The 72,089-nt window shown below is 41.4% G+C and overlaps 1 long non-coding RNA gene across 3 annotated transcripts; it reads left to right on the top strand.

The window, feature by feature from the left end:
• The first annotated feature begins 23,881 nt into the window (after nucleotides 1–23,881).
• LOC117359844 lies at nucleotides 23,882–42,792 on the top strand. Of its 3 annotated transcripts, none has more exons than XR_004539314.1 (3): nucleotides 23,882–23,928; nucleotides 27,459–27,509; nucleotides 42,433–42,792. It is a non-coding gene; the product is annotated as an uncharacterized LOC117359844 (long non-coding RNA). The 3 variants fall into 3 exon arrangements; XR_004539315.1 differs by lacking the exon at nucleotides 23,882–23,928 and adding an exon at nucleotides 24,188–24,229; XR_004539313.1 differs by lacking the exon at nucleotides 23,882–23,928 and adding an exon at nucleotides 24,203–24,299.
• Nucleotides 42,793–72,089: the final 29,297 nt, after the last annotated feature.

The following is a 72,089-nucleotide window of genomic DNA, read 5'->3' as shown; positions in this document are numbered from 1 at the left end:
AAAACCGCTATTGTGGTTTTGTAAAAGGGAGGTTAATGAGGTAAGAGAGGCTTTTACCCAATTAATGCATGCCTAGAACATATGAACATAAGAATTGCCACTGCTGAGTCAGACCAGTGGTCCATCATGCCCAGCAGTCAGCTCACACGGCGGCCCTCTGGTCTAAGACCAGCCCTACCAGCACACGTTCTTGTTCAACAGAAACTTGTCTAACTTTGTCTTGAATCTTTGGAGGGTGTTTTCCCCTATAACAGCCTCTGGAAGAGCGTTCAAGCTTTCTACCACTCTCTGGGTAAAGAAGAACTTCCTTACGTTTGTACGGAATCTATCCCCTTTCAACTTTAGAGAGTGCCCTCTTGTTCTCCCTACCTTGGAGAGGGTGAACAACCTGTCCTTATCTACTAAGTCTATCCCCTTCAGTACCTTGAATGTTTCGATCATGTCCCCTCTCAATCTCCTCTGTTCGAGAGAGAAGAGGCCCAGTTTCTCTAATCTTTCGCTATACGGCAGCTCCTCCAGCCCCTTAACCATCTTAGTCACTCTTCTCTGGACCCTTTCGAGTAGTACTGTGTCCTTCTTCAGGTACGGCGACCAGTGCTGGACGCAGTACTCCAGGTGAGGGCGTACCATGGCCTGGTACAGCGGTATGATAACCTTCTCTGATTTGTTCAAGATCCCCTTCTTTATCATTCCTAGCATTCTGTTTGCCCTTTTTGCTGCCGCCGCACATTAAGTGGACGGCTTTATCGACTTGTCGATCAGAACTCCCAAGTTCCTTTCCAGGGAGGTCTCTCCAAGTACCACCCCGGACATCCTGTATTCGTGCATGAGATTTTTGTTACCGACATGCATCACTTTACACTTATCCATGTTGAACCTCATCTGCCATGTCGATGCCCATTCTTCGAGCTTGATTATGTCACGTTGCAGATCTTCGCAATCCCCCTGCGTCTTTACTACTCTGAATAACTTCGTATCATCCGAAAATTTAATCACCTTGCTCGTCGTACCTATGTCCAGATCATTTATAAAGATGTTAAAGAGCACGGGTCCAAGCACCAAGCCCTGCGGCACCCCACTGGTGACCTCTTCCAGTCCGAGTATTGTCCATTTACCCCCCACTCTCTGTTTCCTATGCTCCAGCCAGTTTTTAATCCACGTGAGTATTTCACCCTCAATTCCATGGCTTGCAAATTTCCGAAGTAGTCATTCATGCGGAACCTTGTCGAACGCCTTCTGAAAATCCAGATATATAATGTCGACTGGATCGCCCTTGTCTATCTGTCTGTTTACTCCCTCAAAGAAGTGCAGCAAGCTCGTCAAACACGATCTGCCTTTGCTAAAACCGTGCTGACTGGTCCTCATCAGCCTGTTTTCGTCAAGGTGATCAATGATGCTGTCCTTTATCAGTGACTCTACCATCTTTCCTGGTACAGAGGTCAGACTCACCGGTCTGTAGTTCCCCGGATCTCCCCTCGAACCTTTCTTGAAGATAGGTGTAACATTCGCTACCTTCCAGTCTTCCAGAATCTTTCCCGATTTGATCGACAGATTGGCTATTAGTTGAAGCAGTTCAGCTATGGTCCCTTTCAGTTCCTTGAAGACCCTCGAATGGATGCCATCTGGTCCCGGGGATTTATCGCTCTTAAGCCTATCAATCTGCCTACATACCTCCTCTAGACTAACCGTCAATCCTATCAGCTTTCCGTCTTCGTTTCCAGCATATAGCCTGATGGGTTTCGGTATGCTATGCTGAAGGAATATTCAGCTGCACTTGCCCAGATAGTGCCAGTTAATATCCCCTCTTGCTATTAAAGCTGAAACCAGCTTTAATGGCAATAAATTTTTGGAAGCCTGGAGACACGAAGGAATAGCTGTATGAAAGTAGAGGAATATTGCACAATATTATAAAATGCCATTTATAAATGCAATCTCTGCAAATATATAGGAATCCTTTTAATAAGGTCTGCTAACAAATTTAGCACACACAAATGACTGTGTGGGCAGTCAGGGACAGAGTCAGCATTTCCCCAGATAAGTGTTGATATTCACCCGTTAACCAGATAAGTTAACCAGGCAAATAGAACTGCCATAAATACCAGTCCTATCTTTGTCTAGTATAACTTATCCAGCTAATGAATATCAGCACTAATCTGGGTAAATGCCAACTGACTGCACATACCCAGATATTTAGGGTGGTGGTGGGGGAATTCATCAAGGTGCAGTAAAGGCCTTTAACATCAGGGCCTGCTGATCATGAACTCTGTTGTTTAGACTGTGAGCATTTGTGGTACTTGATTTTTAGCCACCTTTCAGTGGCAAGCTCATTTGTACAAAGTGTTTTTGGGGGTTAATCTTACTTCCTACTGCATTGCTAAGAAGTGACTTGCTAAGACTGGGTGTGAGAGCTATGTGACCCATTTGGGTGGGCAGTGGGCCCTTTTGTAAGAGGTTGTTCAACAGTGAAGTTAGCCAGTGAGTGAGTGAGTTCTTTAGGGATGTGAGAATATAAGAATTACGTGCATTTGTCTAATATGTTGTTTTTGGTAGATAACCTTTCACTAATATACCTGAAAAATCTTTGTCACCCTTTTGACATATCTAGTCATTTGCTCTTCCTCTTATTCTTCCACCACACATATCTCTTTCTTGGCTTCTTTTAGTTTCATCCGGTATTCCTTTCTGTAGTCCTCTTCTTGAGTTATTATTATTTTTTAAATATTTCATGAACACCAACTCTTTTGCCTTTATTTTCTCTGCCACTAGTTTGGGGAACCATATCGGTTTCCTTTTTCTCTTATTTTTATTTTTTTTTCTCACATAAAGATCAGCCATTTTTATTGTTCGTTTCAGCTTGTACCATTGTTTATCCACTTCTCTTTATGTCCTCCCATTATGCCCCATTATGTCCTATCAGCTTTTTCTTCAGGTACTCCCCCATTTTCCACGCATCTACCACCCTTTCTATAAAAAAGTATTTCCTTAGATTACTCCTGAGCCTATCACCTCTTGATTTCATCCTATGCCCTCTCATTCCAGAGCTTCCTTTCAAATGAATTAAACTCAACTCATGTGCATTTATGCTACTTAGGTATCTAAATATCTCTATCATATCTCCCTTCCCAGCATTGGTCTCCATACCTAAAGAAGGATATAAAACTGCTAGAGAGGGTGTAGAGACGAGCAACGAAGCTAGTGAAAGATATGGAGAACCTGGACTATGAGGAATGACTTAGGAGACTGGGGTTGTTCTCCCTTGAGAAGAGGAGACTGCGAGGGGATCTGATCGAGACTTTCAAAATACTGAAAGGATTCGACAAAATGGAGCAGGGAAAACAGTTATTTACAATGTCTAGTGTGACACGGACAAGAGGACATAGACTGAAGCTGAGGGGGGACAGGTCCAGGACGAATATCAGGAAGTTCTGTTTCACGCAGCTAGTGGTGGACACCTGGAATGCTCTCCCAGAGGAAGTAATTGCAGAATCCACCGTTCTAGGATTTAAGGGTAAACTAGATGCACATCTCCTTAAGAGTGGCATAGAGTGATACGGGTAAGGGTAAATTAGATGCACATCTCCCTTGAGAAGCATACAGTGATATGGGGACTAAAACTATGCCAGGGTACACCTGGCGGGGCCTCCGCGTATGCAGATCACCGGACTTGATGGACCCAGGGTCTGATCCAGAGATGGCAATTCTTATGTTCTTCTCCAGCCTGTCCTCCAATGTACACATATTGAGATCTTTATGTCTGTCCCCCACATACCTTATAATGAAGACCACACACCATTTTAGTAGCCTTCCTATGGACAGACTCCTTTCTGTTTACTGTATATCTTTCTAAAGGTGTGGTCTCCAGAATTGTGCACAATATTCTAAATGAGATCTTACCACTTCTACAGTGGCATCAATACCTTCTTTTTCCTACTAGTCATACCTTTCCTATGCACCCTGGCATCCTTCTAGTTTTCACCATCACTTTTCAACCTGTTTGACCATCTGTCATACTCACATCTTGCTCCTCTTTCATGCACAAAAGTTCTTTACCCCTAAACTATCATTTACTTGGGTTTTTGCAGTCCAAATGCATGACCTTGCATTTCTTAACATTAATCCCCTCTTTTACAAAGGTGCGCTAAGCTTTTTAGCACACGCTAAATGCACTAAATGCTAACACATGCATGCTATCCTATGGATGTGTTAGAGGTTAGCGAATGCATTGATTTAGCGCGCTCTAAATCCACGCTAAAATACTTAGCGCACCTTTGTAAAAGAGGGCCTAAATCTTAGTGTCAAATTTCAGACCATTCTTCAATTTTCGCTAGGTCCTTCTTCATTTTATTCACACCATCAGAGGTGTCTATTCTATTTCAGATTTTGGTATCATTCACAACTAGGCAAATCTTACCTGACAACCCTTCAGCAATATCACTTACAAAAATGTTAAAAATAACAGGCCTAAAAACCGAACATTATAGCACACCACTAGCAACATCCCTTTCCTCAGAAAGATATCATTTTTCCAGTACCCTCTGTTGCCTCCCACTTAACCAGTTCCTGTCCCAGTCTGTCACTTTGGGCCCATCTGGGGGCTCTCAGTTTATTTATTAGATGCCTGTGTGGAAGACTTGTCAAAGGCTTTGCTCAAATCTAAATACGCCACATCTAATGAACTCCCTCTATCCAATTCTATGGTCACCCAGGCAAAGAAATCGATCAGATTTGTCTGACAAGAACCACCTCTAGTGAATCCATATTGCCTCAGGTCCTGTAATCCACAAGATTCCAGAAATGTCACTATACAGCACTCTGTTTTAAAAGCATTTCCATTAATTTACTTACCATAGAAGTTAGACTTAGTGGTCTGTAGATCCCTACTTCTTCCTTACTTCCACTTTTGTGGAGTGGGACCACATCCACCCTTCTCCAGTTCTTCAGTACTACTTCCGATTCTACAGAAGCATTGAAAAGGTCAGCCAGTGGAACCACCAAAACTTCCCTAGCTTCCTTCAGTACCCTTGTATGTATGCCATACAGCCCCATTACTTTGCCCACATTTAGTTTAGGCAGTTCCTCACGAATACAATCCTCTGAATATCAATTAGGCTCTACCACATCTCCATCCCTACTTACGTTTGTCTTTTGTGATCCCGCTCCTGGTGCTTCAGCTGTGAACCCAGAACAGAAATATTTGTTAAGCAATTCAGCCTTATCTTTATCAGCTTCTACATATTTCTACCTTTGAGTCTCACAATGCCACTTTTGCACTTCTTCCTATCACTAATATACCTATAAAATGTCCCCCCCCCGCCCCCATTTTATTCTGTTGGCTATTTTTTCTTCCATTTGCAGCTTTGCTTCCCTAACTACTCAACCAGCCTAACATTTCCAGATATTTTTGGCTGTCTTCCTCTTTCTGTGATCTTTTGTAGTTTATGAAAGGTAACCTCTTTTTCCTTATCTTTTCAGCTTCTACTTTTGAGAATCAAAACGGCCTTCTTTTTTACTTACTTTCCTTACAAAATGGGTTGTTGCCCTTACAACAGCTCCTTTCAGTTTTGCTCACTGCTTTCCTACTTCTTCCAGATGTTCCCATCCAGACATTTCTTTCCATAATCCTTCAACTGAACAAAGTTAGTTTGTTTTGTGTTATTTTTTTTAAGTCTAGAACCTTTACTTTTGAATGAGCCCTCTCTACACCTTTCTTAATATTAAGCCACACCACTGGATGCCAAATGATCACCCACTGTAACATCAGAATCACTTTCCCCATTTGTAAGTACAAAGTCCAGTATGGCATCATCCCATTTGGGTTTCATTATCAACAGATGTATCAGTTCTCCTTGTAGAGAATCCAGGATCTCATAGAAGACCCTGCAATAGGGTACTCCAATCAACATCTAAAAGATAGTATATAAGTCCCATTCCCTTCCCTTTCTAGTGTATTTCAAGTTTATTAGGATTTTATATACCGCCTATCAAGGTTATCTAAGCATTTTTTTTTACAATCAGGTACTCAAGCATATTTCATTAATCCCTACCTCCACCCCCTTTTTACAAAAACATAGCACGTTTTTTTAGTGCTGGCCGCAGCCGTAACAACTCCAATGCTCATAGAATTCCTATGAGCATTGGAGCTGTTACCGCCATGGCTGGCACTAAAAGTCATGTTATGGTTTTGTAAAAAGGGTGGGGTTGGCGTAAAATTTAATCAAAACAAAATCAATTTACCACTCATACCAAGGAAGTCCAGCAAGTTGAAGCGAGTTTAAAAAGAGATGCATGCAAACTAAAAAAGAAAGAATAAAACAATGCCTTTTTGTGTGGTGCAAAACCTTGTCCAGGCCCTTGGCTCTCCTGTACCTGAATGCTGTTTGTGAAATTTATGACACTATAATTAAGCATTTTGGTTTTAGTCATTGGCTGTTAAGTGTAAGGCAATTTCATTTTTAGTTTAATTGAAATGTCTGTCCATGGAATTTAATTAAAAATGCCCATGGATCAAACTCTGCTCCAGATTTAAGAATAGAAAAAAAACAAAAATTTGGTATTGCATCAAATATAAGAATTGAAGAAGCAAAACTAAACATATACAGTATACTATGAGGCTAATTAAAAAAAAATGCAGATGCCCAAAAGATCAAAACTGGCAACAGTGTGTTATAACTCTACGATGAATCAGATAACATATGCCTCCATGCTTCCAGTTATCTCAGCTAGAAAGCACTGCTCCATAGGTCTAAACCGTTAGAACCAGATCCTCAAAAACACCAGAAGCTCAGAACTTCATTGCCTTGGGCTTTACGTGCTGCCTCGTCACTGGATCAATTTTCTTTCAAATATTTGTATTAAATATTTTAAATAAGTGCTTTTGTCACACTACAAAGTGAAATAAAGACTTTTACTTAGCTTTTATGTCAATGTGGTTCTGCCACTAGGGTGTCTCACCAACATGTTTTGCTAAATAGCTTTATCAAGGTGTAGCCCTAGTCCATTTTTACTCGCCACTATCCTGACCACTTTTCATTCAAGATCTTGAATGAAACGTAGTCAGGAGAGTGGCGAGTAAAAATGGACTAGGGCTATACCTTGATAAAGCTATTTAGCGAAACATATCAGTGAGACACCCTAGTGGCAGGACCACATTGACATAAAAGCTAAGTAAAAGTCTTTATTTCACTTTGTAGTGTGACAAAAGCACTTATTTAAAATATTTAAAATATTATATACAAATATTTGAAAGAAAACTGATCCAATGACGAAGCAGCATGTAAAGCCCGAGGCAATGAAGTTTTGAGCCTCTGGTGGTGTTTCTGAGGATCTGGTTCTAACGGTTTAGACCTACGGAGCAGTGCTTTCTAGCTAAGATGCCCAAAAGATGGCATAAACCAGCACAAATGTCCTAATTGCCAGGACGTCCATCTATCGATTTTCAGAATACTCTTTCTGTATGTCTTGTGAGGCATTCTAGTTGCTGTACATCCAAAACTCAAAGGGGCATATTGGAGGTCTTGCGGTGATAAACAAACTTTTTTCAAGATATCCTGAATGGAACTTAGATGTCTGGAGTTAGGCCAGCTTTAAAAGCTTCTAAGTGCTAAAAAGATACCCAAACTGACCATAGGACCACTGGAGAGCTTAAGTAATGACCCCCCTCCCGCACACACACCCCCAACCCCCAAAACTCTGAATGAAACAGTACATACCTACCTCTGGAACAGCAGCACCTGGTATGGGAAATCCTAGAAGAGCATCACACAGGTATCAAGTAGACTGGTGGGTGGGCTAGTGATCCATAGAGAGGAGATCCCAGGCCCATTAGCCACTCTAGCCACTACATTTATGGTAGAAAATGTGAGCCCACTAGAACTCTACCATACTGCCATATAGGTGCTACCAGCAGCTATAAGGTCTATTGGGATGTTAGGTAAGTATAGTAGGTTTTGGGAAAGTTTTGGAAGGGGTTATGTGAGATGTACTTCTAGCACCCTTTATATGAAATTCACAGCCCCACTGCTCTATTGCTATCTATGTAGTCAGTCCATTACAATGCTGGCCCCTCCCACATCCAAATAATCTGGATTTGGACATTTTGAACATGGATGTTCTTCTGGTCAAAAATGGTCACAAAACTTGGGCATCCTAAGGTTGGATATCCTGACAGCCAAGACATTTAAGTAGATGATTTTTGAAAAAAAAAAATTTAGATGTCTAGTGGTTTCAGAAATTGACAATTCCCCATCTGTTCTGTTTTAGTTTCTTTAGGGTATCTGTTTGCCGGTTAAAATATGACACCAAACGTGATGCAAAGAACAAGCTTTCATTCCCTGTACTTCAGTCTAACAAACTGCTCATGCACATATGCATAAGTTAAACATAAATTAAATATACATGACCGCTGGAGATGCATGTTTCATCTATACCAGTGACTGGAGAGATCTTGGTTGCAGTCAAACACAGAGACCTTCAGTGGGAAAACACCCTTGGACGTCCATAGAAAAGATCTCTGAGTTTGAATATCACCTGCTCCCTCGCCTTTTATACTTTATCCAAGACGGATAATTAACTCATAATTAATAAGGCTGGCATTTTATGGACATGATATCCACTGTGTTTGGATACTCAGGTACTGGCCAGATTCCAGAGTGAACCAAAAACAATGTCACTTCTGTCCTCAGATCCTAATCCTAATGTATCAAGTAATTACCTAAGTTAATTGCACACATGGAATAAATATTGTATGTGTGTTTTCAATTAGACTTAAAACTTTGCTTTTCTGAATAATTTGCATATGAGGTAATCAAGTTCAAAACTTATAATCTGTACTTGTAATCACTAAAACAGCATCAAACCAGCTCTAATCAGTACTTTTAATCACTAAAACAGAAGTTGTTACTGTCCACCTGACTAATTGTAATTGTATCTCCTGTTATGCTGCAGAGTTATAAAACAATGATATCATCAAACAGGCTCTTACTGCTTTTTTTTTTTTTTTTTTAAACGACCCCTCTAATTGAGTTAAATTATCCATTTAACTAACGTGTATTAATATCGCATTTCAGCACAAAAGAACAAAACACTTTTGTTTTCAAAACTCCAGATTACCCACAAAAATGACTCCTTGCTTTCTGGAAGACACCCTCTTTTGGATGTCTTGTGAGAAAGGTCTAAAAAACAGACTTAGATGTCCTATTGAAAATGGCCCTCCACATGTATGTTTATAAAATTTTCTTAACCATTTTTTCACAACAAAGTGGTTTACAAGCACAAATACAACTTTGTATCAAAACATTGAATTCTAATCTAATCTGGGATTTGTGAGTCACACTAGAAAAAGAATACCAAATAAATAGTTAAATAGGAATTAGTATAATATCAACTGTGTCCATCTCTCAACCCAATATATCATTGAAGGCTTCCTTAAAGAAGTTAGTTTTCAACTCTTTCTTTAAATTTTGCCTAAGGGTCACTGGCAAAGTGCCAAACCCAATGCAGAAAAAGGCAGGAGCAACTGTGGATCACTCTTGCTGGACTCCCACTGGACTTCAGGGATAATGCATGACAAGCCCAATGAGGGGCCTATGGGTTGGTGGGATGGCGGTACAACAAGAGAGAGAGAATTTTGGGGAGAAATCCTCCATCTGGTGCTTTTTTCTTTGAGAGCACTTGACTGGGGGAGAGCCTTGTTTTTAGGACAGATATGGATGGGGTCTTTGGGGGTTGGTATGAGATTGGGAGGTAATCAGGAAGCAGCTAAATCTGAAATATGGCCTTCCTTTTATTTATTTTTTTTATCATGTTTATTAAGACAGTAGGCAAACTGAACAAGGAGAACATCAGCAAATACATTATGCTCCCAATGCAACAAAACAAGCATGAAAACATACATGAGCAAAATGTGACATCCAGCAGATAATACAAGGAAACCAGAAAATAGAGTCCGAGGAAGAACCCTCATCCAGCAGCCTCCGTCCAATTTTGGTAAAAGACCTAATACAATCCCCAAATGATTCCACACTTACAGCCATCCCTCATGCCCTGAGGCACGAGGCAGGCATACACAGACACACACAGACACCCACTCTCATACACACACACACACGCTCTCTCTCTGCCTAGGGGCCTTGCTTGCTCCAAATGGATCGGTACAAACCTATAAGACTGATCCGGTATAGACAGTGCAACAGGAGATATAGCAGAGTACAGGCATAGACAATCAAGCATTAGTGTCCAAAAACTGCTGCCATAAGGCACAATAAAGTTTCCAGGTCTCCTGTGGGCGGTTCGAGTAAGTGTCCAACTCATATCGGGCTTGCTGTGTCATCATGGCACTCCACAGAGCATAAGGGGGGGGGTGCTTCTCAGAGGTCCAGTATTTCAAGATAAGCTTTTTCCCTAAAAGAACAGCATGCAGGACGAATTTCTGGGAAGACGTAGTTAAGCCCTGTTGTTGCATCTCCTGGACGTCCCCCAGCAGTAAAGTGGGCACATTCTATGGCATGCCCATCTGCAGCAAGCCGTCTAAGCATCGTTGCACAGAGACCCAGAAAGTCAATTGCGGACACTCAAAAAAGGAATGCATAAACATAGAAACATAGAATATGACGGCAGAAAAGGGCTGTAGCCCATCAAGTCTGCCCACGCTAATGACCCACCCCCAGACTTCACCCGGCTAGAGATCCCACATACATATCTCACGTTAATCACCTGCAATGGCAGTTCATTCCAATGATCGACTACCCTTTCGGTGAAGAAATACTTCCTGGCGTCGCCATGAAATTGCCCGCCTTTGATTTTCAGTGGATGACCTCTTGTGGTTGAAGGTCCTTTAAGAAAGAAGATATCGTCTTCCACCTCAATGCGGTTTTACATTTGATACATTTGTCGTCGGACCACAATACCATGACCTTTCTCCGAGCGCGGGTAAGGTAGAACCTATGCAATAATTTAAACTGAGTCTCTTGCAGAGTAACTGCCTTCACATGAAGGAAGAGTGTCTGAAAGAGAAGATGAATATCAGAAATGGAAACTTCATACCCCAGCTCAGTGGACCAGTCCCTCACCAGGAATGCTAAACACCTCTCCCCTGCACAGGCTCTATCCTCCCCATACCAAGTGGAAATTTTGTTAGCCGGAGTGGAGATGGAAAGAAAAATCATATCCAATTTACCATACTCCCATTGTTCCCCATGTGTGCGTACCAAGGTGTGATAATAGTGGTGTATTTGGAGGTAGGTAAAAGTATGAGCAGGTGAGAGTCCCCAGTAGCCCCGCACTTGTGCTAGAGAAGGGAACTTAGAAACATAGAATATGACGGCAGAAAAGGGCTGTAGCCCATCAAGTCTGCCCACGCTAATGACCCACCCCCAGACTTCACCCGGCTAGAGATCCCACATACATATCCCATTTCTTTTTTAAATCGAGCACGCTGCTGGCGTTAATTACCTGCAATGGAAGTTCATTCCAATGATCGACTACCCTTTCGGTGAAGAAATACTTCCTGGTGTCGCCATGAAATTGCCCACCTTTGATTTTCAGCGGATGACCTCTTGTGGTTGAAGGTCCTTTAAGAAAGAAGATATCATCTTCCACCTCAATGCGGCCCGTGATATATTTAAAAGTCTCAATCATGTCCCCCCTCTCTCTACGTTCCTCGAGCGAGTATAGTTGCAGTTTATTCAGTCTTTCCTCATATGGGAGGTTCTTGAGTCCCGAGACCATCCTGGTGGTAATTCGCTGAACCGACTCGATTCTCCGCACATCTTTTTGATAATGTGGTCTCCAGAATTGAACACAATATTCAAGATGAGGTCTCACCATGGATCTGTACAGGGGCATTATGACTTTGGGCCTCCGGCTGACGAAACCTCTACGGATGCATCCCACCATTTGTCTAGCCTTGGATGCAGCTTTCTCCACCTGCTTGGCAGTTTTCATGTCTGCACTAATGATTACTCCCAAATCACGTTCTGCCCTAGTCCAAGCTAAGGTCTCACCATTCAGAGTGTAAGTTCTGCATGGGTTTTTTGCTGCCAAGGTGCATGACCTTACATTTTTTGGCATTAAAGCCCAGCTGCCAAGTCGAGGACCAATGTTCCAATAAGAGCAGGTCCTGCTCCATACTGTCGGGTAAGGTGCTGTTATCTACTATGTTGCATAGTTTGGCGTCGTCGGCGAATAGTGTTATTTTACCTTGAAGCCCTTGAGTCAGGTCTCTTATGTATATTTTGAAAAGGATCGGTCCCAAGTGGAACTGACCCCCACTCAAAGATAAATCCGTGCCCAGGGTTATGTCACACCCCGAATGCCCCCTGCAGACCAGCCTGCAGACCAGCCCACCCATACCCGGGACAAAATCTGGGCTGTGAAGAAGGGAGAGAAAAGGAGAAACAAATGGAAGCCATACTTGCAGCCGCCTCCACCACCGCCATGCCTTGTGTAGTGGAACCAAGAACGGATACATAGGAGGTTGAGGCTCTCTGCTCCCTCCCCTAGACCCATGGATGACAGACATGAAAGACCAGGGATAGCAGCAGTCATCAAGCAAGGCCGAGGGAGAATATTGATGGGAAGATACCAACGTATCCAACCTAAAAGTGCGGCAACATTATAAATGCGAAGGTCTGGCAGACCAAGGCCCCCCCGTTCCCTGCTATGGGTCAATTTAAGAGTACTAATATGGGCCACCCTACCTCCCCAGATAAAAGAGCGGATAATTGATTGGTACAAGCGCTCATCTGTACGTAATAGCCAAACTGGAATAGTCTGCAGGAGGTAGAGCAATTTTGGAAATAACACCATTTTTACCAAGGCTACCCTGCCCATTAAAGAAAGGGGGAGCGAACGCCATTTGAGGCATAAGGACTTGATTTTCCCGATGGTGGTGGTAATATTAGCAGTGTACATTTTACACGGATCCCGGTAAAGCATGATACCAAGATATTTCAACTTCCCGGGCGCTATACCAACTCCAAGCGTAGCACCTGTCGTTTCAAAGTTAATTTTTAAGCCCGAAAACCTGCCGTAAAACCTGATAAGTGCCATTAAATCGGGCATAGTCCGGTCAGCATGATTGACATACTGATGCAAAATTCCCGACCACTGATGCGAAGTCCCTCCAAGGCTGGGTCTCGACAAATTCGGATGGCCAGAGGCTCCAGGGAGAGAAGAAAAAGAAGCGGTGAGAGGGGGCAGCCCTGCCACGTGCCTCTCCCCAGAGGGAAAGGCTCAGACACCCCACCATTCACCAATAATTGAGAATGATATAAAGCGGAGATCCAATCGACAAAAGTGCCCCGAATGCGGAAGCGCTTCAAAGTGCCGAAAAGATGGGGCCACGATACCATATCGAAGGCCTTCTCTACATCCAGGCTGGTAATAAGTGCTCTGTCAGCTGCGGCATTGTGCGGTAATTACAACACCGCGAGGACCTTTAAAAGATTTATGGAGGCGTGGCGGCCCAGTACAAATCCCACTTGGTCTTCATGGACGAGAGTAGGGAGGAAGACATTAAGGCGCGATGCAAGAATGCTGGCTAAGATTTTAATATCTTGATTTAAGAGAGATATGGGCCGATATGAGCCAAGAGCGTCGAGCGGGTGGCCAGGCTTAGGGGGTAACAGTGCGCAGGCCTTGAAAATATGCTTGTAGAGGTAATACGGCCACGGGGTCCAAAAGTTTATAGAACTCAGGGCCGAACCCATCGGGACCCGGCGCCTTAGCCAATTTCAATGATTTAATGGCTTTCTGGAGCTCCTCACCTGTTATGGGACCACTGAGAAAGTCCTGTTGCCGGTCGAACAGCTGAGAAAGTGTGATATCACGAAAGAACTCTTCGCTCGCGGCAGTATCAAATGGCTGAGTGGAGTATAAGGCCTCATAGAATTTCACAAACTGTTGAGAGATGGCCTGATGGGTGGTGTGCACGTTACCCGCTGGGTCCCGAATGGAAGTAATGATATGTCTTGCTTTATGGGGGCTCACCAAGTTGGCAAGGAGGCGGCTTGTTTTGTCACCCCAATGATGAAGTTTATATTTGTAACAGTAGATATTACGACTAGCTCTTTGGTCTAATAAAGCATTGATTTTGGATTTGAGTTGACCCATGACCTGCTTGATGAGGTGCACGCCAGCCACTTACCCGCAACTGATGTTGAGTCTCAGTCAGGCAGGTAGAGACTTAAGGAACCCCTCCAGCTCAGCCAGCGTGTTGTAGAACGTGGTACTGTTGTTGTAGATCACTGTGGCCCGAGCGATATACAAGAGGGAGAAATGGATGTTGTGCTTATACAGTTCACTGCAGTGGGGCGCCATAGCTCGATGCCGCGAGGAGACCTGGGCGGGAGAAATCTTGGAAAATGAACACCTTGCAGCCCTCCACTTGTAGGTTAAGATCTTTACCCCGACAATAGTGGGCCAGTATGCGCTCCTTTAGAGCATAGTTATGGAATCTGGCGATGACCGGCCTGGGCTGCGGATCCTCATCACATTGGGACCCCAAACGATGTGCTCGTTCTATGGAAAAGGGCGCCAAAGGGTCAGATAGGGCGACAGCCTGTGGCAGCCATTCCTCAAGCCACTGATGGAGGTCGACGTCCCTGATGTAGTTGGGGATCCCCACAAAACAAAGTTTATTGCGCCGACCCCTGTTCTCATGATCTTCAAGGTGTTCCGCCATAGATTTATTTGCCGATTCCAGGGTATGGAGGCACTCTTCAAAGTTGGCCGCGGTATGCTCTTGCTGGGCTATCCGGTCCTCAGCTCTCTGAAGCCTGCCAGCCTGGGAATCCAAGCTTTTTTTTATGCCCTCCATAAAGGTATGGATGGTGGCTAGTTTGTCTTCCATTACCAGTGTGAGCGAATGGGTAAGTTCTTGGACCACAGCCGCTTCCAGGGTAAAAAAAGGTGCCTCGTGCGCCTCCACCATCTTGCCTTCCTGCACCCGCGGTCTGTCCTTCGCGGATTGAGCTGCCTTCACTGCCATCTATACGCTCCGTGCGAATGGAAAATAGGGGATGAGACGCAGAAAAGTGAGGGCTAGCGTATCCTCAAAGTGTAGCACACCGGCGATGGGTTTTAGCAGATTTTAGAAGTAAGAAATTTTGGCGAGGCCCGGAGCTATCCAGAGGCACGTCCATTCACTGTCCCGGCATCACGTGCCCCCCCCCCCCCCGGCCTTCCTTTTTACGATGTGATCCAAGAACATTGGTGGATTTTGTATTCCTGTTTTATATTAATCGTTAACTAAAAAACAATACTTGTACAAGTGGCATTCAAACATGTTAGTGTCAAAAACACATTATATAGTTGCATAGAAGCCCTCGTGAAGGTTATTGAGTAAAAACATGGACTATGTTGATTTATGTACTTATGTTATTATGGCCCCCCTTTTATCAAACTATTAGGGTTTTTTTATTGCAAGCCTCTGTGGTAAAAACTCCGATGCTCATAGGAATTTTATGAGCGTCAGAGCTTTTACCACAGCGGTCAATGATAATAAACCTTTACGCAGCTTGATAAAAGGGGGCACATGTTTTTTGTAACCCACTCTGAAACTGAGTTAAGGGATATACCGCCCTCCTTTAATCAAGCTGCAATAGAATGTTTTAACATGAGCCAGCAAGGTAAGTGCTCCAATGCTCATAGGAATTCTATGAGCATCAGAGCATTGACCTTGCTAGCCTACGCTAAAAACCTCTAGCACAGCTTGATAAAAGGGGCTGATGATGGATAAAACTCCAGCACAGCATAACATTAAAAAACAGAGAAAATATTTCTTCCCTCAACATGTAATTAAACTCTGGCATTTGTTGCCAGAGAATGTGGTAAAAGCAGTTAGCCAGGTAGGGTTTAAAAAAGGTTTGGATAATTTCCTTAAAAAAAAGTCCAGAAAACAATATTAAAACTGCTTATTCCTAGCACAAGCAGCATAAAAATCTGTTTTATTCTTTGGGATCTTGCCAGGGACTTGTTTTATTCTATGTATAAGACACCTTAGTTTTGCCGAAACATGACCCGTGTTGGGTCACTTGTAATTTTATATTTTATTTGGGGTTTTTTTTCAGTGGGTCACTTGTGACTGCATATATCCTTTGTGGATTATTTTAAAGATTTTTTTGGACTCTTATTAAACTATAACTAGTACATACGATCCTGTTCCACAATTTTTGTTGTTTTTCCGTTTTATTTCTCTTGTGGAACCCTTTGGTGCTATTTGCACTTGGTTATTTTGACTTCTAGGTTTGCAAAGAGCAATACCCACATGTAGTTTACATTTTACAATCTGCATATTTAAATATGCACATATTATTGGTTACCTCCTTGTGTGATTCCTATGCCAGATATTCAAGTGCAGGTTTGCAAGATACTGTTCCTATATGTTGGTTGCCATTTTACAATCTACATATGTAGTTGTTTGCACATTCCTCCTTCCCCCCTTCCTAAATGGGTTTTTACACTTTTCGTAATGGCTTCTCCTTTATTACTGGTGTTATTACATCACATACACATTTATCCTTGGCAGTCCCTTCCCTTGATTTCTAAGAAACACTGAGGGCTCCTTTTACTAAGGTGCGCTAGCGTTTTTAGCGCACACAGGAAATTACCGTGCGCTATTCCACGCGCCACGCTTCTAGAACTAACGCCAGCTCAATGCTGGCATTAAGGTCTAGTGCGCACAGTAATGCAGCACGCGCTATTCTGCGCGTTAAAGCCCTAGCGCACCTTAGTAAAAGGAGCCCTGAGTGTACTATGAAACACAGTGTTTCTTAGTGCAGCGCTTTTGGCAGGAGTTTTTCACGACTGTTCCATTTGAGATTTTGTTTATTTTCATCCAATTTGGTTTTTTGAAACTCTATGTACCATACCTATGGGATCCCTGGGGAAGAAGTGTTTTTCGAAACACGGGCCATGTCGGGTCTGGTACACACGAGATCAAGGACCAGTTTTGGGATAAATTTGGTTTATGTATGTTATATATGCTTTTATGACTTTTATTGAATAAATTCCTGCAACTTGTACATTTTTCTGCAGTTTTGTTTTTGTTTTTTTAGAACAGGTCCTTCATGAGTCAGATCCTGTTTTAAAATACAGTTGGAATTGTATACATACTAATTTAGACATGTCAACTCCAGTTTCTACATTCAGTCTAAAATATGCCTCTACTTGCACTTTCATGCTAATTTTCCTATCCTTCATTCCATGTAAGACCTATTTTTTTGAAGGAGTGACTGGTTAAACTCTTGCTACATCATATGTGAATCTGTAGTTATCCTATAACTTTTCACTTCCATTGAAAATACACTGGGACTTATAAAACTAATCATAATTTTCTCCAGCTTTTCTGGCTATAAAAGAAACTGGGATAAGACAGAATTAATGTTTCTAAACAGTTACTGTAAACATTTCTAATTACCTGATCTTAAACTAAAATGGATATCAGACTCAATTAAATACCTAGGAATTTATTTATTTATTTATTAATTAGAGTAACTTGATCATTTTTCAGGGAAGAGGAATGCAGACACAATCGGCGTAATTATCTCAGCAATCTCCACCCCACTGCTTTGCTGCTCTTTGTCTATCAACTTCTCTTGAATCTTCTCTGAGAGCTCAGGATCTGTGAAATGGTCTGCAGCAAACTCGCAAATGTTCTGCAGTCTCTTCAGCAAGACTTCTCTGATGAAGCCGGTCAGCAGAAGCTCCACCTCGGGATGAGACAGGAGATATTTTTCATTCTCTACACGACCCTTAATCTGCTGCTCCCTCAGTTTCTACCCCTGATCCTGGTTCAGCGCTTCCCGATCCAGTTCCTTCATGCTGGAGCTGCCGACCGTTGCCAGGACCACCGAGACCTCGCCCCTTGCTCAGAGAATTTATTTTGACAGAAAAATATTAATAGCTATAAAGATAAATCTAAACAAAATTATACAGAAATCTTTATCAACATAGTTGCCTCTCCACTTATTCTGGTGGGGAACATTGGACTCTAAAAATGCTGATTGTCTCTAAGATGACATATTTATTGAGTTTGATACCCATATTATTCCCTGTTTCCTTTTATAAATTTGTAGAGAAATTACTTACCAGCTTCTTATGGATTTGTACAGTGGCATAGCAAAGGTGAGAGGTGCCCTCCCCCCCTCCTTCCCCGCCCCCTCCTCTGCTGCACATCACCCTTCCTTTCCCCTGTACCTCTTTAAGTTCCTTGCATGAGAAGCATCTCCAACTTGCTGCCAGTGCCAGCACAGCCTCTGATGTCACTTCCAGAAATGATGTCAGAAGGAGCACCGACACAGCGCGGGCAGCAAGTTGGAGATGCTGCTCTTGCCAGCGAAGAGCTAGAGGTACAGTGGGGAGGTGGAGGAGTGAGCGGCACAGTGGTTGGAGCTACAGCCTTAGCACCCTGGGGTTGTGGGTTCAAACCCCGTGCTGCTCCTTGTGACTCTGGGCAAGTCATTCAGTCCTCCATAGCCCCAGGTATGTTAAATAGATTGTGAGCCCACCGGGACAGATAGGGAAAATACTTGAGTACCTGATTGTACAAACCACTTAGATAAACCTTGATAGGCAGTATATGAAAACCTAATAAACTTGAAACTTGAAGGCGCACGTTCCGCCCAGACAGAGCCCAGGCTGGCCTACCTACTGCCCCCCCTCACTACACCATTGGATTTGTAAGATGCTTAGAATCTCACTAGCAAAACTGAAAGCTCCTAAAACACAGGGAAAAGTCAATTTTCCTGATCTGTTACTTTACCATAAATCTTTTATATTAAGACAAAGCATGGAATGGATTTCTCCATTAGATTCTCTATCTTTCCCATGATGACTTCACTTAAAATGTACATATATCCAATTTGTTCCTTTATCTAAGTTAATTTTACCTAAAAACAGGATGCAGTAACCCTATTATCAAATCTTCACATATGCTTAATTATCTAGACTCCTTATTAAAAATCCCAATATCAAACTCTTTTTCCTTACCTATATGGAATAATCAACCATTCATAATAGATAAGAGAATAATATATTGGTCAACATGGCAAGATCACAATATTTAGGATATTACCGTAGTGCCTTTCTTGATCCAGCAACGATGAACTGAAGAACTGCAACCAATTAAAAGATTCACATTTTTATGCTTGGTTCCAATTAAGATCAACCCTTCGTAACTCCCAACTTTAATATAAAATTTTACATAAAATATCCAATATATTCACTTTTTATACTAAAATATATTGGGGTCCTTTTACTAAGGACTAGAACACTTCCAGGGAATTTCCAGTGCTCTTTCACCTCCTCTCCTCCTGATCCCTTCCTCCACCCCCCAGAGACAAGCAAAGTCCTCGATCAGACCCTCTACCCCTCCACTCCCTGTAGACCCCCCCCCCAGGTCTACCTTTGATAGTCCTAGTGGTCTTGGGGTTCCTAAGGGCAGGAGTGACTCTGGTTTCAAAATGGCCACCATGGCCTCTAGCGGCGCTGGAGAATCTTCTGTACTTCATTGAACTATTTTGAAGATTTTCCTTTTTCCCATTATTTCAAACTCTTCATATCTAAAATGCTGACAGGTTTTATTCTCTTACCAAATAAAACAATTAATAAGCAATTTAGGATACTCTAAATATCAAGATTGTTGAACTAGAATTTCATTAAAGTGCAATTACTGTGGAGATTACATCATGATTTATGGTAGAAATAGAAAATCTTTTATTGCATAAATGACTGTAAAGGAGCTTTTAAACATTTATTAGCTCAATAGTTTATGTATTTTATGGCACATGCTGATCTTATATGAACTGTTCAATAATTATACATTTCAAACACACATCCTTGAGGCTTCATGGTTTAAATAGTACACACATTATTCATGTGGTCTTTTACAGTAATACTACCAACCATTAAAACCTAAATGGCAAAATGCCACAATTCTGAATATGATCCTGTATATGGTTCATACATACTGACAATATCTTTTGTGCCAAATATACCCCTGTTTTACAATCCCCGCAAGAGGTTTTTAGCGCCGGCTGGCATGCTAAATGCTCTGCACTGCTCCGATGGTCATAGGAACTCTATGACCATCAGAGCAGTGCAGAGCATTCAGCGCACCAGTCTACGTTTAAAACCTCTTCCACGATTTTGTAAAAGGGAGGATAATGATATATGCTCTGAATGCTCTACGCTGTATGTATATGTATGTGCTCAGAGACCCAGAGACCACATGAGGAAAAATCCCCAAAGATAAGTCTCACCACCCAATCATTGCATATATGTCTCTACTGAAAAAAAAATCACTGGAAATCAAAATTCAAAAAGATTTTCATGCTTTCAAAACATATGAAAAACAAAACTTATCTTAAAGCAGTTTTGGGGTCCCGACATAGACCATGTTTCATTTCTGCTTCAGGGAACCCGAATGAAGAAACCAATTAGTATAGACAATGTGGATCTCTATTAGTCTTTCAGTATCCTCTCTCCTTGTGTTATTTAAGTCAATGAATAACCACATTTTATGGCATTTTGCAATTTATTTTTTCCTGTTGTATGCGAAAGGAGTTTTTTTTCCCCCACAATCTTTTTTTACTTTTCTTTATTGTTTGCAACTGTTTGTTGTATGTGTGTGGTCAAGACTATGATTTTGCATGTATCTGCTATGACCCACTTTGGGAAAGGCGGGATACAAATAAATAAACTATAAACTATTAAAACCTGCCAGAAGATAATCAATATGCTAAGAAATGCAAGGTCATGCATTTGGGCTGCAAAAACCCAAGGGAACAGTACAGTTTAAGGGGTGAAGAACTTATGTGCATCACAGAAGAGCGGGAATTGCATGTGATTGAATGTGATGATCTTAAGGTGGCCAAACAGGTTGAAAAGGTGACGGTGAAAGCTAGAAGGATGCTAGGATGCATAGGGAGAGGTATGGCCAGTAGGAAAAAGGAGGTTTTGATGCTCCTGTTTAAGACTTTGGTGAGACCTTGAGGCATACCATTGGTAATATCCATTTCCTCATAGCAATCTCCATTGATCACTACCCTCTGTCGCCTTCTGCATTTTCAGTAGTGAGAGACAGACAAGCTCTGCAAGAGTCCATGGAATCTGCCAGTCCCTAATGATTGAAAACATAGTATTGAAGCACCACCAGTGGTGTAGTAAGGGGGGGTAGGGTGGTACATTCTGGACGCCATGTTGGTTGGGGTGCCAGCAACTCTCCTCTCCTCCGCCCCACGCCTCTTCCCATTCCTCCCTGTCATGCGCACACTCCCCTTCCCTTCCCCCATACCTCTAGTTGAAGTTGTTCTCGGTAGTCAACAACATGCTCTTCACAACCCCGTCAGCTCTCCCACTGGTGTCACTTCTGGGTGCCGCACATAGGAACTGACATCAGAGGGAGAACTGACGGAGCTGCGAAGAGCCCATTCTTGATCACCGGGATCAACAACTTCAACTAGAGGTACTGGGGGAGGGAAGTGGGGAGGGGAAGGGGAGGGGGGGGCCCGCCCCAGAAGCCTCTCATCCTTGATATGCCACTGAGCGCCACCCCCTCTGGTAGCACTGCCGTTGGAGGACTCCTGCTCATTATAGAGATAACAGTGCTCAAAGATCAGGCTTTTTATAATTTAGTAAATCAATGGCTGTCAACCCTGTCCTTTGGCTTCAAGTCTATTCAGGTCTTCATGACATCTGCAATGAGTATGCATGAGAAACGTTTGCATACAATGGCAGCAATGCCTGCAGATTCATACCATGTATACTTACTATGGGTCTCGGGAAATGTTTGGAAACCACCATTTTAAGTCATAAAGCATCATTTTGAATCATAACAGATGTACTATTGATTCATGAGAGTGACAGTGGTAGCAGGGCACAGCAATCAATTATAATTTGGCAGCATAAGGTTTATTGAATTTAAGCAAATGTAAAATTAATGAACATTCCGGACAAGACATTACTGACAATTTAACAAGCTAGAGGTTAGAAAATGCTAATAATGTTTTAACTCTCAAAGGTTAAATTTTTGTCTTGGATTTGAAAAACTTTTCATCCTTTTTCAGTGAAATTGAGGGTTAAAAGATAATAAAATCTTATGGTATTAGAATACATTTCAAGAACATTTGTGTATGTTTGTTCCATGCCTTTTGTTTGAGCAGTAGGCTGTGATAAGGCTTAACAATGTGTTTTTGGCTGTAGGCTGATGCAATTGCTCTGAGAAATCAAAACAGCGCTTAGCTCCTGGCATATTCATTTTTTTGTTCTAGATGCAAAATTGCTTATACAATGAGAAAAGTTTGAAATCAACTCCATTTTGCTTGCCAGGAGAAGATGCATTTTCATTTGTGATAACAGAAAACTGGCAATGAATTAATCAAGGCGCTGCAAAAGGAATTTCAATCATAGTCCTAATAAATACAACAGAGGTATATGTGGTATGAGGTGCTGGTGGTGGTGGCAGGGGGGGGGGGGTAGAACTGCCTTTGTAAACAACAGGATACTATTCATTCCTATTTGCACTCACATTATTTAGTTAGACTATCTTAGTTGGCAAAATGTAAAGCTGTAGAGATTTCAGAATATTTGTTGGCACCAGACAAGTACCAGATGTAGTGTAAATTAGAGGGTTGTTTTAATGACCCTGATGACACTTAACATCTTCTTTCACTTTTCCCATTCTTCCTCATCAGTTTCATGTGAGTTGTCATCATGTCTCTCAGTCTTTCTTCCTGAATACATTCTTATTTACAAATGTAAATAAGTAAAATAGAAGCCCTGTATATTCTTCCATCAGCAAATGCCCCTCATCCTCCTTTTGGTTCATTCTTATTTTGGCTTAACTGGTGGTGGGAGTGGGAATCTCTCCTGCTGCTGGTGGGATGTCATGGGGGTGTTTCTTGATGGTGGGAGGGAGTGGGCATCTCTCCCACTGCTGGGGGGTGGTGTCGGGTATTGCTTGATGGCAGGAGGGAGTGGGCATCTCTCCCGCTACCATGGGGGGGGAGGGGGATTGCTTGACTTTGGCGGCAGGAAGAAATGGGCATCCCTCCTGCCGACCTTCAATTTATTTTTTTTTGTGCATTTGTTCTGCGCATGTGCTGATTGCTATCACCAGCAATAGGCACATGTACATTTAGCAAACCTTCGCTACTCTCCACTAACCTCATTTGCATGCGTGTTTTTGGGAGAATGACACACTTTTTAAAAATCATTATGATAACAGCTGCGACAGAATCTAGCCCTGAAAAGGAGGGTAAGATTTACTGTGATCCAACATGCAACAGTCTTGGATGGATTTAAAATGAGTTGATTTTCCTTACACCAGGATGCAATCTTGGAGAGAGACAGATTGAGTTCAGACAAGTTAACAGCAGAGAGGGCACTAAACAAAGACATAACAGTGGTGCACAGGTTGGGGGAGGGGCAAAGGAAAAAGGAAGAGTTTGGCAAGAAGATCATTTCACTTAGGGGAATATGAAGTCTGGCTATGCAACCTGATATTTGGAGATGGCTAGAATGGGTATTTGCTGATGGTGCCTTTTCATGGCTATAGCCAATCTGTATTTTATTATGATATTTAAGACAATAGGCTACTTTGACCCTGGTATTAATTTAAAACCATAGGGGCCAACTCTGTGGGTGCTAGAGTACTACCAATATTTTTTTGTAGCGCTGCTCAGACACCAGAGCTGAAATCTTCCCGATACAGAGCTGCAGGGGAAATCAGGAAGTAAGTCTGTGTCTCCTCAGCTACTGCTCCCGCCTCCCCCTGCAGCCTATTAGTCACACTCCTTAGCCAGCCAATAGGCTGCAGGGGAAAGCAGGACAGACAGTTGATCTCCTTTAAACTACTGGTCCTGCATTTCCCTGCAGCTTATTGGTTAGCTAAGGAATGTCTCAGCAAAGGGCTAATACCATGGAGTAGAGGTAGGATTACCAGAAGTCCGGATTTCCCCAGACATGTCCAGGGGTTAGGACGTCTTTTCAAAACTGGCACTTTGGGTTTTGAAAGGCTTGGAACAAATCACTGTCGGGCAGGAGCGCATCTGCGCATGCGCGGATGCACTCCTGCCTGACGAGAGCAGGCAGTGGTGGGAGGGCGGGGCAGGAATGGGGCATAACAGGGTGGGAATGGGTGGAACTGGGCGGGCCTGAGGGCAGGTCTAGGGATCTGGATTTTCCAAACAGAAAATCTGGTAACCCTAAGTAGAGGAGAACAGCAGTGTAGGTCAGAAAGGCTTCCTGTCTTTGGTCTACCAAAGAGAGAGGGAAAAGTGCTGAGAGAGACGCTAGAAAAAGTATGAGGAAGTGATAGAGAAGCAGGAAAAGGAAAGAGTAGACACAGGCACTGATAGGTTGTGGGAGAAAAAAATGGTAAAGGAAGAAATATGGACTGATAAAGGGAGACTAGAGCAGAATGGAATGTAAGCTGAGGGAGAGGGCATGGGCTGCGGTAGTGGGTAAAGGATGGGCTGAAGAAAGAGAACCAGAGATGAGGATTGGGAGAGGAAGTGTGTGGGATTCAAAAAAGAGGAGGGATGATAGGGGAAATAAGCTGAGAAAAGAGTTCTGAGAAGACCAGGTTAGAGGGAAACAGAAGGCTGAGGAAAGGGAAAATGTGAAACAGAACAGATTAAAATAGATTTAGGGAGTAGAGCAGGCCAAGAACAATTCAATTCCCTGCCCCCAATTATAAAGCATCAAATTATGCCTATGCAGGAGGAGAAAAATTAAAAAGTACAGAGGGAGGAAAATGAAATTAGGCAAAAAATGAAAAAAAAAGGGAAATAGAATATGGTTCAGATGGGCTGAGGGGAAAGAGAGACTGGAGAAAACTGCTATACAGTAAATGACTTGAATGCAGTGAGAGAGAGAGAGTGTGAAGCTGACATGCTGGGAGGGAAACAGAAGAGAGACTGGATCCTAGCTTTGATTTGTCCACATTCCCTGTCCCTGATCTTGACATTTAGATACAGGCTGGTCATCGCTACCATTTGCTACCAGATACATTTTGGGCTCCTTTTACAAAGGTGCGCTAGGGCCTTAACGCGCGGAATAGCGCGGAATAGCTAAACTGCCACATGCGCTAGCCGCTACCGCCTCCTTTTAAGCCGGCGGTTATAATTTTGCTAGCGTGCGCTATAGCGCGCCCGGTAATTTTGTGCGTGCGCTGAAACCGCTAGCGCACCGTAGTAAAAGGAGCCCTTTGGTTTTCCTTTTGTTTTTCCGGGCGAGGGGGAAATTTGTTGTGAGTTCTGAGTTGAGCACCCCCAATCGTTTTCAAAAGTTGCCTCCTATGGTTAGGAATTCCTGCTTTTCTGTCTGTTTTCCATAATTTGTTATGCAGTTAGATAGATGGCTAAACTCTGCTTCTACTTTGTATACACAGATATATTTTCTTCTTAACTTCCAAACATTTATTTAAAAAATAGATAAACATAGAACTTAATGTAATGTGAAATGGAAATAAGAATAACTGCATGATGTCTTTGCTTCAGTTATTCTCATCCAGCTGTCATGTTCTTCTTGATTTAGATTTTTCAGCAGGTCACACTCTGGCAAATTTTATTTTGTATTAGTATTTGTTAGGGATGTGATCTCTTTTTCTGATAGCAGTTATACTTGGAACTGAGTTGCTTTATAGCTTTATTATTTTTTATTTCTCTTGCACCTTTTCATTAATTAATCAAGGTGACACATTTGGGTAGCATTGGTACTTTGAATTTCCCTAGCTCCAGGATGCTAACAATATAAGAAACAGAGTAAAACAGCATATTTAAGTGCTATTTTACCACATAAAATTTATCAAGGCCTTCATTAACCCATAGTTTCTCATTACCATGATTTATCACAAATTTGCTCTGCATTTCTGTGATTGTGAACATTGTGTGTTTCTTGCTTCAGTAAAACAGAAATATCAGGCCTCAACTCATAATTATTATCTTTTAAACTAAAAGAACTGATGCATATAAAAATATATATCATCCTCCAATCCCTTTCAAAAAGATTGCACCCTCCTTCTTGAACCAACTCCCATACCTGCTGATCCCTTTCAAAAAGGTTTCTCCATGATTTGGTATATCTGCCCCCTGGTGGTAGTGTGAGACTACTGCTATGGGGCATTTTGGACAGGGGAGCTACTAGGGCATGAACAGACAGGGATTGGCTTTTTACTTTATGGACCCTGAAGATAAACAGTAAAAGGACAATTCCCTAGATGTCAAGAAGATGCAAACCAGGTATTGAGAACTTCAGCTCAAAAAGCAGTGAAATTATTTTTTTCACTACTATGAAAACCTGAGGGATAATTGTACAACCCTAACCACCTTTGCTAGACAGATTAAATGGAATTGTGTTATATTTATTTGCTGTCACTTATACCAGTGGTTCTTAAACCTGTCCTGGGAGACCCCCAGTCAGTTGGATTTTCAAGATATCCCTAATGAATATGCATTAACATATACCATCAAAGAAGAAGCCAAATTACTACAAATAATGACTTTATTAATTCCTTTCACTCCTTTACAATAAATATATTCCTTACATTCTCATATATCTTTAATTCTCAAATATCACTAATTCTCATATAACATTCCATTATAAAACATCATATTGCAACCAGGGTATATACCCCTGTTGCATAGAAAACCTGGAACATCAGTCCAGTCTCTGAAATCCAAATCACTGACAGTTTCAACTGTTTTTCTTTTATTCCATAGACTTAACTCCTGTAGTGTTTATAAAATCATAACACTCTTGATTTGCCTTTGATGACTTCAGACAAAATAGTAATCAGCCAGCTCAACACAATCTTGCCTTTCGCCACAAAGGCGTCCTCAGGAGCTGAAACCGCGTGAAGTTTTCAATCCATGTACATCTACAATATAAATACCATTTCACCACCTTAATGTTCATAACTTTTCCATTTTATCTAAACTAACAGTTCCGTTACCTGACAATCCTTTTTGTTTTATCATGAAGCAACAGCAGCGAAGGCTCAAATCCTCCACTCCTGCTCAAAAGGCAAGTTTAAACTCCACCCATTATCTCCAAAACTACCCAATCAGAAAACACCAAATAGGCAGTCTCATAGGTTATGCCAATCTACCTCTTTAGTCAATCTGATTGGCTCAGTCGTTCCCCATTGATAGATAATTTGTTGTTCTTTCCATAATGATACCTCTGATACATTACCCCCCCCCCCACACACACACACACACACACACAGGAGAAAAGTTAAGAGAGTCTGGTCGAATAGACAGGAAAGCAAAGATGCAAATGAAAGAAAAAATAGTTGACAGCAAAATGTGGGGGAGAAGACATTTTGAGTTATATTAGTGATAGGAAAAAGAGCAAAAGTGGCATTGTGAGATTCAAAGGTGAAAGGGAGAAATATGTAGAAGCTGAAAAAGATAAGGCTGAATTGCTTAACAAATAGTTCTGTTCTGTGTTCACAGCTGAAGCACTAGGAACGGAGCTGCAGAAGACAAACCCAAATAGGGATGGAGGTGAGGTAAACCTGGATTGATTTTCAGAGAATTGTGTTGGAGAGGAGCTAGCTAAACTAAAGGTGGACAAATTGATGGGGCCGGATAGTTTACATCCAAGGGTACTGAAGGAACTTAGGGAAGTTCTGGTGGCTCTGCTGGTTGAACTTTTCAATGCTTCTTTAGAATCAAAAGTGGTACAGAAGGACTGGAGAAGGGTGGATGTGGTCCCTCTCCACAGGAAAGGAAGAAGTAGGGAATTATAGGCCAGTAAGTCTTACTTCTGTGGTAAGTAAATTAATGGAAACACTTTTAAAATAGAGAATAGCGCAGTTTTTGGAATCCAGTTGACTAGAGCAGTGTTCTTTAACCACTGGTCCATGGACCAGTGCCGGTCCACAGAAATTTCCTGCCGGTCCACAGGGCCAGCACGTGCATCAGGCCCAAAACAGTGTTCTTCAACCGCCGGTCCAGGTGCAATCGATGCGACGTTATCTTCGAGCCAGCTTCCTCTTCCTAACTGATTCAGTGCACAAAGCCACGGGCAGTGGCTCCTATGGGCATCCTGCGCCTGAACTGGAAGCCTTCTCTCTGACGTTGCAACGTCAGAGGGAAGGCTTTCAGATGAGGCACGGGACGTGCAAGGTGCAATTAGTACTATTATGGAGGCGGGGTCTGGGGTGGAGATTGGGTAGAGATGGGCAGGGTCTGGCCCATGACTTAGCCCAGTGTTCTTCAACTGCTGGTCCACGGACCGATGCCAGTCCACAGAATAATTTTTTTATTTCTGCCAGTCAATAGGTGTAAAAAGATTGAAAAAAACTGGACTAGAGGACCCAAGTCAACATTGATTCACTAGAGGCAAGTCTTGTAAGACAAATCTGATCAATTTCTTTGACTGGGGGCCAGAGGATTGGAAAAAGGAGTGCGCTAAATGTGGTGTATTAAAATTTTAGCAAAGCCTTTAACAATGTTTAACACAGAAACATAGAAACATAGAAGATGACGGCAGATAAGGGCCATAGCCCATTAGGTCTGCCCACTCTACTGACCCACCCCCAAGTCTACTATCCTAGGGATCCCACTCCTGGTGACAGGTTCCCTTGGCTTAACCCTCTAAGGGATCCCACATGGGCATCCCATTTGCTCTTAAATTCTTGCACGCTGTTTGCCTCGATCATCTGCACCGGGAGCTCGTTCCAAGGATCAACCACTCTCTCGGTGAAGAAATATTTCCTGGTGTCGCCATGAAATTTCCCGCCCCTGAGTTTGAGCGGTTGCCCTCTTGTGGCTCAGGGTCCTTTGAGAAAGAGAATCTCTTCTTCCATCTCGATAAGGCAGGTAATATACTTAAACGTCTCGATCATGTCTCCTCTCTCCCTACGTTCCTCGAGTGAGTACAGCCGCAAATTTTTCAGCCTTTCCTCGTACGATAGATCCTTGAGCCTCGAGACCATCCTGGTGGCCATCCGTTGCACCGACTCTACTCTCAGCACATCTTTTCGGTAGTGTGGCCTCCAGAATTGCACACAGTATTCCAAATGAGGCCTTACCATGGTTCTGTATAATGGCATTATGACTTCAGGCTTCCGGCTGACGAGACTCCTGCGGATGCAACCTAACAACTGTCTTGCCTTAGATGAAGCCTTCTCCACATGATCAGCAGTTTTCATGTCTGCGCTGATGATCACTCCCAAGTCTCGTTCTGTTGAAGTTCTAGCTAAGGTCTCACCATTCAAGGTGTAAGTTCTGCACGGATTTCTGCTGCCGAGGTGCATGATCTTGCATTTCTTAGCGTTGAAGCCCAGCTACCAGGTCGAAGACCAAAGCTCCAACAAATGTAGGTCCTGTGTCATACTATTGGGTGAATTGCCATCTCTCACTATATTGCATAATTTGGCGTCGTCAGCGAATAACGTCACCTTACCTTGAAGCCCCTGAGTTAGGTCACCTATGAATATGTTGAAAAGGAGCGGGCCCAAGACTGAGCCCTGCGGTACTCCACTGGTCACCTCCGATGTTTTAGAGAGGGTACCGTTAACTACCACCCTCTGAAGTCTGCCACTCAGCCAGTCATTGACCCATGTAGTTAGTGTTTCTCCCAGCCTCATTGATTTCATCTTGTTCAACAGCCTGCGATGCGGGACACTATCGAAAGCTTTGCTGAAGTCTAGTATACAACGTCCACGGATTCTCTCAAGTCTAACTGTTTTGTTACCCAGTCAAAGAAGCTAATGAGATTGGATTGGCAGGACCTACCCTTGGTGAATCCGTGTTGACTGAGATCCCGTAGATTCTCCTCATCCAAGATTGCGTCTAATTTACGTTTGATTAGTGTTTGCAGGAGTTTGCATACTATTGATGTGAGACTCACCGGTCTGTAGTTTGCAGCCTCTGCCCTGCAACCCTTTTTGTGCAGTGGAATGACGTTAGCTGTTTTCCAGTCTATGGGGACTCTCCCCGAACTTAGGGAGAGATTGAAGAGTCCTGATAGCGGTTCTGCCAGGACTTCACAGGCGTCTAATAAATAAACTGAGTGCCCTCAGGATGTGCCCCAAAGTGATGAACTGGGTCAGAAAATGGTTGAGTAGAAGGTGACAGAGGAAGGAAGCTCTGGAATGAGATAACATAATATGAAGTTAAGAGGTGATAGGCTCAGGAGTAATCTAAGGAAATATGTTTTTACAGAAAGGGTTGCAGATGTGTGGAATAGTCTCCCGATATAGGTGGTGGAGACAAAGACTGAGTCTGAGTTCAAGAAAGCGTGGGAAAGGCACGTGGGATCTCATAGGGAAAGGAGGAGATAGCGGATGCTGTGGATGGGCAAGCTGGATGGGCCATTTGGCCTTTCTTTGCCTTCATGTTTTTATGTTTAAGAACCAGAAATGCCATTACAATTATGAGCCTATGAACTTTTCTACTTACAAAGTTGCTAAAATTTACTCTTACAAATAAGTGGCAATTGTGCTTGGTGTTTCAGCTTTTAGCAGTTCATTCATATCTAGTAATTAAATCAGAAGTAATTATTGTGATGAAGAGTGTGTGGAAGTTAATATTCTAACAGAAAAAGGCTAGATCTAAAAATAATTTAGTTGAGTGCACATTTTGGCATCTCACTCAATCAAAATTCAACACATTGATTGCATGCTTATTAAGCTAATGCAGAGTCTTGCAATATAGATATTTTATGCAATGTTTTCTCACTCTGTTTAAATGTATTCTACCAACCGACTGATTTTGTGGTGATTGGTTTATTAATACTTGTTACTATTTCACTTTAATGTGCCAGAGCATCATTCAGTTCAATAGTCAAAAGTTCTATGTAATTAACTTCAAGAGTTAGACACTTATGTCTAGTTTATTACAAATGATTTGATGCTGAGTACCTAAATTTAGGATCCTAAGCAGAGAATAGGGATAGGGGAGGGCCCAGGGCAGAAGAGTGGTTAGTTCTATTCTGAATTCTAAAAGTGGGTGATTGATTTAGGTGGGTAGACTTAGATAACTTTAGCCTTATTTTATTGCTGAAACGTAATGCTGGTTGCTGTCAGAGGGAATTAAATGGTTCAGAATGGGCATAGTTTATCCAGGAAATGTAGAATCTAACAGTAAAGGGCTCTTTTGCTGAAATACGGTAAGGTTTTATACTTATGGCCAAGTACTTATGGCTCACTCTTATCCTAACTTACTGGCTATGGATGGATTCTATTGATTTATTCATGTTGACGAGTCTCCTTTAACCTGTTTTCAGTTTGGTGCAGTGCTAAAGAAAGCCTTGGGTTGTGTGGGTTTAGACCCTGCCTTATTTCTGAATTGGTGCATTTATTCACCACTTGGGGTGTTGGGTATTCAGTAGACATTTGAACTATGTTAGGGATTTACCTTACTAATGCTTTTTTTTTTTCTTAATTTCTGTGTCATAGTTTACCTATAGACAACTGCATTTGGCTTTGTGGGCACACATTCATATTTTGGGCTGGGAAGCATCCAGCGGAATCCTGTTGGGGTTCAATCTTTGCTTATCATGATTGGGCATCAACATTCAGTGGCTGGCACTTTCTGGACTGCACTGGGATTAATTACTGACAACTTTATATGACGCTCAACATTTTTCTTTTCATGGCTTAATTTTAGTGCATTTGGGAGCAATAATTTATATGGGGTTAAGGGGATTGATTTAAATAAGCAAATTAAGCATGATTTTATTTTATTGTCATGTTCTTTTCTTTGTTTTAGAGTGGCTTGGTTCCAAATTATTTCTCATTTGGTATGGAAGGAGGCTAGGAATGTTAAAAACGTGGAGCACCTTAGGAGGTGCATCAATGTAGAGGTGTCTAAATTTGTGGGTTCTTTGGAGGGTATGGTATTGACACATGACTTTATAACAGTGGATTGTCTAGGACTTTATCATCCCGATTGTATTCATCTACCAGATATTGGTCTAGATATCTTTTTGTCTATAGTTCAGAATTTATTGGAATCAATTTACGGTGATTCCTTTTGCCGCAACTGAGTTATGGTTGTTGGGGGTGGGGTGGGGGTGTAAATGGTGACAAGCTTCAGTTGTCACTACTTTGGTGGAAATTGGGGTTCTTCCAACAGACCATTTAATTAGAATGAAGGTGTTTAACACAGTTATTTCTATGTTACTAATTAAGCCCTGAATTGGTTGCATAATTCATTTGGATTTTGAGGAAAACAATTTAGGTTTAAATGTATACCTATTTAGGATAAGGGATAGATTTTCCAATGCAAATGATCAGCCATGGAAGCAGAACTGAGTTATCAAAGGTTTCCAGAGTCTTGATCTATTGGCTCTGTTATGTAAGACTATTTGTTTTAATGAGGAAGGAATAATCTGCATGCATGGTCAGATGCTTTATAGCATATTGAACCGATACATCTTTCTTAACGGAAAATAAGACAAAAGAATCTTCCAAAGCTGTTTGACAGTCCCCCTGATCAATGTACCAGATTTGTGTAATGGAGCATACCCTGACCACAGTCCATTCATAAACAACCATCTCTTCCTAGTGTTTTATTGTGTGGGTTGGTCAGGATAATAATAATGTGCTTCACAAATGAGAAGGACGACAAAAAGAAAATTTAGCTACAGTGGGAACCTAATTAGTAATCTACTCTCAGTAATTCTGGAACTCAGAGGTTGCCATTACTTATTGGTATTGATATCAGTCATGATTACCGATAACTGTATTATTCATCCTTTTGAAATACCTAACATTATTGGAAATAATGGTATGGTCAAAGGGTAATAAATTCTTTTAGTTATTTGAATTTAGCTGTGGAAAAAAAAAAGTGAGCAAGTCTATCTGAAGTTAAAATGGTGCATGATGGTATGCGCACAGGTGTCCTCCAGTAACTACCAAATGTGCTCATGCTAACTTTTTTTTTTAGGAGTAATATCCGGAAATGACATTGAGCGTTCCTGTGCATTACATTGCTACTTTACTCTGCACAAACTAGGTAATGCATGGCTAGCATGTGACTCCTTACCACCTGCAAAATGAGTGATGGCATGTGCACATGTGGCAATTTGACAAAATGACCACAATAAAAATCCCACAAGAGCAATCCATGACCTCTTTTCAGGGGGGGAGGGGGAAGCTGGTAATCTTTGTGCGCCGAGTGGAGGAACAGACCGTGACTGCTAAACTGATCGAGGCAGGGAGATCCCTTACCGCAATCCGTTCAGCGGCAACATTATTCTCTAACCAACACCTGTAATATGGGCGGTGGTTGGAGTTTTGGTTAGGCGGCTTAGGGCTATTCAATATAGGGCACCCATGTGCGATTCTCAAAAGCCACTTAGGCGGCTTCTGAGAACGGGCACCCTATACTGAAACCGGGCCTAAGTGTTTTTAGCTGTTTTAAACAGTTGTGATGCACTTTATTTGTTGAAGATTCTTCTGAAAGTGAAATTCTCCTGAGCATTCCTGAAATTGTGTTGGTGTGACTTCCGGTTTGGACTCGGACAACATGGCTGCGTGAGCTGCTTGCTCCTACTTTCCTTTCAGACAATCGTTCCGAAACTACTTGCTTCATTTACTTTTTCCTTCGCCTGAAGCCCTGCCATAAGCTATTATCAACATAGACTGCGTTATGGCCAACAAGAAAACCAAATCAGATGTATTACCAGCTAATAAACGTCTTAAATCGGCACCTCCTTCTCCTGACAAGTCTGGCGCCATCACGGTCCTCGAGGAGGAGAATGACCCGATTCTAGCTGAGCTACAGAGTATAAAATCTCTAATGAAATCCCACTGGATATATCAAAAGGACATGCGAGGAGAATTGGAATTGATTCATACGCAAATGGCTGCCTCTCAACAACATTTTGATCTGCTCTCTAACCGTGTTGCGACTGTGGAAAAAGATATTCCAGCAGTACGTGCTAACTCAGCAGCCATTTTAAAATTATCTGCGGACCTCGAAGATATGGCCAACTGCAGCCGTAGATCGAATTTGAGAATTCTTGGCATGCCGGAGGGGGCCGAAGGTAGCGACTCCTTCCTCACATCATGGCTTCCTAAATTCCTCGATATTGAATTCTCCCCGGCTCTGGAGTTAGAGCACGCTCACCGTTCTCCTTCCACTCTGCAATCTGGAAACAAACACCCGCGCCCGCTGGTTGTTAAGGTGCTCTGCTTCCAGCACACTCTGCAGATCCTGACCGCCGCGAAGGGAAAAGCGTCTATGCTGCACCAGGGCCGCAAGATCATCATTGTGCCCGACCTAGCTCCCACTACTGCGGCGAGACGAAAGGCCTTCCTTGCCATGAGACAGGATCTCAAGGACTTAGGAGCGCAATACGGCCTCTTCTACCCAGCGAGATTCCGTGTTACTTACCGGAATAAAACGGATAACTACTCGGACCCTGAACTCCTGCGTGCCTGGCTTCACCAGATTAAGATGGGGTAATCCTTAGCTGATTGTCTGCGACAACTCTCTCTGCCCTGGACTCCTTAAAGCTTCCCTTCCAGGACCTGCCTTCACGTGCTGACTGGTTTCCTGCCTTAGCCTGACTCCTGCACTGCCTTTACTTTTTGGGGACACTGTATTTCGCCCTTTATTGTCTTTTTTCTGGTGCTATTTGATGTTCACACTTCCTTATTTTTAATGCCATATTATTCTCTCTTCTGGAATTTTAGCATATTATCGCTCGCCTTGCTATATGCTTCTTTCTTTTTCCACCTCGCCATCTTGTTCTCTGCTCACCTCTGCTTATCCTCCCTCTTGTTTCACTGGCGCTCCTTCTCTTCAGTTTCGTTAATGTACCTGACTCTTTTTGTATTTTCACTTTCCTGCTGGGAATATTTGCCCTTTTGTAATAATGTTATTTTCTTTGGTGTTTTCTTCCTCACTTTTTACTTTTGTCCACTTACCGATATTACTTCCTTTCTGGTCCCTTTATTTTCATGTTCGCTTGTTCTATTCAATGTCAACCGTTTAATACGTTGCCTCTTTTCTACCATATGATTTTTTCCTGTTCCGCTTTCTGAGGCGATTGCCCATTCCTTCTACCTAATATTTCCTTGCTTCAATTTTTGCTTTTTCTTCTGTCCATCTTTCTCATATGCTGCTGCATTTTGTTCAGTTCTATCTCTACATTTCTTCCCGCCATTACTACATGTGGTTATTGCCCTCCTGCTAATAATATTGCATTCTGTGTCACTTTACGGACCCTCCTTCCTATTTTGATTTCTAATCATAATATTAACTATGTTATTAATTTTCGATTCATCACCTACTAAATAATTAGGATTAGGATTAGTCGACTGATGTATTTACAGCCTTAGGTTTATTTCTTGTAATATTTATTTTCCCTTATTGACCCCTATCTCTGTGATCTATCCTTCAGTGTATTAAGATTATTTCTCATGTCACTTATTTTCTTTCTACCATACTGCCATGTTTACTTAGATGAGATATCAAATCTGTTATGAATTTTACGTTACTTTCTCTGCATTGTATTGATTTACTGTCTATTGATGAATTTACAACCTTCCTGTTTTTTCTTTTTCTTACCTATTTCTCTCCATAGCTTCCTCTCTCTAATGATGTCTTACTGGTATTTTCTGGTTTATTTATTATGTCTTTTCTCTTATTTTCACCATACCATTGCTTCCTTGATGCAATATTAAGTACCATATCATTGTATTCTGCACTGCTTGCACAATAATGAACTGTTCCTTGTTGGATTTATGCATTGTTTTAGGACCATTTCTCCCAACACGCCTTCTCCTTCTTGGTTACCCTTTTCTCTCTTTATCATGTTTCCCAGATGAATTTGGCAATGTATCAAGATTTTCTCCTATGATATTTATTTTTTCTTTCTTATGCTGCCTAATCTTACTGCTGAAATTTTGTTCCTATCCCGGATATATCTGCACAGCACTGACTTTATATCTGCTTGATGAATTTACTTATTCTCAATTACCTCCTGTATTAGGCATTTCACTCTCTGACCCCCTCCCTCTGTGATGAATTGAGTATGAACTCTTGATTCTTGATTTTATCTTATGATATTTATTTGCTGTTAGTTATTATGCCTTGTCTTACAGTTGTATCATTTAATCTAACTTGAATCCCCGCTGTTTTATTATACTTGGTACCTCATGAAATTTTTTATACAACCCTATTAGATATTTTTCTCTTTATTTTATTTTGTTCCATGATTATATCAATGCTCTCCTCTTCTCATAATTTTTTCATTTTTCCTTGTCCCCTTAGGCTCACCATAACCCTTTATATCTAGCTATTGATCTACTTTATTTCCATGAGACCATTTATCATATTGTATATTAATGACTTGGCTACGGCTCTTTACTACCTATTATGCATGTTTCACTCTTGTCTTATTTGGGCTAGCTTTCTACTGCAGGACAGATTTCACTGATTCCCCATGCTTCTGTAACTATGTACCGTACACGTTGTACCACCTGATTTTATACACTCTCTGCTCCAGTGTAGATCTCGGAGCTCCCCAGGCTTATGTCCTTGTATTATTTTTTATACTTTGTACTGCCCGTTTACATATCTGGAATTTGTTCCTCTTGTTCTACATATGTTTTTGTAAGTATACTCCCCCACTTTATCTTGGACACCTTACCCAGGTTACATTTACCATTGTTGGTATTTGAATTGTTCACAATATGTTTCATCTCAAAGATATCTCATAATCATCTGAATGTTTTGTACCTCACATTTTGTACCATCTGACTGTGCACCCTGTATATTTCACTATGCTTCATACCTTCTCTGTTATACACATGTTTTAAGTTTATGTCCCTCCTATTGGCTTTGGGTAATATAACCACATGCACTTACCATTTCTGGTATCTGTAACGATCACATTATCTCCGGATATGTGTGAGTTATTGCTGCTCTCTTGCTATATGTTTGACAAACTGGTGTTTTCTTCCCTCCCTTCCTCTTCCTGGAGAGGATTCCTCTCTCTCTCTCTCTCTCTCTTGTGACCTTTTCATTCTATTTGTACTTACTTTGATTTCGATCGGGACGGACATCCCCTCTCATACTTTCTTTCACATTCATTCCTTCCTCTACTTTCATGTCATCCCTTAAACTTGTATCGTGGAACGTAAACTGTATCAATCAACCTCTTAAATATAAAAAAATTATTGATTATCTTAAATCAAAAGACTATGATATTCTCTTATTGCAGGAGACTCATCTTAATTCTATAGACTGCTCCAAATTCCGTGTTTCAGGATATGCCACACATTTATTTTCTCCAGCATTTCATAAAAAGAGAGGAGTATCCATCTTCATCAAAACCGCACTGCAAGCTCGTGTCTTACATCAACTGTCGGATTCGGAAGGCAGATGGATCGCAACCTCAGTTCAGATTTGTGATTTGTTCTTCTCCATCGTCAATATCTACGCTCCAAATATCGATTTGCCTTCCTTTATGTCTTCCTTAAGGGACACACTCCTGAATGTAGCCGATAACCCTTTAATAATCGGAGGTGACTTTAATCTTCCACTAGATATTAACAAGGATAGACATTCTCTTTCTCAGTTCCGCCCTTCTAAAATGTGGTCAGAACTTCACCACATTATTCAGGATCTGGGTCTCTGTGACCCTTGGAGACTGCTTCATCCTGAAGAACGCTCTTTTACGTTCTACTCTGCTCCTCACCGCTCTTATTCTAGAATTGACTTCTTTCTCATCTCTAAATCTCTTCTTCCTTTAGTCCGCACCTCTCTTATTCACCCCATTATTCTTTCGGATCACGCTCCCATCGGTTTGCATGTGGAATTACAACATACACGTCCTAATCGTATCTGGCGGCTTAATGCCTCTATTCTCTCGGATGCTGCTTTTCAAGATAAAATTCGTAGCTTTATCTTGGAATTCTTCACTAACAACGCCTCGTCTATTCCCTCTTATACCACCATTTGGGAAGCTTTCAAAGCGAGTCTCAGGGGTGAAGTGATTAGATTCTCGGTGTGGAAGCGTAAGTCCGACTTTTCCTGTATGGAGATATTGGAAAAGGACATTTCCCTATTGGAACACCAACAGATCATGAACAACCTAACTCAGGTCTCCCCGGACTTAATTAAGAAAAAAGTTGAATTCAATTTGCTATCTCGACATAAGGCCCAACAAGACTTTTTGATCTCCAAAACTGGTACCTATATCTCTGCCAACAAAGCCGGTCGTTTTCTAGCTCATTATCTTGCAAATCGTAAACAACGGTCTAGAGGGGCGGCTTTATTGAAAGAGGATAGCACTTCTGTTACTGATGATGCTTCCATATCTCAGCTCTTTACTACCTTTTACAAGACCTTATATTCCTCACCTACTGCCTCCTCCTCTAGCTCTAGTTATGATTTTTTCAAGGACATTTCTCACCCCTCTCTGGATCACTCTCAAGCTTCCAGCCTTGGTGCCCTTGTCACAGAGGCCGAGATTCTGGAGGCCATTAAATCTCTATCTTCACACAAGTCGCCAGGACCTGACGGATTTCCGATTGAATTTTACAAAACCTTTTCCAAAAATCTTGTTCCACAGCTGAAACATCTTTTTGACTATCTTTTTTCTAATCCCGAAGATCAGGGTGGATTTGTGGAGGCGCATATTATAGTTTTACCTAAAGCAGGGAGAGATGAAACTCTGGTGGCTAATTATCGACCTATCTCTTTGCTTAATACTGATTGTAAGATTTTAGCCAAAGTCTTAGCCTCACGACTAGATAAAATTTTGGGCAGTCTAATACATCCTGATCAAGTAGGTTTTATGAAATCACGCTTTATAGGTGATAACGCGTGCACTTTTCATGCTATTTTGGATATAGCCCATTCTTCACCTGACCCACTGAAAGCAATTTCCTTAGATGCCGAGAAGGCCTTTGATATGGTCAAGTGGGATCATTTATTTGCCGCTCTCCGTTGGTTTGGTTTTGGTCCAGATTTTGTGCGTTGGATTAGATTATTATACACCAAGCCTTATTCTAGATTGCGAATTAATGATTCTCTGCCCCCATATATCTTCATAGAGGCATTTGACAGGGCTGCCCCTTGTCTCTGCTTTTATTTAACTTAGCCCTTGAACCACTGTTACTGGCCATCCGTCAACATCCTCTTCTAATAGGGATCCCAGTGGGCTCCTTTCAAGTTAAAACACTTGCGTATGCTGACGACTTGCTTGTGTTTCTTTCTAAACCAATCTCCTGTATTCCCGTACTTCTTCAATTAGTATCTGAATTCTCTCGATGTTCGGGTTACTGTATAAATTGGGACAAATCAGAAGTCATGCCTCTTAATGATGTTACTTCTTTAGCCGACTGTGGGCCCATCTCCTTCCACTGGGCTAGCTCTTCTTTGAAATATCTTGGTACCCTTTTCCATCAGGATACTGACACTATGATGTCTATTAACTTGTCTGCTTTAATGATTAATAAAATTGATTCTTTGGTGAAAAGATGGTCTCCTCTTTCCCTGTCATGGTGGGGATGCCTTGAAGCTATTAAAATGACTATTACACCAATTATTAATTACTATCTTTCTATGCTTCCTAGACTAGCCCCAAAGGAGTTCTACAAAAACATCGAGAGCAAGTTATCAGTTTACCTCTGGTGTAAGAAGACCCCTCGCATCTCACTGAAAACCCTTAAGTCCTCTAAAGAAAATGGGGGCATGGGCTTCCCGGACTTTTTTTTTTTTCCATATAGCATCACTTCTGTGCTACAGTTCAATGTGGACACAGGATCCTACTTTGTCCCTGGAACTTGCTGCCTGGTTTCGCATTGAACAGCATATTGTACGTCCGATTCCGCTTTCTAGTTTGCCTTTCCTCTCTCCCTCTTCACTACCATCTAAGTCTACTGCCATCATTGCTACTCTCCAAGCGATCCACCATTTTGATCATATCACTGTCTCTGATAGACGCCTTACGACCTTCTCGCCTCTCTGGTACAACTCCTCCTTTCGTATCGATAATCGTCTTATTTGCTGGCGCTCCTGGATGGATAGGGGGGTTCGGACATTGAATCATATTGTGGACAATGGGAAGCTTTTATCTTTTGCCTAGATCATGGACAAGTTTGCCCTACCACCCCCAGAATGCTTTCATTGGATTCAACTCTCTCATTGCTTGATGAAATGCTCTCCTTCCATTTTTACATATACTCAGACGACTGTCTTCATGACACTCTCACATATAGGTCTGGAACTTGGTCATACCACATCGCTCTTCTACAAAGAACTTCGCTCTCATCTATACCCTAGATCTAAGAGAACTACCGATGTTTGGTCACCCTATACTACTTGGAGTGGCTCTGATCAGGAATGGGATCATTATTTCAGTAAAATCATTCGCCCTACTGCATCTGCTAGCTTATCCCAATCATTATATTTTCTTGTGTACAAAGTCTTCTGGACACCTAATAAGGTGTTTCTAGCAGGACTCAGAGACTCCAATTTATGCTGGCACTGTGCATCAGAATTGGGGGATCTTCATCATATGATCTTTGCATGCCCTATCCTCACGGAGTTTTGGACCCAAATATGGCATATTATCCAGCGCATTCTTCCTATTTCCTCTGAGTTCTCATTTGATATCTTACTTTTCAGAGCTTTAACGATTCAAATGATTCTTCACAACTGGAAGTCTGCCGACTTACTTAATGTGGTTTTCTGGTGGAACACTGTTCTTATAATCCATTTGTATGAGATGAAAGCAGCAGAATTTTCAAACAGAAATCGGATTATTTCCCGAATATGGGAACCCATTCAACATTTTTCTCCTTAACCATTGTCTTTCCCTTGTTTCCTTTGATCCCGTCCTTATTCTCTTTCTTTATTCGCTCTCCCATATGGGGGTGGGATGTCCGTCCCGTATCCTTTTTATACTAGCTTCTCTCTTTTAATATCTCTCTAACTTGGTTCATCTTCATCTTCTCTTTCTCTTTTCTTTTCTCTTTATTTCCTCCCCAGGTTTATATAAGGTTCCCCCGGACCCTCTGGTTTTCCTCTGAGACTCTCTTTGAGATACTTTGTATGTTAACTTTCTGGTTTTCCGGATGGTTCTGTTGAACCTCTCTGTTCACCAGTTAATTGATGATTTTGTTTTCTATTTGTTATTGAAAAATCAATAAAAATATTTGAAATCAAATTGTGTTGGTGTGTAATAAAAATTGTTAAATTGTAGTGGCAACATAGTGTGATGGACTCTTTCTTACTGGTGTCTTGCTGGAAACTATATGCACCCGGAAGTTCTTAAAACCTCAGTAGCGGATTGGCGGAAATGGGCCTTATCCTAGGGGATAGCAACTTGTGCCAACAGACTACTGTGACACTTCATCTGTTTCTATGTGACTGGGACAATGTTGTGCTGAAGCTAGGGGGCGCTACATATACAAAATGCTGCCAAAAAGTTCTCAGCCCAACCAAGAAGAGAATGATGTGGAGCCAGGAAACTTACAAGTTATTCCATACTTTTCTTGACACTTTTTGTTTCAGTGATATGAAATGACACAAAAAGTGTCAAGAAAAGTGTGGAATAACTTGTAAGTTTCACTTCTCTACATCATTATCTTCTAGGTTAGACAGAACTTTTCAGCAGTTCCTCATACAAAGTGCACTTTGTAGATTTTAGACCAGAATAAGAAATTATTCATCCTGGGAATTTGTAAAACATTATCTAATGTCTATAAATGTAAATTCTCTGGTCTATTATGAAGTAGTTAGAAATTGCTTTGTTCAAATATTATTAATAGCTGTAAAATCTATTGGTACTTAATCAAAAAGATTTATTGCAGCAAATAAGATCTGATGGTCAATAACTGGGTTTTAACATTGATTTATTATAGCTGTGGCATTCTTGTTTTTAGCTCTTCAATTTTGTAAGCTCTGCTATGTGACAAAAATATAGAAAGCCCAACTTAACTTAAGCGGATTATGGAATGAAGCAAAAAGACAGGACTATCCTGTTCTTCCTGATATGAATTTATTTTACAGACGTGTGAACATATGAGGGTTGATTCATTAGCCATGGCAACTATAGTGTTACCCCGTGAATTTGTGGACTCACTAATTTGTGGTATGCTCTGACCGCCTCTTCCTGTACTAAAGTTAGGCTACACCAATCAGAAGCTGCATGTCAAAGCAGCTCTAGATTGGTGTAGCCTGACTTTAGAAAAGAAAGAGGCGGTCGGAGAATACCGCAAATGCTTTTCTGCACTCGCTGGCACCCCAGCTGCCCTCTCCTGCCTTTTGACAGGCACAAAACCGCATTTGTGGTTTTTCAAAATTTGCGGATGTTCCTGGAACGGAAGCCCTGTAAATTTGGGGGGAGTACTGTATTTGTTTCTCTCAAAAATGCACCAACACTGGAAATCTAATATACTATACAGTATATGTTTGAAAGTGTGTGACATGTATTTCTTAATGTTGCCACCAGATGAGAGATGAGTTCAGCGGTCTGGAATTGATCATGCTCCCAGTTTCAATCTTTTGGTGACAGCTGTGTGTAATGGAAGTAATGTCAAGATAGCAATTCTCCATGGCAAAAGAAAATGCACAGGAATGTAATGCAGACCTACGAGAAGCATTGGATGATCATGCTCTGCCATATCAAACAGTGATGATATGGGTAGAGGCCTTCAAATGAGGAAGAGTGTCAACTGCCGACCAGCTGCGATTGAATAGTGCCTAACTGAAGGCAGGTGCTTGACTGTGAGAGAATTAGCCCGGCATACAGGTATTCCTGCATCAACAATGAACTGTGGGCAACCTGGGAGACTACTTTGAAGAATGTTAACAGTTAGACAGTTTGTACTTGTACTTTGGTTTTCATGTTGTACATTGTAAGCTATAATAAAACAATGATTTCAAATGTCATGGTTTTTGCTTCTTCCTTACCAGAGACTCCTGTACTCATCTCTTATTTGGTGCAACATTACGAAGTACATGTCACATACTTTCATTAGATTTCCAGTGTTGGTGCATTTTCAGGGAAAAAAAAAAGTTTCCAAGACTTATGAATCAACCCTCGGTATTTCTGGATGCGAGAGAATGATGTCTAAAATCCTATTTGAGTTTAATTTTCCTAGTCTAATAAAAATGATAAAACAATGGAAGACAATCAACTAGAGAAGAGGTGAACCTAGTCTCAAAAGCTGTAAATCAGTTTGATTTTCATGAAGTTTATAAAGTATATATTGCAACTCAATATTTAGAATTTTGTTAATTTGCGTTGCCTTCAAACATTGCAAAATTCTGCAGCAAGATTTTTGTGCAAAGCCAAACTTCATGATCATGTTACTCCATTATTAATTCAGTTGCATTGGCTCCCAGTACGGTAGCTGTATTTTTTAAATACTATGTCTTACTTTTAAAGCTTCACATACAGGTCAACCATTGTACTTAGCTTCTATCACTATCTCTTACATTCCATTGCGAGCATTGCGCTCTCTTGATTTCAATAGATTAGTTTTACCATCACCAAAATTAGCTCATTACGAATCTACTCGTACTGCTGCTTATTTTTTTATTTCACCACTGCACTGGAATAATCTTCCCCAGCACATTCATGCAGAACTTTCTTACCCAAGATTTAAATCTTTATTGAAGGCATTTTATTTTCAAAAAGCTTTCAATATTTCTATAAATTGATCATTAGTTATTTTAATTTGGGGCATCGTATGAGGAACTGTAATTGTGACATCAACATTTTTAGATTATAGAATTTTAGGAATTAGATATTTAGATTTTAATTTATAATTTTATAGAATTTGATGGTTTATTTAATTATACTGTTGTTTGTAATCACTTGTTTCATTTTGTTTTGTAAGCCGCAATGACTATTGATATTCACTAGGGTATCAATTTCTCTATTTTATAGAAGTTTTCCTCTTTAGGGTCTGTCAGTTTTGGAATTGTCATAATTTTTAAAAGCACTAGTAAAAAAAATGGTACAATTTCATTTGGAAAATCAACAACTGGTTTTACATTATCTGTGATATTTTTATATACCTACTTGGAATTTCTAGGAAATTATGCAAAAATATACAAATTACTGAAATATGTTTATGTGCTCTGATAATAGTTTATGTGTCTGCATTGAATATTAATGCTTTTTGGGCCTGATTCTATAAATGGCATCTAGGCTAGGAACCACTAAGGTGCCCCACTGTTCTGTTGGCACTGTTCTGATGGCCACTCCCACGTCCAAATGGTCTAGGACGTTTTCAACTTGGATGTTTCTATGGTCGAAAATAGGGTATAAAGTTAAGCATCCTAAAGTTTGGATGTCCTTTAGGCCTAGACATCCAACTTGGCGATTTTCCCCTAAAATATTTTTGGTCATCTAGCAATTCAGTTTTCGAAAATGGACATTTTTGTGCTTCTGACTTTGGATGTTCATGTCGGACTTAGGAAGTCCTTTTCGAAAATGACCCTCAACGTGTAAACTCATAGGAAGTCAATTTTCAAAATTAACTGGGTGGGAAAGGCTCTTGCTTGTTTTAATGATGCTGGTCAGCCCTAATGCTAATATTCAGTGGTATGTAACTGGATAGTGCATGAAACATTAGCATCAACGGCTATGGTGCTATCTGATTAGTGCTGGGGTGGTCTGGAGCAAAGTCAGGAGGAATGCAAATGTTTTCTAGCACTGAAAATTTTCAATACTGGTGCACAGTTAGCTAATCAGGCATGTTGGACCACATAAACTGACTGTTAGCTTTAATTGGCTAATGTTTGGGTACCTAAAAAAATATAAAGATATAGAGTGCCAGTACCTTAATAGGTTCCAGCACATAATATTGAGGTCTGATTCAGCTGATTGTGACCAGAATTTAAGAAAATACTGACTACCACCAACTGAATATAACCATATGACAAATTATTTGTTTCATGTGATTGATTTATTTTATTTAAAAATTTCTTATATACTGCTAATCTATAAATCTAAGGGCTCCTTTTACAAAGGTGCGTTAGGGCCTTAACGCGCGCAATAGCGCGTGTTAAATTCCCAAGCGCACTAGCCACTATCGCCTCCTTTTTATGAGGCAGTAGATTTTCGGCTATCACACACTATAGCGCAAGGTAATTTTGTGCGTGCGCTAAAAACCCTAGCGCACCTTCGTAAAAGGAGCCCTAAGTGGTTTATAACATTAAAACATACTATTCTTCAAGACATGCAGTATTCAAAAAAATGAACACTGTCTAAAATTTCTGTTTTAATTCTCAAGTTTAGATTATTTCAATTAATTTTCTATACCACCTTCAATTGAACATTACGGTGGTTTAAATCATTGATTGCATTAAATTATAGACACATAAATAAATAGAATGATACAATTAATAAAATAACAATAATCCAGGGTAATTCAAACTTGCTAAAACTGCCCTATGCTTGTCATTCCATTTACCAGTAAAAGAAATGGAAGCCATCTCCATCCTACTCAATGCAGCATCTACTGTATGTAATTGCTGCTTAGCTATGTGAAGGTAATTTAAACTATCCCCCTCTTTTACTAAGGTGCGCTATACTTTTTAGTGCTCGGTAAATATTAGCGCACGCTAATCATGCGCTAAATGCTAATGTGAGCATGTTATCCTATGGATGTGTTAGCAGTTTGCACACATGTTGATTTAACGCGTGCTAAACGTGCGCTAAAATGCTTAGCGCACCTTTATAAAAGAGGGCCTATGTGTCTACAGGAATGAAAATGTTTACCATTGCTGGGATGTCTCTATGGAATAAGTTATCTGGTCAAATACGATTATGTGTAAAATATTCCACTTTTAAAAAACTGCTTAAGACTAAGCTATTTGTTGACGCTTATTTCTAATATGACATTATCATTATACCTCTGACACTGTCTTGTTTTCCCCTAATTTAAAGCAGATGAGTATTTGTTGAATGTATTGTAATGGGCATTTTTTTATGCTATATGTGTGATGATTTTGGATTGTTATGCTTTAGTGTGTGTATTTTAATATTTTTATGTATGTTATTTTGGAAACCGCTGAGATTTTTGGCAGTTTAGACATTTTTAAAATAAATAATTAAATATATAATTCTATAAACTAGGCACTAACATTTATGTGTGCATTGTCTCCTGAAATCTTAATATTGTGCCCAAAACAACATGCCAAAATCTGGGTATATGCCTAAGATGCACGTGCAACTTTTAATTGATTAATGAGCCCTTAACTAACAATAATTGAAATTAATTGACTTTGATTAGAAGTTGCACAAGCATCTGGCTGTGCCATTCTATAAGGATCACACCCAACCTTTCTAGTATGTATCTGAAAAGGGGGCATAGCCAAGGGCATGTCGGAGATATTCCAAAAAGTTGAATGTGGAATTACAAAATTCGGCCTAAGTATACCCAACTTGAGTGCCAGCATTCTAGATCCTTTGTGTTCATCCCACACTTCTTTGAACTCCATCACCGTTTTCCTCTCCACCACTTTTCTTGGGAGCACATTCCAGGCATCCACCACCCTCTCTGTAAAGTAGAATTTCCTATCATTGCTCTTGAATCTACCACCCCTCAACCTCAAATTATGTCCACTGGTTTTACCATTTTCCTTTCTCTGGAAAAGATTTTGTTCTACATTAATACCTTTCAAGTATTTGAACGTCTGAATCATATCTCCCCTGTTCCTCTAGGGCAGGGTGTCCAACCCACGGCCCATGGGCCGCATGCAGCCCCGTGAAGTATTATGTGTGGCCCCACTCACGATGTGGTGTTTTCCTCTGCCGGCTCCCTCCTCCATCTTGCTGCAGTGTTTGCTCAAAGCCGCAACCAGCGGATCCTATGTGCCTCTTGCGGCTGACCCGGAAGTGTTCCCTCTGTCATTGCGAAATCAGAGGGAACGCTTCCAGATCAGCTGCAGGTGGCGCATGGAAGACACTGCCAGTGGCTTTGAGCAAACGCTGCAGGCAGGGCTTTTGCTCCAAAAGCTGCAAGTTCAGCGCCGCCTGCAACTTCAGCCAGATCCTGGTGAGCCTAGAGTGACTGAACATCAACGTGGCCACTGAGGAGGAGCTGATGACCCTGACGGGGGTGAGCCGGGCCATGGCAGCTGCAGGTGGCATGTGCGCCCATCGAGCCCTTCCCCGGCGTGTAAAAGTACCGACCCTTGCTGTGCATGGCCACGTGGAACCTACAGCGCTGCTCCATGGATAAGGCCAACAACCCAGTGCTCTGCATGACCCTGCTGGAGAACAGGTAAGGGATCAGCAATATTAAGCAAATGTTTCACTTGGCCAGTAGGGGTAGTTTGGGGGTGAATGTTGTGCTTCTGATGGGTGTGTGAAGGGGGGGAATGCTGCTTCTGCACAGGGAAGGGGGGAAGAAAAATGTTGTTGTTGCACTCAATTGGAGAGAGAGAGGGAAGGAAGGAGAAGGAAAAGGGAGAAGAATGATTGTATCAAGTCCATGGGGGAGGGAAGGGAAACTAAGGAGACAAATGCCAGACCAGAGGGAGAAGAGGTGCCAGAAAGGATGGGGTATAGGGGAAGGGAAGGGAAGGAGATTGAGATGCCTGACCATAGGGTGGAGTGGTTAGGAAGGAAGGAAAGGAGAATAAAGAGATGTCAGAGCATAGGGGAGTGGTGGGGACAGAAAAAAGGAGAGGGATGAAGCTGAAATGAATCATATACAAAATAGAGAAGGGGCACAGGATAGACAGTTTATGGAAGGAGCATAGAAAGAGGGAAGATACCATATGGAACGGGGAGAGAGCAGACAGAGAAATGGAAGGGGCAGAGAGAGAGGGCAGACAGTGGATGGAAGGGGCTGATGCTGCATGGAAGACAGAGAGAGTGCAGATGCTGTCTAGAAAGAAGAGAGTGAGGATAAGATGATTAAAGCAAGGGGGATTTGTTCAGAGATGTTTGGGGGTTTTTGGGTGGGAGGGTATTAAAAAAAGTGCCAGATTGGGCGTGGGGGAGAGCTTATGGGACCAGAAACAGAGGACAGAGAGAGATGGTAGGCAATGGTCTGAAGGGAGAGAAGTTGGACCTTGGGTAGGGTTGAGGAAGAGGGAAAGAGATACTTGAAGGGAGGACTGTTAGGAAGAGAAAGAAAGAAATGGTGGATCTGGAGAAGGGAGGCAGGCAGGCAGGGGGAGAGATGGGATGGGGCAGTTGGGAAGAGAAAGGGAGAGAAGTTGAATCTGGGGATGGGAGGGAGGGAGAAATGTTAGGCTTGTCGATGGAAGGCAGAGAGATGCAGCATCTCTCTCTCTTTTTTCCTCTATTTCATTGTTCAGCATCAAGGGGGGAAGGAAGAAGAAAAACAGAAAAGGGAGGGAGCAAAATGTTGGACCATGGCGATAGAGGAGGAGAGATGGAACCATGGGAGGGTAGGAGGGAAGAGAGCTGAGATAAGATGATGCTAGGGGATGGAAAGAAAGGGACAGGGAGTTATAGCCTTACCAGTGGAGAGAGGGAGGGGGATTCTGAAAGTGGTGAGCCATGTGGATGAGGTCAAAATGGAGATGACAAGATAAGTGAGAGAGCAGTGAGTACAGTGGTAGAAATGTAATGTAATGTAATGTAATTTATTTCTTATATACCGCTACATCCGTTAGGTTCTAAGCGGTTTACAGAAAATATATATTAAGATTAGAAATAAGAAAGGTACTTGAAAAATTCCCTTACTGTCCCGAAGGCTCACAATCTAACTAAAGTACCTGGAGGGTAATAGAGAAGTGAAAAGTAGAGTTAGAGGAAAAATAAAAATAAAATAAACATTTTAACAAGACAGCATTGATCTAAATACTTTGGAAGGTAGAAGAGAGGAGAGAAAGGAATAGAAGCAGAAGGGGGAGCTGTTGAACAGTAGAATTCTGGAGAAATTTAAATGATAGAAATAGAACAAAACAAAGACAAAAGGCAAAACAATAGATAAGATTAAAGATAAATCATAAGCTGGAAAGAAAAATAAAATAAAACTTTGTCTTCAATCCACAGTTTCAGCGTCAGTGATGAAGTGGAGCAAGTAAGTTTAGGAGGAGCGATTGACGTTTCCAGAAATGTGGTAATGGGGAGTATATAGAAGGGAATAGGACGCTGGGAAAGGAGTGAGATGGAAAATGGGAGAGCTAGAGACAGAGAAAATGGAGAATTCAGAGATAGCTGAACATTTAAAAAGAAGAAGGGTGAGAAAGAAGGCAAGATTTGAGTAGACAGAGGCAAAAAAGAAAAAGTTAAGAAAGCTAAAAGGGAAAAATCAATATGTTGGAGACAGGCATAAGAAGGAAATGGAACGAGAGAAAAGGAGAAAAAAAATGGACAGCAGACACTGGAAAGAGAATTAGTTGAAGATAGAGAAAAAACAGAAAGAGAAACTGGGACCAAGATGATGGAAAAACAAAACATCCAGACAACAAGGTAGAAAAAATGGTTTTATTTTGAATTTATTAATTGAAATATGTTAGCTGTGGGATATGTGCATCACAATTATTTTTGTATTCAGTGGCTTAGTCATATACAGCTGATTTGGGGGAGGGACTGGAGCCCAAAATTAGTGGATGGGTACCAAAGTTTCTCCCTACCTGAGTGCAATTTATAAATACTTGAGCTAGTGAAGACATCTTCCTTCAGTCTGGCAACTCAAAATTTCTAAGCTTTGCAGCCAATGGCAATATCCTTAAGCTGCCCCTGCTTTCATGCATACATGAAAGCCAAAGGGGGGGGGGGGCAGGGAGGAGGGAAGGCAGCAGCTCTGCAATATTGCTGCCAGCTGCAGTTTATTAAAGTTGGGAAGTTGGAGGGGGAAGAGGTGGCTGTCAGTTTGTGAGGCTTGGGGATCCCTACTAGCTATAGCAGGGGAGATATTCATTTTGAGGGAGCCTAAGCTAATAGTGGGTAGCCCAAAAAAACAGTAATATTTACCCTGATTAAACAATCCTCCACGTGCGCTGTTGACAGCTGATTCAGCATCCCCACTCTGATGAGGCTCACCTCTGAAGAGGCTCACCGTAGCTGTAATAGAAGTGAATAGGAGAACCAGGAGCGTGCATCCCTGCTCATTAGAATGGGGATGCGGAAACCTGTGGCTGCTCCCACTATCAGCGGTGTACGTGGAGGATCACTCAGTCAGGGTAAGTATTACTGCTTTTTTGGGTTCCTCTCCACAATGTCCCTTTAATGAAGGTTTATTATTAGATACGTACATCTTCTATATTAATGATTGCAAATTTGGGACCTGCTCAATCTTGTTTTGGCTCATCAGCTAGTGTTACGTGTTTGTGCGGCTCCAGAAAAATTTTTGCAGGGAAGCCAAGGCCCAGGGCCCAGGGAAGCCAAAAGGTTGGACACCCCTGCTCTTGGGTATTCATATTCAGGGCTTCCAGTCTCTCCTCATACGTCTTCTGGCTCTAAACTCCTATTATTTTTGTTGCCCTTCTCTGGACTGCTTCAGGTGTTCTTACATCCTTCGCCAGATACAGTCTCCAAAACTTGTATATGTCACTATTCTACCTAGGTGCTATTATGTAAATACCCACCTATTTTTCATAGTGAGGTGTGTATTGTGACCGGGCCTGTCCCTGAGTAGGTGGGAAACCGGGCTCAGACCACAGGTAGATTTATTAATGCGCCTTTTATATGGCTGGATGAACAAAAACCCGGAAGACGGATTTCTTAGGAACTGGAACCAGGTTTATTAAAGTTTTTTTTAAAAAAAACCATGTTGGAACATATAGTACGTTCTTCACCCTTTCCTCCACTAAGCATAACAGGGGCTTCAGTTCTTGTGTCCTGCCTGGAGCTTCCAGGTCCATAAAATAAAGCATGTTAACATCCCAAACCTCCCAACAGAAACAAAGCAAAGGTTTGGCTTCCAAATTCTCCCACACAGAATATGTCCAAGGTTACTGAACTTAGCCAGGCCCAACTTGGGCTAACTTTCAGGAGCTTCTTACCCCTCCAAGTCCTCCAGAGGTAAGGTAACTAAACAGTTCTGACCATTACTTCTCAATTGGCCAGGATTGCCCTGACCCTGCTTCAAACACTGCTAGTGTCCAGGGCTTCAATTAGCCTAGACTGGATTATTGAGGAAAGGGCAAGACCTCTCATATCTCACACTCCCCTAAGTCCATGTCTTCCCCAGGCTCACTCTCCCCAGGAATGCTGTTCATTTCCCAGTCCATAGACCCATAACCCTGGCTGGTTCTCCACCCTGTGTCCTCGGGCTGCTTCTCCCAACCCCCATCTTGCCTGGGTGTTAGCTCCTTGCTAACCGGTCCTTTCCACCGCCAATCTCTTGGTGCACCCTCCCAGGGTTTGTACGGCCAGGCAAGGTCACGACCAGGGCCTTCACTTTCCCTCCTGATGGGCTGACTCCTGGATAGCATACGGGGCTGGGGCACAGGAACTTTGTAGTAGCTGAAATCCTTCCTGGTTGCTGGCTGATTGGGATTAGTCCCACCTGAGCTCCCCAACTGACTTCCCCTTGTTTGTATTTGAGGCTTTCTGACCTGCACACCTCGAGTGTTAACCCCACCCCCTCCTGAGTTGGGTTTAGGTTTCAGAGAAGGAGGAAAGGAGTAATAGGGGGAAGAATTAGGTTCAAGTGCCCTCCCCCTCTGGCTCTTAGGCTGGGTTATGACCGGGTTTTTCTCTTCCCTTCCTGGCTGTGCCGGCCCCATGCCAGGTTTTCCCGGGCCCAGGGCAGGGTGCATGCTAAGTTTCGTAGTTCTTTTGGCTGGGACAGGGGCTTCCCTGTCACAGTATTCATGGGCAGAGCGTGAGTGAGACATGTATGCATATAACTTACAGAATACTGTAAGTTGCTTGTGCCATTTAGATGCTCACACTTAAGCCAGCTCTATGGCTAGCATATATGTACAGTATAGGCCTAGATAAAAGGAATGCAAATACCGGGCTACATTTATATTCTATAGTGGAACCAAAGTCTCTTGATTTTGGTATAAAACAGATTACTACTCCATTAAGCCTATCAGAAGAACCAGACCTTCATTTGAGCTTTAAAGCATAATAATCTCTATCTTTAGGTAAAAAGGAAATAAATTCCACAGCATCAGTGCTATATAACTTAAGGCAGATCACCTGGTTACTTCTAATAAACGCATGCAGCTTGTAGCACAGTCCATAACTTCTGATCAGCCAATATCAAGGAAAGCAATTGAATGTGAGTTGGAAATATAGCCAGTTGTTTTTACATATAGCTCCTGGAAATCAAGAATCAGGATTTTGTACTTAGGGCCCTTTTTACAAAGCCGCAGTAGTGATGCTGCCGCGGTAAATGCACCGAAGCTCATAGGAATTGAATGGGTTTCGGTGCATTTATCACGTCGCTACTGTGGCATTGTTAAAGGGTCCCTTAATTTGGTAAATTATTGACAGCCAGTGGTAATATGTTTGAAATTGCATATATAGCATAGCAGTTCCATTGCCATGCTTTGAATCAGTTGTGCCTGATTTAAATATAGAAATTAGAAATGAGATAACCAGATTGGTATGTACTCAGTTCTAATGGTATTTTAGAAAAGGGTCTGCTAACATGCAATCTGCTAAAATCAATTGAGTTCATACTAAATATTCTTCCTGTCTTTCTGTGTCTATTACTTAATTGCACAAACTTACTGTCAAAAATATTATAATGCATTTATTCAACAACAAATCTGATCAAATTCATCAAGATGATTATGATTTGTTCCAAGAATTTGAGATACGATAATGAAAGAAAAATCCCACATTTAATTTAGTTCTTAATCATACCACAGTCAGAGTAAAATTACTTCAGGATTCCAACTGATAATTACTCTACAGTTGCTTCCAATATAGCAGGCATTCCTTTAGAAACAGCATCATAAATCATAATTAACCAGCTTAATGAAAACATTTGGAGATAAAATTATTGTAACTATGTAGAAAAGGCTATGGTGTATGGTGCCACTTGCAATATTAGCATATTCTGTTAAAGAAAACTACCTGCCTACGTATGACAGTCATTTGGATTATTTTCAGAATGAAAGAATGGTTAACTAAACCATTTTTAGTGGCTTTGCTATCCAAGTTTCCAAGTTTATTATAAATTTGATAAAACGCTTATCAAAATACTCACGCGTGTTACAGCAATAAAATAGGGATAAGAACAAAGAGAAAACCAGAATTAAAAACAATATTAAACAGACGAAATATACTAAGACAAGCGTACGAGTTGAGAACTTGCTAAAACTATGAACAAGACTGTTCCAACAGAGTGGGCTAGAACCCTATTATATTATATTATACTATATTATTATTATCATCATTTTTATGATTGCTTGGACTTTAGAAAGATCTCTTACAGCTACATTTAATCCAGTGTTGAATTTCTGTCAAGTAATCAAGTCTTAGGACCCCTTTTACAAAGCCATGGGAGCGACGCAGCTCATTCAGCGCATTTGCTGTGTTGGGACTCGCTATGTAACTTTGTAAAAGGGGCCCTTGATCTTTTTCTCTGAAATTGATTGGTATTCCTGATTGCATTTGGAGAGGAAGGGGTAGCTCCTCAATCTCTTAACGTTTTTTCTTCTTCTTACCATTGACTTGACCTTATACATGTTCCCTGTACATCAACCATACATGCCATGAGGCCCATTGGCACATAAAGGCTAATTTTTCTAAAACACTTTCTACATGTAAAGAATGTTTAATGTGTGGAAAATAGAAATGATAAAATTACATATATTTATTTATTTCATTTGTTGTCTATTCCGTTCTCTCCAAAGAGCTCAGAACAGGTTACATGGAAGTATATGTGCATACATGATAAGAACTCAACAATACCAAATTTACTTTTAAGAAATATAAAGGCAGTTCTATGACCTAGGTACCCATGTAAATACAAAGGGGTACTGAAAAGTTCTCAGCCCAACCAACCAATTTCCTAAGTTCTGAGCATTACTTTGCCACTGTAGCTGAAAAGAGTATCTTATTTTGTTAAGTGCTAATTTGCTGTCTATTCCGAAATAGAACAGGTTACATGGAAATATATGTGCATAAAGGCACATACATGGAAGTATATTGGCACATAAAGGCACATAAAGGCTAATCTCTAAAGGCTGAGTGGTCATAAGGGCTGACGGCTTATTATTGGGGGGATATTCCTTGATAAAGCTACACAGCGAAACATGTCGGTATGACATTCCCCTAGCCGAAGACCACACCTAAAAGCTAAGTGATAGCTTATAAAAATATTTGAAATTTGAAAGTGTTTGATAATATGCAGAAGTGAAGAATAGTTGTCAAAATTGGATAGAATAATTAGGACCCGATGACGAGTTGACACATAAAGCTTGGAACAATGAAATACTATTGAGTTCCAAGTGGTGCCGCTGAGGATCCTTTAAAATTGTATTTAAACTTGAATATACATAAGGGTATTCTAATGGTGGAAAAATTATACTGCCATATGTGGAATAGTCTTGATTAAGGACCCTTGTGAAAAATAGACTGTGTTATTGGTGAATTTATTATTTGTACTATGCACCTTTGGGGTGTGCTGGTGTTGTATTTGCTGTGTTTGCATTAATAAAAATTGTTTCAACCTAAAATAGGCATAAAAGAAGCATACTTATGGAAATTTTTTGAATTACCTGTCACAGGATACAGTCCAGTAACTATCAGGTTTCCACGTCAGAAGCAGAACTATAGAAAAATCAGACAATCAACATGCCAGTGGTGTGACAGTGCTGTCTGTGCTTCATTATCTATAAAGTTATTGTCAAAAAAACACCGTGGCCATTTAGATTTGCATAAAAATTAGGGAGATTTGGACCGAACTGCATTCATAGGTAAATTGTTCTAACTATATATCACATAATAGAAGTAAAGTAGAAGAGCTAAACAATTGCATACCAAGCATCTGAGACACCCGGGACCCATTATTTTTTGACCCCCCCCCCATCTGTATGAAAAACATGAGTTTTAGTAATAATCTACACGTCACACATGAGTACCTAGGAAAAGGCAGCATCTTACATACTGCAGGGAGCAGTACATCAATATACCCACTGTAAAACTAAGCATGCCAGACTAGTACAGTCCTGCAGTCAATCCTAACAAAAAACCATGTCTTTCGAACACACAAAACACCTTCGCCTAGTATGGAATATGTCATCACAAACTAACCCCTCCCTCTTTTACAAAACTGTAGTGTGAATTTTAGCCACGGTGGTAACAACTCTGATATCGCATAGAATTCTGAGCATCACAGCTGCTACCACCACGGCTGGCGCTAAAAAATGCTCCACAGTTTTGTAAAAAGGGGGCTAAAATAGAAATACATAGACAAAGGTTAAATTGAACCAGCAAGAAGCTGGACTCTGCATACATTGCAACACCACAAAAATAGTGACATATGTCTCCTAAAGCAATAAATAAATAGAAAATTTTTGTTCTACCTTTGTCTTCTCTGGTTTCTGCTTTCCTCATCTTCTTGTTACTCTCTTCCTTCCATCCACTGTCTGCCATCTCTCTGCCCCTATATAGCATCTTCTCTCCTTCTATGCCCTTCCAAAAACTGTATGCCTCCCCCTTCCATCTCTCCTTTCACCCCCATTGGTCTGGCATCTCTCTCCTCTCCTTCCCTCTCCCACATCTCTCCTCTGCAATCCCTTTCCCTTTTTTTCCCTCATTTTCCTTTTCAATTTATTTTCTGCATCCGTCTAGATTATGTTCTTAATACCCTCTCATCAATTTCTTTTTTTACTGTCTACCTACAGCTCAGCACCTCATTCCCTCACCCCCTCAAGTATTTCCCCTTTCCCCCCATCATGTGCCCTCCTTTTATTTATTCCCTCCTTCCATCATGTGCCCTCTTCCTCTACCCCTTCCATCTAGTACCTTCTCCTCTCTCTGTCCACTTCCATCATCTGCTCCCCTCTTTTTCTCCTCCCATTTCCTTCCTGCATTTGCTCCCTTATCTCTCCCATTCACACTTCCATCCAATATAGGCTCCCTCTCAACCCTCCCCACCACCATTCAATATCTGCCCTTTCTCTCTCCATTCACCCCTCTTCAATCAGCATCTGCCCCCTTTCTTTCCCTCCAATCCAATTCCATCCAGTATCCTTCCCCCTTATGTCTCTTTCCCCTTTCCTTGTACATCAATTCCATCAGTACCACCCTTCCATACCACCCTGCCCCATTTCTCTCCCTCTACCACTCTTCCATTCCAGCAGTCCTGCTCCTTTCCTGTGATGACTGTAGCTGCCGGCTGCCGGTCCACCCCACTCCGACATACTTGCTCTGGAGCAGAGTCGGCAGCCGCGTGCTGGAAGGTCCCGCAATGACTCATCTGCAGGCTTTGCTCTGGAAGAAGTATGTTATATCGGAGGGGGTGGACCCGGCAGACACAAGGAGTTGCGGCAAGATCCTGCGATGACTGCATCTGCCAGATCCATCACCTCCAACGTAACTTACTTCTTATGGAGCAAAGCCAGTAGACGAATCATCGGGGGACCTTCCTGCACCTCAGCGCAGCTGCTGACTCTATTCCAGAGCAAGTACATCAGAGGGGATCCACCGGCAGCCACGCTGAGGTGCAGGTCCTATTGCACAGTAGGGCAGGATGACCTGGACCTGGCCGGCTATGCACCCCCCCTAAGATGTGCACCCAGGGCAGACCGCCCCCACAGCCCCCTTGGTATGCCACTAGAGCTAATAAAAAAATGTTTATTAGGAGATATAGAATATGTGGCACTTGGGTGATTTGAGCTTTAACAATTGGTTGTATATTTTGCAGGGGGCATCCTTGAAACAGCCCCTGGGCAAAACATGTCGGGTGAAGATAGTCCCCAGCCAACATAGAAAAACTGAGCACATAGATAAGTGCTTTTTTTTTTTTTTTTTAAGAAAAATTGAATATAAAAAGTTATGAAAATATTAAGGAAAACAAAATGTATAAAATTGGGTCAATGAGGAGTGCCAAGTAATGATTTAAAAAGCTGAATCATTATCTACACTGTGCACATATTTCCGTGGATTAAAAGTGATCAAAAAATGGAAAGCATATCTGAAATGACCTATATAGAAGATTCTAATTGTTATATTGAACATATATATTAGTTCTATTGCTTCACATTTATTCTTAGTGTATTTGGTGAGTCTAATAGCCGAATCTAATAGCCGAAAATTGAGTACTGATGTTGAACTACACGTATGTTCAAAATGGCAGCTGCTGACCCCTATCAACCACTATTTTGAATCCAGAGCCAGAGTGGTCAAGAACAGAGAGGGAACACTCCAACCTGGACCCACTTGCCCATTATAGATGCCCCACCAAGTAAGTCCTAGGAGTTCTCAGGGGATCTAGGGGTCATCCCTTCAACATCCCCAGCCAATTATTTTCTATCCCTGCACCATTCCTATCATATTGGTTTTGTCCCTTCACCATCCCCATATCCAACCCCCATTTAAAAGATCTCATACCTTCAAACAAAACATAAAATGTATCTTAAAACTTCTTAAAATGTAACATAAAATAATTGGAATAACTTTCTTAAATATGCAAGAAAAAAATACTAATTATTAACATGCAATGTGAGAAAATAATGAAATATCTACAGAGCCAAAACTCAGTTCCATTTTATGTTCTTTGATTGTTTATCCTACAACTGAAAAAAGAAGTGCTAGTTGCAAAAGTTCCAAACAGGGAACAAGCAACATGTGTCAGTTTCAGTCAGTGGGTACTAAGAGATTAGCAGAATTCCTTGCTCAAGCTCAATATGAATGTATTCACTTTATATATCACTGAATATGTTTCCGGCTTTTGAATAAGTCTCCCCACACACACACAAAAAAAATCTGCCTCTGATTCTCCTTGTTTTGGATGTTATATTTGCAGTTCGGCAGTTGGCTGCACCTCAACTATAGCTTGATCTGTTGTCAGTGTTTGCAGATTGTTTAAGGCACTTTTTGACTGTCTTCAGATCTCGATGACCAGCAACATTGCTGCCAAGTATGGGCTATATTTACGGGAAGGGGTAAAACACGGACCTGACGGACCTCGCGGATCTAAATCTGCACGTCCTTAAAAATCTGAGGTCCGTGCCGCTTGTAGTTAGTTTCTGGCTCTGACAGACCTCGGTGACAATTTAGTGCTGACAGATCCGTCTCAGCATAGGGAGGGAAAAGTATTAGGATCCGTCAGCACTAAAATGTTACCGAGGACTGTCAGAGCCAGAGACTAGTACTAGTGCTGGAGCGGCTCTAAAACAAATCCTTTAAACTGGTTTCCTGCAGCCCCAGTAAATCGGCTCTGACAGACCTCGATGACATTGTAGCTCTGACGGACTCTAATACTTTCCCTTCCATATGCTGAGACGGATCCGTCAGCACTAAATTGTCACCGAGGTCTGTCAGAGCCAGAAACGAACTACAAACGACATGGACCTCAGATTTTTAAGGACGTGCGGGTTTAGATCCGCGAGGCCCATCAGCTCCGTGAGGTCCGCGTTTTACCCCTTCCCTAGATTTACTAAGCAAACCGATCGTGTACTGATCGGTTTGCGAGCTCTTTGCGACCCGATTCACTAACCTCTGTCCCGATCATCCTCCGATCTGCACATGCAAATGAGGGGGATCAGTATTCAAATGCAGACATGAAGCGATTCATTAAAATAAAAAAAGCAACACCGACTGGGCTGGCCCATCCAAAGTAAGCGACTGCTGAAGACCAGTCGCTGAGATCTTTTCCGACTGCCCTGCCTTCTGCTGCCCTGATTCTCTGCCCCATCTCAGCCCTGATCTCCTGCCCTTCCCCACACTGCAAGCCCGTGGTTTCAACCTGCGGGTTTAAGGCGGGTTAAAACCATGGGCTCGCTGGGCTGTTTAGAAGTAAAAGTTAAAAAAAGTCACAGCTCTTAGACACAGGCGCAGACTATCTATATATGGTCTGTGCATGCGTTGGGATTGCTCTCTAGCGATCCGTGCGGTGGGTGGGGGACGTGTCAACGATCGTCCCCATTTGCATGCAGGCCTTTTGCATACAATCAGGCACAGATCGGACACGGAATTGGGGGTTAGTGAATCTAGCCCTATGTCTCTAACCATAAAACAATGATTCATGTGACCTGCAAGACTCTTCTTTAACTATTCTACCACATGACTGTATGAGCTTGTAGTTGTCAGGTGCTATTTCAGCTAATATTTTGTTGGAACCACCAGATGTAGTGAAGGCTTAGTATCTGTTGACAGTTCTTTTATAGCTCTGTCAAATGGTTTCAACACCATAACATTTGCAAGCAAGGAGTCAACTGCACACAATGTAACCACCTCCATGCACAATGTTATAAGCTTATTTGCCTTCTGGGGAGGTCATTCAGATCAATTTTTAATGGCTGGAGTTGTAGTGTGCAGAGGTAACGACAGAAAAATCACTTAGAAAGTAACTATTCTGGACTCGTTTCAAATAGGAATAACTGTACCTAATGTCCCTCTGATTCTATATAATTGCTGTCTTTTATTAAAAAAAGGTTGGCACAGTGTAACTATAAATTATTTTATTAGATATCAAAAATACTCAGATGTCTAGCATGAAGGTACCACTATCCCCCCTCTTCTACAAAACGGCACTAGCAGTTTCTAGCACAAAGAGCAGTGCTGAATGGCCCGCGCTACTCCCGACGCTCATAGGAACTCTATGAGCGTTAGGAGCAGTGCGGGCCATTCAGCGCGGATCTCTGCACTAAAAACTGCTAGCGCAGTCTAATAGAAGAAGGAGTATATCTTGAGCTAAATTAATACTTGTCCCAGAATTAACTAACCTGTAGCAAATAAAATACCAGTGACTAACTAATCCCATAACTTAAGGAGATTTCACATCCTCACCCTTTTTCAAGCTGTTTGATCAGTGTTCCTTGGGTAAAAATTTTCTTCCGGTTACAAACTTGATTGTGAGCCCAAATTGAAAATAGTTTGAATCAATTCCAGGTTATTTCAGTGCACACAGCAGGTCTTGGTCTGATAATAGTCCAAAAGATATTCAGCTGCAGAGTTCTTTCTTACTCTGGTTTAGCACATAAATCAGTCCTTCAGCATAACTAATAAATTAGTCCTTTTTCCAGGGATGTGCTAGCCGACCAGGAAATCATCTTCTTTTTCCTTTCCTCTCCTTCTGCTTCAGCCCCCAACTCCTTCATCTCACTTTCTGGATCTGATTCTCATTCTTCCCATGCTCAGGTGACCACCTGGCCAATCAGAATTTATCCTGATCAGGGACGGAACCCAAGGAGCATGAAAAGGTATCTTAATGTACTTTCTTCCAAGGTTAATACATCATACCCAGCCAAGATGATAAAGAAGCAGGACAAACGTCATTACTATGCTTATAACTTTCTTCTGTATACTTTTTCGAGCTGAACTCTGTAGCAAAGCAAATCCATAGTCTCTTTATTCAAAAGAGCTGATTCATCAAAGTTCCTTATGGCTCAGAAAAAATGGATTCAGTAAAATGGTGTCTTAAACCTTTGAAAGAACAAAGATGTAACACTCCTACAGAGTCAACAAGAGATTATGAGATTGAGATTATGAACTGTGCAACCTATCTAGATCTCATCTCAAAACAGTTCTTTCATATTAGCTGTGTTGTCAGTCACATAGATGAGACTAACTTGATGGAGATTATACTCTGCCAAAATGCATAAGATAAATCAAGAATAATTCTTAACGATCTAATGTCCCAGGTTCAAGATGACAATGCCAACAACTATTAGACTTGGAATTATCTAATTTCTGTAACCGAACTGGGATCCAAACTGCTCTATGTAACAAAAAAAAAAAACAAGTTTCTCTCATAGATGCAGACACCGTATATTCGTGGCCAATGAGACACAGTAATCTGATGCTTTATCTCAATGTTCCAAATGTCACGAAGACCAGTTTTGGTTTCTTATTCAAAAATCCAGAAATTAATTTATACCACTGAGCGGCCTGGTGACCCAGGAAATCCGCCTGGAAGCACAGGAATGGCAAACTATACTGATTGTTAAGATTTTTCCAATCAGGGAACCCCTCCTGAATGGCCTGCTTCAACTGCAACCACCTATAACTTTGAGATTTAGCAATATCAAATTTATTATTTTATTGTCCCTTTATACTTCAATTTTGGAGATTTATTTGGGATCAGATAAACAAAGTAATGGAAAATCCACTGGCACTTATATATAACATGGTACTATTTGACACTATGATGAGAGCTAAAAGCCAAATATCATCTCACAATAAACTTTTATTTATTATGACAGGAGTTGCCATTCAGCTTATTTTAAGAAATTGGAAAAACTGGGATAAACTGAACTATACCTTTTGGTGGGAGTCTATATGTCATATTTTTAAGATGGAACGTAATATGGCCATACATCAGGGATATTATAAGAAGTTTCTGAAGATTTGGGAGCCATTAACAAAATTTTGCAAAGAGTGATTAGTGATTATGCCCTTTGGTCATACACGTCAAAGGTGGGAGGGCAGGTTGGAAAGGATTTTTCAATTTCTCAATTTGAGTGTATTTTTTGAATATAATTTTTTTGGGGGGTGATATATCTATTTATCATAAATTATAATTGTAAATGTATTTAAGTGCTTTTATAGGATTATATGATTGTATTATATCCTGCACTTAATCATGGCTTTAAAATGAATAGACATTAAAAAAAAAAAAAAAGAATAATTCTTAACAGTGTGTGGCAAGTGCTTAAAGCTACAACCTCAGCATCTTGAGGTTATGAGTTCAAATCCCATGCTACTCTTTATGACCCTGGGTAAGTCACTTAATCCCCCATTGCCCCAGAGTGTGAGCCCACCAAGACAGATAGGGAAAAATGCTTGAGTACTCGAATGTAAACCACGTGGAGAGGTATAATAAAAAACCCAAAACGTCTAAGTCCCCTTTTGGCCTAAGGCCCTAAACACTGAAAGTAGCAGCAGGGAAAATGTCCATTCAAAAAAAAAAAAAAAAAAATCCAAAATTAGGGTTTTTTTTAGAATGGCCTACCTCTACATTCAGCAGTTTAATCACCCAGACCACCACTACATCTAACCTTAGAACACATTATCAACTGAAAAATTGCCCAAGTCCCAAACGCCCAAAACAAGACCTTTTAGGCAAAAGAGGGGCCAGTCCTTCGCCTAAAATCTGGATTCTGTAACCGGCATCTGTCAAAAACAACAATGGTTACAGAATCCCCCCCCCAACGATCGTGGCAGGAAAGATGCCCAATCTGCCGGCACCCCAACCCTCCCGCCAGCAAGAGGGAATCCAAGCCCTACTGCGGAGGCGTGAGCCCCCAAATCCGTCTGAATCCCTCAAATCCCAGCTGGAGGGAGCCCACCCCCTTTAAATACGGGCAAGAGGGATCCCAGGCCTTCCTGCCCATGGTGCACCCCCCAGGACCCCCCCCAATCAACCCTCCTGAATCCCCGATCGGCCTCCTGAACCCCTGAACAGCCCTCCCTAACCCTGCGACCCCCTGACACCCCAACCCCCAACCCCACAACTCACGTTAAGTTGGCCGGATGGACGGGTCCCAAGCCTGTCTGACCAGCAGGCTCGCCATCCTCTGAATGGCGGGCCTAAGGTCTTATTGGGCCAGTCACCTAAGGCCCCGCCCATAGGAGGGGCCTTAGGCACCTGGGCCAACTGGAATTGGCCCATTTTCCTTAGGCCCCTCCTGTGGGCATGGCCTTAGGCACATGGGGCCAACCCAGCCCCTTAGGCTATAAGTGATGTATAAATACTAAAATAAATAAATAAATCTATCAGTGGTCTCCCTCATTGTCAATATTGCTAAACACAAGTATCAGTTTTCATTTCTTTCTTTTTTTAGCAGAGGTGTTAGTGTCAAATTTCAAGGCTTGCATGGGAACATAATCTGGTCACCTTCTGCTCTCATATTTATTTACTTCCAACCTATCCCCTCCTATCCCCATGGTAGCAATGACTTTATTGTCCCCATCCCTGTGGATTTCCACAGAGCTCCCATTGTCTTCAGTTCTGTGCAAACCTCTACTCGGGACTCGTATATTTAAATCTACAATTTCTTAAAGTTCTTCCTCTTAACAATATAATACTGAGGGTTGTTCCCTGCTCCCATATCTCTTCATCTCATCTCAAGTTGCCTGCAGGTTGTAGAGCAGGCTGCTGGCTTCAAAATGCCACTAACTGAATCATAATAGCAATCTTGCAGTACAGCTCCTAGGGTCAGATTATCATGAACTTGCAAGTTATTAAATTTTTTCACATCATTTGGGAAGGCACATTTTTCCAGCTGTTGTAAAAAAAACAGCTATTTTCAGTTGGGGAAGCCCACTGACTGAGCCTCTGAACGACATCATTAGTTGAAGGGAAAGGGGTGAGGGGTGGGGTGGGGGTGGGGGTGGGGTGGAAGGGGTATTAAGAATTGGTTGATTGGCTAAAGGGTGAGTGAAGGGTAGAAGGACTGTGATTGGGGAATGGTGTTGTGGGGTTTGTAAGAAAGAGAAGCTGTCAGGAATTGAGTGTAGGAAAAATGAAGCTGATTGGTTAATTTAGGCGGGAATTGCGTGAAAGATTGTGAGGGAAATTTTGTGGGATAACGGGAGGTAGGAGACGGAGGAATAATTGGGTTGCAGAGTATTGGAGGGAGTTTTGGGCAATTTTAAGTTGTCCTCCCATCCCACCCAGTCTTGGGTTGGTGGGGTGGGAATGTTAGTTTGGTTCACTTTGGGGAAGTTTCCTTTGGGGGGCGGTCGCAGCACTGTGCTAAAATGGGTTTCTGCCAGGCGGACACTAGTTGGGTGAGGGGTGTAATAAGTATTCTAAGTTTATTATTCTGTGTGCGGCACCGCCACAGATAATTGTGAGGCCTGGTGACACCGTAGGTCTCACAAATGGGATTCGTGAAAGTGAACATGATTACTGGAATTGGGGGTTGAGCAGCTAGGTCGTGACTGACTAGCTGAGGGGAGGGGAGGAGAGCTGGGGGGAGTGGTCGCTTAGGAAGAAGGTGATAAATTGTAGAACATTGTTATTAAGACTTGTTGAAGTTAAATAAAGCTGCGGCCAAATTATTGGCAATACTTGAGTTGGATCATTATTTATTTATTTAATAGTACATTTGGTTAATTGCTGTGGAGTGCAGTTGTGCGAATGTCAAATGTTATGTTTTTTTCTTTGAAAACTCACAAATGATGTCCTTTTAGCATGCTTGTTTATATGTTTTTATATATTAATTAGCTGATTTGCCATGAATTTGCATCCCAGCAACATATTCATGCAAAACTGCATAAAAATGCTTGTGCACAATAGTATGAAACACCTGACCATTGACATTTTTGCACATTGCTAGGTCTTTGTTGTGCCATGTGTATTTTTGCAAAATCATTTTACCCTTTTGTACATAGGGTCCTCAAAGATAACAAAAACTTCAGAATTTTCATATGGATGCATAAAACAGAAAAAAAACGAGGGGGTCGCTGAAAAGTTCTCAGCCCGACCAAGAAGAGAATGATGTGGAGCCATGAAACTTACAAGTAATTCCACAGTTTTCTTGACACTTTTCATTTCATATCATTGAAACAAAAGTGTCAAGAAAAGTGTGTAATGACTTGTAAGTTTCATGGCTCTACATCAGGAGTGCCCAATAGGTCGATCGCGATCGACCAGTAGCTTGCCAAGGCAAAGTGAGTCGATCACCCAGGACTCACTTTGCCTTGGCGATTTATCGGGCCGATCAGTCTTCCTCTCCCCGACGTCAATTCTGCTGTCGGAGAGGAAGTTTGGGCCAGCTACCGGTCGATCATGATCGACCTATTGGGCACCCCTGATGTAGAGCCATGAAACTTACAAGTGGTGGCGGTTAGGGTCCTTTTCCCCGATGGCAGCGGCAGTGGCAGTGGCTTGGGGAAGGGCAGGGAGAAAGAAAGAAAGGGGGCAGGCAGGGAGACAGAAGGAAAGGTCAGGGAGAGAGGAAGAAAAAGTTGGGGGAGGGAATGAGATGTGGAGGAGAGGAAACATACAGGCTGAATGAAGGGAAGAAAGATTGGATGCACAGTCAGAAGAAGAAAGTGCAACCAGAGACTCATGAAATCACCAGACAAGGTAGGAAAAATGATTTTATTTTAAATTTAGTGATCAAAATGTGTCTGAATTTATATCTGCTGTCTATATTTTACAATATGGTCCCCTTTTACTAAACCACAATAGTGGTTTTTAGCGCAGGGAGCCTATGAGCGTCGAGAGCAGCGCTGGGCATTCAGCGCAGCTCCCTGCGCTAAAAACTTTATTTTGTGGTTTAGTAAAAAGGGAGGGGGGTGGGTATTTGTCTATTTTTGTATGGTTGTTACTGAGGTGACAGTGCATAGAGTCATCTGCTTTGACCTCTTTGAAAAAACCCCGGAATAGGAATGATAATTAACATTTTCTATGCGTACAGTGTGCGTTGTGGTTTTTTTAATTTTATTGTTGGTAGATCATTTTGACTTGGTCATTTTAAAAGTAGCTCGCGAGTCAGAAAAGTGTGGGCACCCCTGCTCTACATCATTCTCTTCTTTGTTGAGCTGAGAACATTTCAACAGTTCCTCGTATTGTGATGTCATCATGCCTCATTCCAACAGTGCCTAAGAGCCAACTTTATCAGTGATGTCACAGTGGCTTAGTTTCCTTATACTTGTGTCCATTTGCTAGATTCATTTGCCTCATTGAAATGAAATGTATCAAGAAAAGTGTGGAATAATTTGTAAGTTTCATGGCTCCGCATCATTCAATTCTTAGTTGGGCTGAGAACATTTTAGTAGCCCCTCATATATATTGGATTTAAGAAGCAAAAAAGGTGCTCATCTATTTTTGTTTAACAGCTTTACAAAAATAGGAGAGAAATGATATGGAAAATTAATGTACAGTCAAAGAAATGTGAGCCTGAATATAGAATGCATTAACTAAGTGCTAGCAGGACATGCAGGATGTACTATTTTCACATTTACAGTTTATTGTACCATTTGAATATAAGCTAGATAAATTTTAAGCTTGCGTTCAGTTTTAGAATACAGAAGACGCAGAGCTGTAACCTAGTTCAGTCCTAAGTGGTTTCAGTAGGAATATTCATGGTCCACTAATCTTTGGCTGGTTTTCAACATTTTCAGAATCTTCATGATCTTTGGGTTTGTTTTTTTTTTTTAATTTGAATCACATATTCATTTTAATAACTTTTGTTGCATGTAGGTTAAACAAGCAAAAAATGCATGCACATTAATTGTACATTTATGAATTCACAGGTTTATGCACATAGATCTATTTTGTATGCAGTAAAACTTTTAAGGCATCCAAACAAACCAAAGGGTCATATAACTAATGTGCGCTCAGGGAGCTTACAGTTTAGCTGTAAGCTGATAACAGTGGCTGAGCGAACCCTTATACAGTAGTTACAGTGGGCTGGGGGTAGAGAGGCATTGGTTACAGTGGGCTGAAGGTTGGCTGGGATTGGTGGTTGGGGTGCTAGGACAGGAGGATTGGTTGTTAGGAAGGGTAAAGGGAGATTGGTGGAGGGATGGTGTGGGATTAAGGGTGATTTTGATGGGTTAAATCATTTTGGGAAGGGTGGGAGTGTGGGAAGAGGTGGGTAGGCAAGGTTAAATTTATTCCCTTCCCGCCCTCCCAGTTTTTTGGGTTGTTTGGTTTTGGTGGGTGGTGGTTGGGTTGGTCACAGCTTTTGCAGAAATGTGTTATGGGGGTGAATTGTGGACAGTCTGGCTTATGAAGTTATGTATTTTATGTGCTTATTCTGCTCGTGCGGAACCGCCATGGGTGGCCGGCATGATTCTGGGATACCGCGAGTCTTGCTGGGGGAAGTGGGGTTTGCTGGAATGTGATGAATTTGGTGAGCTGAGCTAATTCGACACCGATTAGCATCAAGGGGTTTGAGTTTTGTGAGTTGAGCTAGTTCGACACCGAACAGCTCAAAGGTTTATGGTTGTTAAGCTACACTGAATTATTTATGTATGTAAATGTTATGTTTATATGAATTCATTAATGAATAAGTTTAATAAAGCTGCGGCCCATGCTTTGCCATTACTAAGGGGTCCTTTTTTCAAGGCGCGGTAGGGGTTTAACGCGCGGAGTACCACATGTTAAACCTCCTTCCGCACTAGTCGCTAACACCTCCATTGACGGGGCATTAGTATTTTGGCTTGCCGCGGGTATTAGCGCATGATGAAATGTCCGACGCGCTAACCCCCGTAGCGCACCTTGATAAAAGGAGCCCTAAGTGTTATGTGTCTTTATTTAGTGATGTGTATATGAGGAGTGATGCGAATGCCAGTGTTATGGATTTAAGGGCAAATTCTATAAGAAGCGCCCAAAAGTTAGGCGCCGAAGTAGACACTGTTCAGCGCGATTCAAGTAAAATTGGGTGCTGTTTGGTGAATCACGCTGAGCGGCACCTATTTTGGAGGTGCCCAATAAATAGGCCAGCTCTAGGCACAATTAAAATTTAGGCGCCTAGTTGAGCGCTTAAGCATGCTTAAGAGCAGCAATTCTGCAATAAGGCGCCTAACATGTAGCCACGGCCACGCCTAACATGTATAGCGCCTATTTTTTTAAGGCCGCCTAAATTTTTAGAGGCGCCTTATTGCAGAATCGCTCTTTTCTGGATGAGTGCCTAAGTTTCAATTATTGCTGATTAAAAAGCTTAATTGGGCTTCTTAATCCATTTAGATAGACACCTATCTAGTTGGGCGCCTCCAAAATAGGCGCTGTTTACAGAATTTGGGCCTTAGTGGGGAAATAAGGCCAGTGGCTAATAAAATGTTAGTATCTTACAAGGATCCCTGCCCAGATAGTTTATCTCCTGAATTTTTTAAGATACCAGAGCATTTCTTTGATGAATCAGTGGTAAACTTTCCCAAGCCACAAGGATATCTGACACTGCTCCAAAATGGTCATCCAATATATCTGTTTAATTTGGGTTACAAAATGTATGCTCCATTGTTAGCAACATGATTGGTCTTATTCATTCAGACCAAGTTGGTCTTCTTAAAGGATAGCAGGATATGGATAATACATTTACCCCAAATTCTATAAAGTCAGCCTAAAGTTAGGCACCTATATCAGTACACCTATCCAATGTGGGTGCCTAACGTAATTTAGTAATAGGCTTAATCGACATTGATTCCTCTTGCTTGCCAACGCGTTTCGATACACTTTATCAAGGTCGGGGATACATGGCCAAATTCATTTCTAAAGACTATACATTAACAGCTGCCATAGCGTCGGAAAGCAAGGGGAATGAATTAAGAAAAGTTAAGTAACTTCTAATAAACTATTTCAAATTAAAGAAAAGAATAATTTAAATGAATTAGAAATAATGTTTTTGGGACTAATGAGGATTAGGACTACTGCGAGTTAAGGTACTCGAGCGGTGGTCTGAAGATCCCTATAAACATTAGAGTTTTATCTGCACTCATAGAAAACGTTGGGAGTGAAGGTTTTTGGATTTTCTTGACTTCATAAAATCATTGGCATAAAAGAACTCCAACCTCAAATCAAAAACTGCAGCATAAATGCACAAAACAAAAAGCAATTATCTGGAGCAACACAGCCATGTAGATTCATAGCGTAGGGAACATTTTCAGACTTCAGTAACTGCATATAAAAAGGTCATCAAAACGGCGCCAAAAAAATCAACAGAGGACACTATTCTATAAATGGTACTATGAGTTGTGTGCTGTTCACAGAAGAGTTTTTAAAGCTGATTTCTGCCTCAAACTTTGGTACAAGGATTTATATCAACTGAAACTTGGTATAAACCCTGGCATATAACTTACACACAGATCCCCAGTATTCAGTAATATTGCACACATCTTTAGTAAATGCCCCTAACCCACCTATGCCCCCCATGTTCACACCCCCTTTTGGGTTGTGCACTATAAAATTTGTGTTTGAATCTTTATAGAATAATGCTTAGCAAGATTAACATGCAAATCCAAAATGTTGACAAGTAACACCAATGGTTAATGGCTAATGAGCCAACTAGGACTAATTGGATGCTTATAATTGATAGTATCCACTTACTGGCGCTAGTTGGCTAATTAGCCAATTTAGTTTTGTGTGAATCTTAGGATTGCACACCATTTTTAGAATCCTGGGGTTTGTGTTGGGGTTGGGGGTGGGGGTTTGTGTTGTGTTGGGGTAGGGTGGGGGCGGGGCAATGTATTCATTTAAACCTATTCATTCTTTGAGTGAATGGCTATGCGTGCTCTAACTTTTCAAGTAAGCAAATTTTATGCAAGCTAATTTGTAGGCATCCATGCGCACAAGCAACTTGTATGCGCTTTGGAATTTTATGCTCCCAAATGAACTGAGCGCATGCTCACAAATGCATACCCTACTGCCACAATGTAGTTCACGTCAGAAGGGAGTTAAGTGGTCTTGAAAACTCATATGCTGCATATTGTTTGATTTATTTTTACATCCAGTAACAGTTATCAGAACCTCTAAAGAACTGTTTATTTTCTACACGAGAGGAACAGTTTTATAAGTTACTAGCTGATGACCCGGCGTTGCACGGGTATTTAATTATAGCAATAATACTGTAAATGGATTCAAATAAAGATACTTTATAGTGGTGAATGAAATTATTGTTTTACAGCTTAATAAAAAGTACAATATTCAAATAATAATGTGAAATATTTGACAAAATGAATACAATACAACTAACGCAAAACGTGATTATAAACAACATTTTTAGTTTCACCTCCAGGAGCAAGAACATATAAATTCTTGGGTGAACCCACCCTTGAGCAAGCAACATAGAGTTGTGGGCCAAGAGACCCCCAGAACATATCACCCCAGGTAGTGAGGGATCTGCATACCAAGTTTCGTTCAAATCGGTCAAGCCGTTTTTGAATTACTGTGAGAATGGCAGCTTTTTACATTTTTTCCATTGACATGAATGGGTGAAATCTGATTTTATGTTTGTAGCTCCGCCCACGTGTGCAGGTGGGCCGCGAGACCCCCAGAACATATCACCCCAGGTAGTGAGGGATCTGCATACCAAGTTTCGTTCAAATCGGTCAAGCCGTTTTTGAAATACAGTGAGAATGGCAGCTTTTTACATTTTTTCCATTGACATGAATGGGTGAAATCTGAATTTCTGTTTGTAGCTCCGCCCACGTGTGCAGGTGGGCCGAGAGACCCCCAGAACATATCACCCCAGGTAGTGAGGAATCTGCATACCAAGTTTCGTTCAAATCGGTCAAGCCGTTTTTGAATTACTGTGAGAATGGCAGCTTTTTACATTTTTTCCATTGACATGAATGGGTGAAATCTGATTTTATGTTTGTAGCTCCGCCCACGTGTGCAGGTGGGCCACGAGACCCCCAGAACATATCACCCCAGGTAGTGAGGGATCTGCATACCAAGTTTCGTTCAAATCGGTCAAGCTGGTTTTGAATTACTGTGAGAATGGCAGCTTTTTACATTTTTTCCATTGACATGAATGGGTGAAATCTGATTTTATGTTTGTAGCTCCGCCCACGTGTGCAGGTGGGCCGCGAGACCCCCAGAACATATCATCCCAGGTAGTGAGGGATCTGCATACCAAGTTTCGTTCAAATCGGTCAAGCCGTTTTTGCGTGATCGCGGCACATACACACACACACATACATACATACATCCGATTTTATATATATAGATTTTCTTGGCTGTTTTATAGAAAGTGTTTTATTCAGAATACTGGTTTGAATGTTGACTTCCTAATGATGACAATGCAGGCACTGCCTCTTTCAAAGTGATGATAAAATGGTAAAGACTTATGAAAAAACAGTCCTTGATACCATAGAATTGTGCTGAGATATTCAAATTATTTTTGCATCCTTCAGTGAAGTGTTTTATGCCTTCCTACTGAGCACATTGTGTTCATTCTGTAAATGCAAATAGATTCAGTTCCAATTCATTTCATCCCCGTGTTTTACTTATTTGTATCCCACAGAGCCATTCTTTTGGTGTCGGATATGAGTTCCTTTTATTCAATTCCCTTTTTTTTTTCATTATTAATGCACTGCCCTACCACTGAGCTGAACTAGACATCCTGTCTGTCACTGAGGTACATTTAAGAGCAGTGTCATTTATCGTAAACTCCACTGGTTTTATGGCATTAACCACACAGAGATTTGAATAGTAATTTGTGACAATCATTAATTCAAACCTCTGACCCAACAGATTATAGCTTTATTTTATATATTTAATCTTTTTTACAGAAATAGGCTACGTTTTGCATAGTTCAACTAGTTAGAAAAAGAGATATCTAAGGGCTCCTTTTACGAAGCCGCGTTAGCGGTTTAACGCGCGTAATAGCGTGCGCTAAACTGCCGGCCGCACTAGTCCGCTACCGCCTCCTCTTGAGCTGGCGGTGGTTTTTTGGCTAGCGGGGGGGTTAGAACGTGATAAAAAGTCACGTGCGATAAAGCCGCTAACGCGGCTTCGTAAAAGGAGCCCTAAGTTTGGTTGTTCACACTTTGCAGCGAATTTTATCAAAGACTGGCTAAATGTAGCCTTTTGTAAAATACTGTCTCTGAGTTTTACTAAACGAACCGGATGCCTGATACAGGCTGTGTTTTGCCCTTTGCAGGGAAGTCAGACAAAAGAAAAAAAAAAAAAAAAAAGATGTAAAACATAGGTACCCCAATATGCTAAAATAGTAGCTCATTGTATCAACTCACTACCTAACATAGCTTGTACATACTGTATAGCTGATTTGCATTTGTAAATAGGACTATTTACACATGGAGTTGCTTCAAAGACAACCTCCATTATTTCTAAACTAGAAATAGTTTAGATATAGTTTGGAAAGCTGTATTTTAAAAGATTTAAATTGGAGATGATTCTATAACCTAGGTTAGAATAATGACATTTAAGTGTATATGTGTGCATGCATGTGCATAATTGTCATTTTTTTTCAAGTGTGTTTTTGTAAATACTAGCTAAACTTATAGAGCATGTATTTGGAAGGGGAATGCACTTTACATCTAGGTAGAGCATGGGTGACACTCAAACTTGTACTCATAACTAATAGGCTTCTGTAAGCGAGGGGTGTCAAATGTCAGTC

The sequence above is a fragment of the Geotrypetes seraphini genome, chromosome 4 (genome assembly GCF_902459505.1).
Source record: "Geotrypetes seraphini chromosome 4, aGeoSer1.1, whole genome shotgun sequence".
Taxonomy (NCBI): domain Eukaryota; kingdom Metazoa; phylum Chordata; class Amphibia; order Gymnophiona; family Dermophiidae; genus Geotrypetes; species Geotrypetes seraphini.
The sequence above is the reverse complement of the archived record's forward strand: the minus strand, read 5'-3'. Positions and strand labels throughout refer to the sequence as shown.